Source organism: Primulina eburnea, chromosome 7 (assembly GCF_022965805.1).
Source record: "Primulina eburnea isolate SZY01 chromosome 7, ASM2296580v1, whole genome shotgun sequence".
In the NCBI taxonomy this organism is placed as follows: domain Eukaryota; kingdom Viridiplantae; phylum Streptophyta; class Magnoliopsida; order Lamiales; family Gesneriaceae; genus Primulina; species Primulina eburnea.
In genome coordinates, this window is record NC_133107.1 from 38,294,915 (window position 1) to 38,367,003 (window position 72,089).

Below are 72,089 nucleotides of genomic sequence, written 5' to 3' on the forward strand. Positions count from 1 at the left end.
TTTGAAACATCCTCTACGCAAAATGATGAAGTTCATGTATGTTCAAGTATGTACAAGTAAACAAACATGTTAAGAAAAGTTTATGTTGATGGCACGTCTAAGTATGTATGTACGTATGTTCAAGTTTTATTACGCAAGTTCAAGATTTAAGAACGTACGCCCTATTTTAAAGTTGGATGTGATTTTATTTTGTACTACTCGTTACTTTCAATTTATCCGTGTTGAGTCTTTAGACTCACTAGACTTGATCGATGCAGGTGAGGATGTTTATGAGGAGGCTGGAGGTGGGGACCAAGGAGCAGGCTTGGGCTGAGCGGGAGGCTAACCCAAGGACCGTCATGTTTTACGTTTTATTCAAACATTGAGTACTTTTTCAAACTTTAACTTTCAAATCTTTTGTTGCAACAACTTGTGAGACGCACAGTTTATATCTTTTAATGAATTTTGAAGGTTCACGTTTTATTTTAGAAAATTTTTAATTTTTCCGCAAATTTTAAGTAGCAAAAGTACGGTACGTTACAACAAAGGTCTATCTTCCAAGACATTGAGAAGCCAGTGGTTTCTCAAATGGAGAGTTTTCAAGTACATGACTCTATACCTGGAGCAGAGGATTCAAATACCTGTAGCACAAGTGTTAAGTCGGGATCATCTCCAGATGACTCGTCTGAAACAAAAACTGAAACTATAGATTTATATCTCGAGTCTTCAAGTTAACCCTTCACCTCGAGAATTGAAGAGAGAAATATCAACCTTAGAACTAATACAAACAAAGATAAATCTAAAGTTGATACTAATGAAGCTGCAATTTCTCCATTTCATGTTTATGAACAAATTTGGGAAAAATTAAAAACAAGAGTTGGCATTAACACCGATCCTCTTTTAAAATAAATACGCAGCGGAAATAAAATTTTCTCTTTAAAATATACGGAAGGAGTTTCAAAATACATTTCATCAAATATCTTTACAAAATAAATACATGATCATTTAAATGACATAACAAAAACAAAACATCATTCCTATGATCATGCCAAAATCCTCCTTCCAACGGTGTATGCATATGACCCCCGATCTACAGTCAACGTCCCGAGGCACCACTCTGATCTGCATCACATGAAAATAACTGAAATGAGAATAAATCTCAGCAAGTGGAACTCTTATATAACAATGAACAATAACTCTGTAAAACATCTCTTTGAAATCATAAATACCATCAACTCTGAACTGTAAACTCTGAATATCAATAATATAGCAATAGCATAAAATATGATGGTATTTCTCTTTTGCTCTGGGGATTGATATCAATAGTATCTCTGCTCTGGGGTTGCTCGTATCCCAAATCGATATAAATACCGATAACTCTGAGGGATATAAGCCTCTGGGCGATGATCATCTAATATTGCATGCAATCTCTGACTATGTATTTATCAATCCGAAAACATTTAAACTCTTCTCTGGTTTTAACAATCACTTTGAACTCTATATATCTCTTTGTATTCCCTTTAATCAATAATGAGACATACAATGCCTCCAATACATATAACAATACATACTATGGATCAAATGAAAGGGAATAACACAATAAACTCTTTGAAACACATACATATAAAATCATGTGAGCAAAAGGAATGAATTTCCACTTACAAACCACAACAAACACCTCAACTTAGCTCTTGATCACCACCTACAACAAATAATCCACAAATAACACCAATATCAACTAAATATCCAAGATTACAAGCTAAATAATCCATAAATCCACATAAACAACCCACCTAAACAACTCTTAATTTACAACCTTAACAGAATCGCACCAAAAACTTACCCAAGCTTCCTAGCACCAAGGAGAACGTCGAACTCAAGTCGAAATTCCAAACAAACGCTTGAATCGAAGATAGGAAGTGAAAGAAATGACCAAAAACCCTAGAAATGGAGAGAAAAGTCGAGAATGGAGGAGAAAAGAAAGGGAAAGTATGGCCAACCACTCCAAAAAGTAGCTTAAAAACTCGCCCATACCTTCACCGCGGGTGCGCCAACACAAGGACCGCGGGTGCGCAATGGTTACGGCATTCTCAAAAATTCTGGAACACGAACAGCGCGGGTGCGGCGACGCAAGCAGCGCGGGTGCGGTCTCCACCGCAGGGGCGGTCTCTACATCACCGCGGGTGCGGTGTGCTCACGGCATTCCAACTCCAAAACAGCACAGTACACCGCGGGGGCACTCCAGTTAAGAGCGCGGGTGCACTCAAGCCACGGCCAAGCACTATTCCCATGCAACTAGAATCGATCCGAAACTCTGAAACGAACAACCAACATCAACTAACACCTCAAGACAATAAAACTAACAATACTATAGCCCAAAATACAACTCTGAACATCTAATCAAATATCCCAAATAACAAACGAAACTTAAATCGTACCGTACACTGGGCTCGGCTATTACAATCTCCCCCCCTTAAGGGAATTTCGTCCGCGAAATTGACGTCACGGCACGAACAACTCAGGATACTTCTCTCTCATCTCATCCTCTGGTTCCCACGTAGCCTCCTCTAACAAATGGTTCCTCCAAAGAACTTTGACAATGCCGATCTCTTTGTTCCTCAGAACTCTAACTGTGCGATCCAAAATCTGAATCGGAATCTCTTGATATGTCAAATTCGGCGTCAAGTCCAATGGCTCATGGCGTAGAACATGGGAAGGATCTGCAACATACTTCCTGAGCATCGAAACGTGAAACACATTATGAACTCTGTCAAGATCTGGAGGTAGGGCTAATCTGTAGGCTCTGTCACCAACTCTGTCCAAAATCTCGAATGGACCAATAAATCTAGGACTCAACTTGCCCTTCTTGCCAAATCTCATCACACCCTTGAGAGGTGCTATCTTCAGAAACACGTGGTCGCCAATCTCGAACTGCAAAGGTCTGCGACGAACATCTGCATAGCTCTTCTGTCTGGACTGGGCAGTCTTCATCCTTTCTCTGATAACAGCAACAACATCAGCAGTCTGCTGGACCAACTCTGGTCCCAACATCTTCCTCTCACCAACCTCGTCCCAATACAAGGGAGACCTGCACTTCCTGCCATAAAGTGCCTCATACGGTGCCATGCCAATCGTCGCCTGGTAGCTATTATTATAAGTGAACTCAGCCAAAGGCAACAAAGAATCCCAGCTACCTGGAAAGTCTATAGTACACGCTCTGAGCATATCCTCAAGAATCTGAATGACTCTCTCTGACTGACCATCACTCTGAGGATGATAGGCTGTACTGAATGCTAATCGCGAACCCATAGCTCTGTGCAAACTCTTCCAAAACTCTGAAGTAAATCTGGGGTCACGATCAGACACGATCGACACAGGAACACCATGAAGTCTGACAATCTCTGCTATGTAGTCCTCGGCATACTGGTTCATCGAATACGTCGTCTTGACTGGAAGAAAGTGCGCTGACTTAGTCAATCTATCAACGATAACCCAAATAGAATTGAAACCTCTCCGCACTCTGGGAAGACCAGTCACGAAATCCATCGTAATATGCTCCCACTTCCACTGAGGAATCGGCAACGACAACAATGTCCCAGCAGGTCTCTGGTGCTCAATCTTCACCTGCTGACAAGTAAGGCACTGAGAAATGAACACGGCAACATCCTTCTTCATACCTGGCCACCAGTAGAGTCGACGAAGATCCTGATACATCTTCGTACTGCCTGGATGAATCGAATACGGCGCGGTATGAGCCTCTGTCAGAATATCTCTACGAATATCGTCGCCAGAAGGAACACAAATACGACCTCTGAAAGTCACCAAACCATCACCATTCAAAGCAAACTCTGAATTATCTCTAATCTCTGCTCTATCTCTCAACTCTGTCAACTGAACATCAGTCGACTGCTCTCTACGAATCCTGTCCGTCAAAGAAGATCGAATAACTAACGCTGAAAGACGAGCAATGGTGCCTGGAATCACCAGATCAATATCCTCTCTCTGCAAATCCATCAGTAACGGTCTCTGAATCAAAGAACTCAATGAAACACTCGACTTGCGGCTTAAAGCATCAGCCACAACATTCGCCTTCCCTGGGTGATAACTGATAGTTACATCGTAATCTTTGACCAGCTCTAACCACCTCCTCTGCCGCATATTGAGCTCTTTCTGCGAGAACAGATACTTCAAACTCTTGTGGTCTGTGAAGATCTCACACTTTTCGCCATACAGATAATGTCTCCAAATCTTAAGGGCGAAAACCACAGCTGCTAGCTCCAAATCGTGCGTCGGATAATTCTTCTCATAATCCTTCAACTGGCGAGAAGCATAGGCAATGACCTTACCTCTCTGCATCAACACTGCACCGAGACCCTTCTTCGACGCATCAGTAAAGACCACAAAATCCTCTGAACCACTGGGCAATGCGAGAATAGGAGCTGACGTCAATCTATCCTTCAACTCCTGAAATGCGCTCTGGCAATCTATAGACCACTCGAACTTCACAGTCTTCCTCGTCAGATTGGACAATGGCAGGGAAATCTTGGAAAAGTCCGAAATAAAACGACGATAATAACCCGCCAAACCAAGGAAACTGCGTACCTCTGAAACAGTCGTAGGAATAGGCCACTTCTGAATCGCCTCTATCTTCATCGGATCAACAGCAATGCCATCCCTCGAAACGACATGGCCTAGAAAAGAAATCTGATCCAGCCAAAACTCACACTTCTTCAACTTAGCAAACAACCTCCGCTCTCTCAGCAACTGGAGAACAACTCTGAGATGCTCTGAATGAAGCTCTCTGGTCTTGGAATAGATCAATATATCGTCGATAAAGACAATGACGAAGCTATCCAAATACGGCTTGAACACACGGTTCATCAGGTCCATGAAAACAGAAGGGGCATTGGTCAAACCAAAAGACATCACGAGAAACTCATAATGACCATACCTGGTCCTGAAAGCCGTCTTAGGGATATCAGACTCCCTAACCTTCAACTGATAGTAGCCAGACCGAAGATCAATCTTCGAGAAAACAGTGGCACCCTGGAGTTGGTCAAATAGATCGTCAATCCGTGGCAACGGATACTTGTTCTTGATCGTCACTTTGTTGAGCTCTCTGTAATCGATACACAGACGCAAAGACCCGTCCTTCTTCTTAACAAATAGAACCGGAGCTCCCCAAGGCGAAGAACTCGGACGAATGAAACCCTTATCTAGAAGATCCTGCAACTGCGTCTTCAACTCTTTCATCTCGGTAGGAGCCATCCTATACGGAGCCTTAGAAATAGGAACCGTACCTGGAGCAAGATCAATAACAAACTCTACATCTCTATCCGGCGGCAAACCCGGAACATCATCCTCAAACACATCCGCAAACTCCCTCACCACATCAATATCATCAATATTCAACTTAATCAGTCTATCCATATCCACAACAGATGCTAGAAAAACATCACAACCTCTACACAATAGCCTCTCAGCACCAAGACACGAAATAAAAGGAAGGACCAGCGAAGTACCTGAGCTGGCGAGAACTCCTCCCTGGTCATCATCTGCAAAAGTCACCGTCTTAGCAACGCAATCAATAACAGCACGATAGGTCGACAGCCAATCCATGCCAAGAATAACATCAAAGGCAACCATCGGGATCACAATCAAATCAGCAAAGACCTCTCGATCAACAAAACGAATGGGGCACGCATACACTATGGAAGTCGGGCACAAAACATCTCCCGAAGGCAAAACAACACTAAGCTGAAGGGGAATAACAGAAGGAACTATACCCAAAGATCTCAAAAACAATTCAGACATAAAAGAATGAGTAGCACCAGTATCAATCAAAGTAGTAGCTACTCTGCCTGAAATCAAAATGGAACTAGAGATTACAGAAGAATTACGATTAATACCTTCCTTAGTCATCGAAAAGATACGACCCTGCACCTTCTCCTGGCTAGCTCCCCTAGGACAATCTCTGGAAATATGGCCTGGCATGCCACAACGATAGCAAGAACGAGTGCCAAATCTACACTCTCCACGATGGGGTCTGCTACACTTGGGACACAAAGATCTCTCAGAATCAGACGGAGCAACTGGCACTGACGGTGGCCTAGGACTCTGATCCACCTTGCCCTTCCCCTTGAATCGATCTCTGCCACGCTGACCTGAACTCTGGCCTCTTTGAACATTAGCCTGGTGCCTCGCCTGTCTCTCCCTGGCGATATCCTTCTCGTCCTGCTCTGCTAGCAACGCCTTGGACACAATCTCCTTGAAAGTCACAGCCTTGGACATATTGATATCACGCCTGATCTCCGCTCTAAGGCCTCGAATGAAGTGAGCACCTTTATCTTTATCACTGGTAGCAATGTACGGAGCAAAAAGGCAACCCTCCTCGAACTTGAGAATATACTCGTCCACATTCAAGCTCCCCTGACGAAGCTCCAAGAACTCTGTGACCTTCCTCGCTCGCAGTGCATCAGGAAAGTACTTGTCGTAGAAAAGCTCAGTAAACTCAGACCACTTCAAAGTAGAAACATCAATGCCAACCTTGGTCGCATTCCACCACAAACGTGCAGCTTTAACCAGCATGAAAACAGCACAACTGATACGGTCTCTGTCCTCATAGTGGAGATGATCAAAAATCGCCTCCAAAGCCTTGACCCACTCTACTGCAGCTAAAGGATCGGAGCTGCCTGGAAACTCGGGTGGATCCATCCTCTTAAACGCAGAAAAGATAGCATCAGAACCAACTGCTACTGGAGCAACCTGCCCCCTACCTTGGTCTCTGCCCTGGCCTGCTCCTTGCAGTCTAAGCAACTGCTGGATCTGCTCACTGTGAACCTTAGCCTGCTCCTTCAGTAACTTGCCGAACTCGTCGACAACTCTCGAGGACGAACTATCCTCCCCCTCTGACGCCTTACGCTTAGGAGGCATCCTCTACTCTACAATGCTCACAAGATACCAATCAATACATAACAATAGATAGATGCAAAGAAAACATACCCGGACAGTTGAAAGTAGACGAAGTCATATGCATTGGTCCGAAGAACACCGCTCTGATACCACTAAATGTGACACCCGATCCTCTTTTAAAATAAATACGCAGCGGAAATAAAATTTTCTCTTTAAAATATACGGAAGGAGTTTCAAAATACATTTCATCAAATATCTTTACAAAATAAATACATGATCATTTAAATGACATAACAAAAACAAAACATCATTCCTATGATCATGCCAAAATCCTCCTTCCAACGGTGTATGCATATGACCCCCGATCTACAGTCAACGTCCCGAGGCACCACTCTGATCTGCATCACATGAAAATAACTGAAATGAGAATAAATCTCAGCAAGTGGAACTCTTATATAACAATGAACAATAACTCTGTAAAACATCTCTTTGAAATCATAAATACCATCAACTCTGAACTGTAAACTCTGAATATCAATAATATAGCAATAGCATAAAATATGATGGTATTTCTCTTTTGCTCTGGGGATTGATATCAATAGTATCTCTGCTCTGGGGTTGCTCGTATCCCAAATCGATATAAATACCGATAACTCTGAGGGATATAAGCCTCTGGGCGATGATCATCTAATATTGCATGCAATCTCTGACTATGTATTTATCAATCCGAAAACATTTAAACTCTTCTCTGGTTTTAACAATCACTTTGAACTCTATATATCTCTTTGTATTCCCTTTAATCAATAATGAGACATACAATGCCTCCAATACATATAACAATACATACTATGGATCAAATGAAAGGGAATAACACAATAAACTCTTTGAAACACATACATATAAAATCATGTGAGCAAAAGGAATGAATTTCCACTTACAAACCACAACAAACACCTCAACTTAGCTCTTGATCACCACCTACAACAAATAATCCACAAATAACACCAATATCAACTAAATATCCAAGATTACAAGCTAAATAATCCATAAATCCACATAAACAACCCACCTAAACAACTCTTAATTTACAACCTTAACAGAATCGCACCAAAAACTTACCCAAGCTTCCTAGCACCAAGGAGAACGTCGAACTCAAGTCGAAATTCCAAACAAACGCTTGAATCGAAGATAGGAAGTGAAAGAAATGACCAAAAACCCTAGAAATGGAGAGAAAAGTCAAGAATGGAGGAGAAAAGAAAGGGAAAGTATGGCCAACCACTCCAAAAAGTAGCTTAAAAACTCGCCCATACCTTCACCGCGGGTGCGCCAACACAAGGACCGCGGGTGCGCAATGGTTACGGCATTCTCAAAAATTCTGGAACACGAACAGCGCGGGTGCGGCGACGCAAGCAGCGCGGGTGCGGTCTCCACCGCAGGGGCGGTCTCTACATCACCGCGGGTGCGGTGTGCTCACGGCATTCCAACTCCAAAACAGCACAGTACACCGCGGGGGCACTCCAGTTAAGAGCGCGGGTGCACTCAAGCCACGGCCAAGCACTATTCCCATGCAACTAGAATCGATCCGAAACTCTGAAACGAACAACCAACATCAACTAACACCTCAAGACAATAAAACTAACAATACTATAGCCCAAAATACAACTCTGAACATCTAATCAAATATCCCAAATAACAAACGAAACTTAAATCGTACCGTACACTGGGCTCGGCTATTACAAATGTTTTCAGTAAAATAAAAATTACTTTTAATAATTTAATAAACGTAACAAAATTCATGATATTAACTAACACTTAAAAATTTACAATAAATTGAAACGAAAATTTGTATTCTAAATCGAAACTAAAATCGTGGGAGAGAAAAATTTTAATTATTGTGAAATAGTGTGGAGGAAAATGGAGTGAAAACGCTGGTATTTATAGACAAGTTGCGACGCTTTTTGATAGCGACGATAAGTTTATAAACTATCGCTAATAGTCATACAAGCGACGTTTGAATAATAACCATCGCTATTATTAAACCGTCGCTAATTTAAAATTTTTAGTGACAGTGTATTCTTAAAATTTAAAATATGAAACCGTCGCAAAATTTAACGACAGTGTTGAATAAACCGTCGCTAATTTGAGAAGTGCCAAGGTTTTAAGAAACCATCGCTAAATTTAGCTACGGTTTTGTTAAAACCATCGTGCAGTTTAGTAAAACCGTTGTTGTTTGTTCAAAAAACACGCTAACCATTGTCAGTTGTCCAAAAAAAACACGCTAATAGACAACAGTTTATAAAACCATTGTCGTTGACTCTAAAAAACGCTCAAAGACAACGGTTTTTAGAAAACCGTTGTCTTTGACCCCATAAAAGACAACGGTTTTCTAAAAACCATTGTCTTTTACTTTAAAAAATGTCATACGAAAACGGTTTTCAAAAAAACCTTTATAAAAAATAAAAGACAATGGTTTTAGCGAAAAATCGTTGTCGTATGTGTGTTGTTGAAGGACAAATTTGTTGTAGTGAGAATAAAGAAACTCGTCGGAAATTCTGAGACATGGCTCATGTGAGAAGATGGTCAGAACAGATTTTCCCATAGTACCCAAATCAAAAGATACCGGAATTTGGCAAGGGCTTCAGACCTCGGTCAGAATTTGGCAAGGGCTTGAGACCTCGGTCAGAATTTGGCAAGAGCTTCATACCTCGATCAGACAAGAAGCATCAGCTGATATGATCCAGACACATATCTACTGGTTATACAAGGAGATGAAGATGGAAGAACAAGTTGTTTCTAGATTAATGATCTAGAAAAATATAACTCAAAAAAAGTGAAGGGACCATTCAACCACCCAATCCACTGAAGAGATAATGCCAAAAACAGCCGGAAGGCATTAAAGAAAAGCTATGGCAAGTTTTGAAATTCGGAATTTATATCCGCAAAGGACTATATAAATATCAAGACAGAAGAAAGATGAATGCATCATTCAATCTCTTCATTTTCTTTCAAAATATTGTAATATTTTTTCTTTCTATTTTATGTGTGTTTTAACTACGGCTACTATTAATAGCTAAACAAGTTCCTCTCCTCTACAGGAGGTTACTAAGTAATAATAATTTGTTATGTTTGAATAAAAAAAACCCAGTCTTTTGACCCTCTCATGCATTAGTTTCAAATTGAGCAACTTTATTATACACATCGAGGTAGGAAACGAAACAAGGTTGTGCTAGGTGTTGTTGAAGGAATCTATATCAGAAACCATCGGTTGTGATTGTGTGGTTGGACTGTGACGAGCAGTCTGTAAAATCAGTGGATATAACCAAACGGCACTCCAGTCAAAGAGGTAAACTGTTCAATTTATTATACTGAAACTTGATAGGCTATTTATTTTTTAAAAAAAAATCGTTCATTTGAACATGATATATAGGTTGGAAACCTTGCGTAGCTGCATGTCTTTAGACTATATGCTTTTAAGAACATGCTCAATAGGTAAAACAATGTCACATACCATAATTCGAAGAATAAGGATATTTTAGTCAATTTTAAAAAAAATAGGGAGTTAAACACAAATATTTGAGGGGTAAAGAAGAAAAAGGAAAGTTGAGTATGAAATTAGATATTTATTATAAAATTATCCTAAACTATTCGTCAATATTTTAATCTTTAAGAGTTGTAAGTACGCCAAAAAAAAATGTTTTTCAAAAAAATTAACAAACAAACAAAATAATCAAATAAATATGGTTTATTTTTTATTTTGTTTTTAAATATCAAAAGCCGTGTCCGCTGGATACTTCATAAGTTTTTGCACCAATCGCCATTGACGTTTTACATTATTTTTGCAATACATCCGGTTGTACCTTATTCTTGCAAATTTATTTGTTTTTTAAATTATTTATAAAAAACCCAAATCTATAAAATTTTATTTTAAAGACCGATAAGGATAAGAATAGGAATTGAAAAACAAAAAATTTTAAAAAAAAGTAATGAAAAATATATTTGTAGGGCCATAGACAGAAGAAAATTCAAAAAGGTTGAAATTTTATAATCTCACTTTAGTTGCAACCCACATGAAAGTCCGTCCACTGAATACCTTAATAAAAGCTCACTAGATATATAATTAAAATACATTATCAAAATGAGAATAAATATATAAAATATGATGAGGAATTAGCTCAAAATATAATGTATAATATCCAGGAAACCAATCAAAGAACCATATTATTATATATATTTGAGTGTTCTTAATGCTCGCTTGACCTTAAGGTTAGTGGTTTAAAATCTTATATACCATTCATATGGTTATATATGTCCAAATTTTTCAAACATTAATAGTTGTTCCATTCTTATATAAGTTCCTACTTTTATATAATGAAAATTGCATTTTCTTTATATATATATATATATATATATATATATATATATATATATATTCATTTCTTTGCAATTTTCATTCCTACATATTTTTATTAATTACAAAAAAACATATATTTATTTATTTATTACCTTTCCATTATTATCTTTTTTATCAAAATTATTAATTTAATATTTATTAATAGAAATTTACCAGTTTAACTTTCATATTTGTTAGGACCATGTAATTACCATTAGACCAAAAGTTATAATTGTTAGTCAATTTACAACTGTATTTTCTTATATTTGTGGCAGTGAAGAGTGCACCTAGCTGAGTGCTAATGGGCCCGTTGTTAGGCTCATAAGTCCGGGGAGGTGTGTATCTATCTATTGAGATTGTCTCATATCATTTAGAAATCAGCCTTATCATATTCCTACCATTAGCCATGTTTCTAACAGATACAATATTACCCGTTAAGATCTGGTCACTCTTTTACGGCCCACCGAGCCAAGCAGATCAACCGGCACAACATTAGCAGCTTGACGCATGAGAACTTCTCAGAAAGTCACTTATCCAAGTACTACTCCACTCATGGGTGCTTAACACAATATTTCCCTCCACCCAATAAGTATATAAATATGCTTCTTGGGAAACTTGAATCTATGATTTCGCTTTGATACAAATTGTTAGGATTAAATGCTTACTACTAGGTCAAAAACTATAGCTGTTAGCTAAGATGCATATTTATTTTCTTATACTTGTAACAGCGTAGAGTGCACTTACCTAAGTGCTAATGGGTCAGGCCGTAAGACACATAAGTCTGGGGAGGTGCGTGAGTGGTGCTATCTCATTTCATTTAGAGATCAATCTTACCATTTCCTTAACACTAGCCTTATCCCCAATAGAGACAATATTACCTGTTAAGATCTGACGTCATTCTTTTACAACTCACCTAGATATTAACAACAATAAAACATGTCTGATCAGATGTTTGCTCAACACATCAGTCTATTTTATGTTTCACCAATTCTATTACTTATCAGCATTGTTTTAATAGTCGTCTGATCAGATGTTTGCTCAACACATCAGTCTATTTTATGTTTCACCAATTCTATTACCTATCAGCATCATTTTAATATTTGGACTATTAAAAATGGAAGCGTGTTTGTGAAACTCTACAATATATTCATCATCACATAACTGATAGATTTGTGCCAATAAAATTATAACATAAGTTCAAATAGAAGTACATTTTTTATAACAATATTATCATAGATAATATTACTCTTACCCACAATTTTTCGTTTCGAATCATTTCCAAAAGTGATTCTGGGGCCTTGATATTTAATAATTTCGGATAGAAATTTATCATTTTATGTCATGTGTCTTAAACATACACTGTCCAAATACCAGTTTGATTTCTTCAACAGCTCAACCTATTTTACCTACAATCATAGATTAATAATGACTTTGATACCCCACATATATTTGGGTCCAGAACATATTAATCTTTTTGGAACCCACACCTGAATTATCATGATTGATCTTCCATCCCGTGTTTCTAATAAGGTGTGTGATTGTGCTAAAATCTTATTAGTGTTGTTTGATGTGTGTTTAACAAAACATTGTTTAGAACATCCATTATGATCAGTTAACATGGATCTCTTATGAACCGGTTTGCAATTGTAACATTTTTTACGTTTGACCCTCATAGAATTTTGTCTCATATGACTCTAATCATACCATCTCAATTTTGGGATGAGAACCATTCTTGCCGAGTCTGTTTTTGAGCATCCTGACTTAGAACTCTCAAGTTCTGCATATCCAAGTCCATGATGAATTCTTTTGTTCTTCTGCTAAACAAGTTGACTGATTTGAATTTCAGGTTCTAAATGTTCATAAATGGTGCTGTATCTGACAAAATTTACGAATTTATATTTGTCTTTCTCCAGATACAACTGGGTACTTGTTTTGGAATAACTTCAATCATTATTTTCAAGTCCTAAACCTGATATGTCAACAGCTTGCTTTTGACCTTCAAGTAACTTTTCAAGTGAAACAGAAGACAATCCAAGTGTTGACTAAATTGCTCAACCTTTGATATTTCAATCATTATTATTTAGATCGCATATTTTAATTTTCAGTTTTTATCGTAGTAACTATGGTCTAAAAACTATCTAGCTCAACAAGATGTTCACAACTTGAGCTTCCAGACTTGTCTGTCAGACACTTGTTTTTTGCTTTGACTTCGTCAAATATCTATAAAAGTCCTTTTGCTCCATAAACATCTCGTTAAGTGCAATGACTAACTCATATTGTGTAAATTCATCAGGTAAAATCAAATGCCTCGTCAAGGATCATCATCTGTCATTAAGAATTTTACTGAATCTTCGTTACTTTCATTGGAGGCCTCGTCTCTAAGTCTTACTTAGCCTACGTGCCTTTGATCTCTTCTGTTATCAGCACTTTTCTGTTCTATCTTCTTTCTAAAATATCTCTTTTCTTCTTTGATTATTCTCTTTTCATGTGACTTCTTTTCATCATTCTCGGGTCTGGTACAGTAATCAATGAAGTGACCTGTTCTACCACAATTATAACATGCTTGATCAGAATAGTTTGATTCGTTCTTATATTTGTGCTTTTTATTGAAATTTTGAAAATTTTCTGATTCTTACTCATAAATTTTCCAATCTTCCTAACGAACAATGACATGATATCATTTCTAAGTTTTTTATGATGACTTTGATGGTGATTCTTATCTTACAACAAGAGTTTTTCTAACTTGTAGAACAAATGTATCTTCTTCATTCCTTGTTCCAAACTCAAACTCATAAGCCCTCAGATCGGAAAACAGATCGTGCAACTCGAGGTTATTCAAATCCTTGGATTCCCAATGTCTATAGTCTTGACGTCTCATGCTCTTGGCAGATCTCTCATCACTTTAAGTGCAGCCTCTTTGCTGTTATACTCATTTCCAAGAGCCACTAGATCAATCAAAATGATGTTGAATCTCTCTTTGAACTCGTTCATCCTCTCTCCATCCTTCAACTTTATATTATCGAACTTCCAAAAGGATACCATCAGCTTGTTCTTCCTAGTATGATCATTCTCTTCACAAAGTTGGGTTAGTTTTTCTCAGATTTCTTTAGCAGCTAAAAATGTTTTAATTTTCCTAAACATATTTTTATCTAATGTTTTATAAAATATTCCTTTGGCATGTCCAGATTAGCTTTCTTTTTGTCGTCGACAATCCACACCATTCTGGGCTTTTCTACCATTTGCGGAACACCTTCTGTTACAAAAATAGATGTGCTTGCTTTCATGATCTTCTTAGGTATGACTGTGATGACATTACCACATGTCGTCATCTTGAGCTGACAATTTTTTCTATATTTGGATCTTTTAGTCATCACAATCTTCTTTATAAAACAAAGGGATTTTGTTAAAAGAATCCATCAAAGTATATTAGATATTCAAATATAGAAATAAATATCTATGATACCACTCATTAAGATTAAAAATGACAGTTTAGAGGAGGGTGAATGAACTGTAATCTAAACTGTTATGCAAATATGGAAAGAAATAAAAACTTAAACTGAGGTAAAAGCTCAAGTTAATATTTCAACCAAACTGAGTAAAATGAGCTACTGTATTACTAAGTGTGGAAACAACTCAAGTACCAAGTAATTATGATATAAGTGTGAGTTTGACAGATCAGTTCGAGTAAATGAATGAACAACACAAGTAATGACAGATAGGAGAGGTTGACTGAAAACAAAAAGAGGCAAGAATTTGTTTATGGAAGTTCGAAAACTTTGCTTTTACGTCTTTCCTTCTTCCGTTTCCAAAAGGATTCCACTAAAAGATTTGATCGGTACATCCTTTTGTATAAACTCACTTCAACTCGGTTCACCAAACCTATTGAGCTGAAACTCCAAGTAACTCTTTCTTAACTCCTGTTCAGAAACAGACTTCTTATACTTACAGAGATTCTCACAATATAATAAAGCTTGAGTATAAAAAGGATAAGTGATAACAAAATGTGCAAAAGATGATTAAGCTAATCGATCTGATAGAACTTTATGTGTGCAAATCAGCTTATGATAAATCTTCTTGAGAGATGCTGAGTATTTTGATAATGATTTATGATGTTCAATGTAAGAGTAGTCTTCTTCAATTCTGATGCATCTTTTTTACAGATGTTGATCCTCAATGTTATTATTATACGGTATTCAAAAATGTACTGGGTATCCAAAAATTGTGCATAGGATGCCACATGTTCTTGTCATATTTTCAAAAATAGTAACGACAAATTCAAATTTTTTGAACACTAGCTAGAGGGAACAACCAACAGATCTTTTATTTTATCTTTGCTGAAAACAATTAGAATATAGTAGAAGATAATTATATGTTGTCTTCAGAGAATATTGTCAGATTAGTTTGCAAGCTAATTTGTTCTGCTACAGAATAAATATGAACATCTTTGTTTTATTTTAAGCTTTTGTAGATGCTCTTTAGATCAGTTTTGTTAGACAACACAACTTGTTTATATGTTTCATCTTATATTAGCGTATCACTCCTTTCAGCGAGTCATTTTAATTTATATGATCTAAATTCATTAATTTTGGCTAAGTCAGATAAGTTTAGTTTTTATTCAGAAAAACTTATATTTAAATTTTTTCTTATGAACTTTTTTCACTTTTGATCATGTTAACGAAAAATTTGCATTTTTAGTCATCTAATTTTTTTTTCATTTATGTTACTGTAAAGATGAAATTGCATTTTTAGTCCTTCAACTTGCAATTTTGTTTTATTTGTAATCATGTCAACGGTGCATTTGCAATTGTAATCCTGTAACATGCATGTTTTTTTATTTTCGTTAATTCTTTTAACCGAGTCCATCGATTTTTGTTCCAAATAATATTTTAAACAAATCACAACATGTGTGGAAGTTTTCTTCCAAAAATATATGTCAACATCAACGTTCACAGAAAAAAAGGACCAAAAATTTTAAAAAAAATTGCATGACTAAAAATGAAAATTGATCGTTAAGATAACCAAAAATGAAAATAAAACATATAAGTTACATGAAAAAAATGAAAATTGACATTAACATAACAAAAATGAAAAAAAAAATCAAAATACAGGACATGTAAATTCATAATTAACATGACAAAAAAATCTAAATTAATGTATAAAAATGGAATAATCCCTTATTAAATATACGTGTATTTATAATTAAAAGGAATAACATTCTTCTTAGCATTACAAATTTCGAAAATTTCATATTTATTCTAAAGTGGATATTAATTAACTATTATCGTTATTATTATAGTGTAAAAGTAAAGCAAAGTGGTGCTTTAGCACGTGGAGTCTCACAACTTTTGTCCGACATGGCAACTCCATTAACCCCTCATTATCATATTTATTAAAATATGTATTAACTTTAATCCCTAGTATTCCATTTCATCTAAAGATTTGGACGCAGCTATCGCATCCCACGTGGCAATCATCCAGCAGTCAGAATATCCACGTGCCAAATTCCCATGTCGCAAGAGATAATATATAATGGAAAGAGATTAAGACGATCTAATTCGTGTTTTCAATTGAATACAACTCATTAATAATTTATATAATTGATTTGGCATGATTCTCGTCTTCAAAGTTAAGGTGCCACAGCCTAACCTTTTTTCATAGGATGGCTATAAAATATTATTGTGGTCTAAAAAGCTCTCTAACTACAATTAAGAATGTAGCTTAATTGGTGGGATCCAAGTGATTGTCATATTTAATTTAATCATTAAGACTTTATTATATATATAATATTCTTGTAAAGAATTAACGAGCTTGTACGTAATAATTATTTACAACTATATGAGTTTAAATATTTACCTATAAGTACTGTCGATAATAATTTACTTCAAATCTTTTGAACTGTGCAGCAGTCAATGCAAAGACTCGAAGAAAGACAATTATTGTTGCACATCATTTGAATGATCAATATAACACACACACACACACACACACATATATATATATATATATCTGTGTGTGTGTGTGTGTTATTAATTATAAAAAAAAATTATCTATAAATTAGTATAATCGTTTAACAAATGTTAAACTTTTAATATATGAAATGCATGCACTTTGGGGGGTTGGCAGTCCATGTGGAAATAAATATTCCTCAATATTTTTTGTTGCATTCATAATTAATAATTACTTGTAATTTCTTTTAACTTTGCACAAGTGATAAATTACTCAGAACAATAGGGTTTCGGGATACCAAACATTTGGTTGGATGCACATGAAATATATGCTGACTCGACTCCAAACTAACTTGTCGTCCTAGGTAACGTGCATCCAATTATATAAGATGGGATGATTTGTCTTTAATTTGACTCCGATCCTCAAAAGTTAAGCTAATTGTGTTCGTCTTTAGGGGATATATGTAATTAAATTAAAATGGGTTTTGAGAATATTGGTGATGGTGCATATACATATACATACATATATATATATATATATATATATATATATGCTTTTAGGACTTTATATTAATTGATTTAGACCGGGAATGAGGGGTGTCCTGCATATATATAACAAGCTTGTATGGAGGACAAGATGAATGAAGTAATTAAGTGTGAGATCCATCTGGGAAATGAGGGCAATACTAGAAGCTAGTTCAAACTAGTGCAAGGTTGTCTTCGATACATCAAGAATTCTAAACCGATTAAATTTACATTAATTATCAATCGCGTTTTGAGTATATATATTCGATGGCTCGTGGAAAGATCCAGATGAAGAGGATCGAGAATCCGGTGCACCGGCAGGTGACCTTCTGCAAGCGTCGTGCGGGGCTCCTCAAGAAGGCTAAGGAGCTGTCTGTGCTGTGCGATGCTGAAATTGGAGTTTTCATTTTCTCCGCCCACGGAAAGCTCTATCAACAAGCCACCAAAGGGTACATATATTATAATAAATTCTATGCTTAGTCTCCAATTAATTATGTTAATTTTTATATATATATAATTACAGTCCTATGATACAAATTAAAATTTAAAATTTTGAAATGAATGAATATCAGAGAATTTCAATTGGTTGTCTTTTTTTTTTTTTTTTTCATGTATGAAGTCCATGATTACATTAACTAAGATTTAAAATTTAGGAATAGTCTATAATTATTTATTTTGATATATTATGTATTTTGTGGAAGAACCATGCAAGACTTGATTGAAAGGTACATCAAGTGCAATCCTGGAGCCGCAGCCGAAGACCCTAAATTGGACAACCACCTTATGGTACTTTTATTCATTCAGCATTTTCTAAACCAATTTTAATAATATATATATAATTTATGTCACGCTAAAAATTATGGAGCTCACCTGGCTTCTATACATAATGATAACATATATATATATATATATTTAATGTATGTATGTATATATGTATGTATGTATGTATGTATATATATACATACAAACATACATATGTAATGATAATCTGGTTATGTCATATGGAGTAGGTTTTTTGTGAGACCGTCTCATGAATATTTATCTGTGAGACGAGTCAAACCTACCGATATTCACAATAAAAAAATAATACTCTTAGTATAAAAAATAATACATTTTCATAGATGACTCAAATAAGAGATCTGTCTCACAAAATACGACCCGTGAGACTGTCTCACACAAGTTTTTGCCATATCATATGTGTTAACATTATTAGTTATGGTAATCAATTAGTTTGAATGATCTATATCCTTTCAAATGTTGCTTTTTCACTGGCAAAATAATTATCTATCGCTCATATAATTCTATAAAATTAAAAAATAGAATTACATATTCTTGAGTAGAGTGGCTGCTTGATTCTAATCATGAAAAGTCAATTTATATATTTGCTTAATCAAAAGAAACAGAATTGAAAATTTAAATCTTGGGAATTATATTCTTACTAGATATAACATGATATGAAAGTACTATAGTGGCAATATTTGATCCACTCTAATTCTATTTCAAAAACTTCTAGAAACTTTCGATGTATATATGTTGCACGCGCATACACAAGTAAAAATTTGGTAGTCAAGTAGAAGTTTCCATGCAGCGCATCTTACAAAAATTTAATCGCAGGACCCGAGTAAGGAAATTAGCATGCTGAGGCAGGAAATCGAAGGACTCCAAAAAGGATTAAGGTAAAAGTATGTAATTGATTTTTATTTTTATACATATATATTATTCCTGTGACGCTCCAAACCTCACCACGTAGTCATACAGCATGTGACGTCATATGCATAAAAAATTTCTTTTTAACGACGTAATAATATAATGCATATACGACCACATAGTGCAATCACCACACTATCTACGTCAGTGTAGCAGAAACAGTATAATAAATACACACATACAACTCAAATAAAACAATAAGTTATAATGTCTATATCTACTATTATCTATAGGATTGTTTAACTAGACACACCTAATCCTTCACCACTATCATGTCTCACGGCATACTCCTGTAACCTATGCAACAGAAACAACCTCCAAAGGGTAAGCATACACAACAATCATCATCGCAATACATAATAGTTATATTAACAACAACATAATATATAAATGAAATGATAATAGAAATACCTCATTTGTCGTTTCTGGACAATCAGCCATCAACAACCTCAACAACATCACACTGCAATAATAACATCGACGATACGTCGCACCTCAACTCCGGCGACAGCAATATCGTCGAACGAACAAAAAAATCGACGATACATCGCACCCCAACACCGGCGACAGCAATATCGTCGAACGAATAACATCGACGATACGTCGCATCTCAACTCCGGCGACAACAATATTGTTGAACGAACAACATAAACATGACGTCTCTCAACAAAGACAGCCAACAACATCAACAATAATAAAAACATCAAATATAATATAAATCACCCAATTCCGGTGATTTACCATCGTTCAACGCAATAGTATTTATCAATACTAAACAATAACAACATATGCTCGTACGTCAACACGTACCTGATAATCGAGTATGTATAAAATCTGGCTATTTCTTTGATCCCGAGACTTGTGATATATCTCAAATCGAAGACCTCGTGTCAACAATCCCAAAACTGAAGTCGGTTTGTCGATTGGATAAACCGATAAGTCACAAAATCGAAAAGAAAATTTTGAAACTATATTCCATATTCTCTCTCGTTACTCTTTTGTTTCTCGTCAATCTCAATCAGTTTGTGGAATTCATTTGAATTCCACCGACTCGATATTTTTTGATATTATATTATATTATATTATATTAATAAAATAATATAATATAATATAAAATATTTAACATTTTTAACACCGTTAATCCTTTTGGACTAGTCAAACGATCAAAGTGTCTAAAACTCAAAACATGAAACTTCTATATCTTTGAGTTTTCTATATTATATCCAAATTTCAAATCATTTGGACTTCATATGATCAAAATATGTCATATTTTTCTCTTTAAAAATAATTAATTATTTAGTAATTTCAAATTACTAAATCAACAACTTGTAAATGTTACTTCATGCATTACATTTCTACCCTCCCCCCTTAAATGAATTTTGACCCCGAAATTAATCAACAACAATAGAAACATGCACAAATAAAGATACGTCATACCATAAGAACAAGTAGGGGTAGAGCTCTCTCATATGCTGCTCTGTCTCCCAAGTGGCCTCTTCGACACCTCTATGATCTCACTGAACCTTCACCATCGGTATAACTTACTACGAAGCTTCCGTTCAGATCGATCCAAAATACAAACTTGTCTCTCAACATAAGATACATCAGGATCTAACTGAACTTTAGAAATATCCAACACATGTGAAGGATCCGGCTCATACTTCCGCAACATCGACACATGAAACACATCATGAATACCAGATAAAGATGGAGGTAGAGCCAATCGGGAAGCCAAAGTGCCTATCCGCTGCAATATCTCGTACGGACCAACATATCTCGGTGCCAACTTTCCTTTCATACAAATCGCACTGTGCCACGAAAAGGAGAAACTTTCAAAAATACTCGATCGCCCTGTTGAAAATCTAAGGGTCTTCGTCTTTTATTGGCATAGGCGGCCTGTCTATCTTGAGCTGCTTTCAATCGTTGTTGTATCAACTTTACTTTATGTTTCATCTCATGAATCATATCAGGACCGGTAAATGTAGCTCGATCAACATCATCCCAGTATAACGGAGATCTACAACATCTCCCATACAATGTCTCAAATGGAACCATATGAATACTACTCTGATAACTATTGTTATACGCAAACCTTACCAATGGAATAGATGACTGCCAAACAAATTTAAAATCCATAACATAAGCACGCAACATATCCTCCAGCATCTGAATAGTACGCTCAATCTGACCATCTGTCTGGGGATGATAAGATGTACTCAATCTCAACTCTGTCCCCATCGCAGTCTGCAATCCTTCCCAAAAATTAGAATTAAAACGAGGATCTCTATAAAAAATAATAAACACTGGAATCCCATGAAATAGTACAATCTCTCGTATATAAAATTGTGCCATCGTCAAGTACGTACTACTCATGCTCTAAGGTATAAAATGTGCAACTTTCGTCAATCGATTAACATTCACCAAATAGCATAAATAGTTCCAGTGCTTCTTGGCAAATGAGTCACAAAATCCATCGATATGTGCTCCCATTTCCAAGTCGATACTTCTAAACTCTTCAATTCACCTCTTGGCCTTCTCCTCTCAGCTTTGATCTGTTGACAATTGAGACATCGACATACAAAATCAATCACATCACGTTTCATTTCCTTCCACCAAAACTGAGAGCGTAGATCCTTATACATCTTCTTGCCACCAGGGTGGATAGAATACCGACTACAATGTGCACGTCGCAACAGGCCCTAGCGCAACTCAGATGCATCAGGAACTACCCATCTATCATTCATCCTCAAACTACCATCATCAGTCACTCTAAAACAAGTATCTTGTTTCCGAGACACCAACTCCTTCCATCACTGAACTCTCTCATCTGTCATATGTGCATCACGAATACAACCATATATATCAGGTTCGGCTAATAAGATAGATACATGGATAGGAGTCGTCGAGATATCAAAATCATATCCCAAGGAACAACAAGACATCATCATAGCTGATAGACGACTCACATCCTCTGCAGTACAACTCACTTTACGGCTCAATGCATCAGCTATAAGATTGGCTCGACCAGGATGATATTCAATCTCACAGTCATAATCCTTCAGCAAATCTAACCATCGTCTCTGTCTCATATTCAACTCTGTCTGTGTAAACAAAAATCTCAATCTCTTGTGATCAGTATAAATCGTAAATGAGGTACCATATAAATAGTGTCATCATATCTATAAGGCAAAGATAATGGCTGCCAACTCCAAATCATGCACATGGTACCTTGTTTCGTGTGGTTTCAGCTGTCTCGAGGCATATGCTACTACATGTGGATCCAGTATCAAAACACATCCCAAACCATGTAATATGCATCAGTATAAAAAACAAACCTCTTGTTTTCTGTATGGATTGATAACACTGGTGCAGTCGTCAGTCGGTGCTTCAACTCCTGAAAACTCCTCTCACATACTTCAGACCACTGAAATCGCAAACCTTTCTGAGTCAATTGTGTCAATGGTCCAGCAATATTTGAAAATCCATCGATAAATCGACGATAATAACCTGCTAAATCCAAGAAACTACGGATCTCTTGTACAAATGTAGGTGCAGACCACAGTAATACGGCTTTGACCTTCATTGGATCAACAGAAATCCCATCTCTCAATATAACATGACCCAAGAAGAGCACTCGATCCAGCCAAAACTCACACTTACTGAGTTTGGCATACAACTGTCTATCTCGCAGTACCTGTAATACTGAACGTAAATGCCCTGCATGCTCAGCCTCACTCCTGGAATATATCAATATATCATCAATAAACACAGTAACAAACTGATCGAGATAAGGCCGAAATACCATGTTCATAAAACTCATAAACAAAGCTGGAGCATTCGTCAACCCAAACGGCATAACCAAAAACTCATAATTTCCATATCTGGTCCTGAATGCTGTCTTCTGAATATCATTCTCTCTAACTCGTATCTGATGATATCGTGAGCTCAAATCAATCTTCGAATATAATGAGGTTCCCTGCAACTGATCAAACAAATCATCAATACAAGGGAGAGGATATTTATTCTTAATCTTTACCTTATTCAGATGTCGATAATCAATACAAAGCCGCATCGTACCATCTTTATTTCTCACAAATAAGACTGGTGCACCCCAAGGTGATACACTAGGGCGAATGTAACCCTTTTCCAGCAAGTCCTGCAACTCTCTCAACTCTGCTGGTGCCATTCTGTAAGGAGTACGAGAAATAAGGGAAGTACCTGGCATCAACTCAATCCCGAACTCCACCTCAAGAACTGTTGGGAAGCCTGGAATGTCATCAGGAAATACATTGGCAAACTCAGCAACTACATGTATCTCCTCTATTCCACCTCCTTCTTCTTTTCTGTCACATCTACAGCATAAATAATATAACCCTCATGTCCATGCTCCAATAATCGAGACATTCGGATAGCAGATACAAACGGAACGCGGGGACGAGAACCCTTCCCATAAAATGTTCAACGCTCTTTCTCACCCGTATAAAAATATACCACCCGTTGATAACAATCAACAAGCGCACAATATCTCCTCAGGACATTAATTCTCATAATACAATCAAAATCAGTCATCTCCAGAATAATCATATCTGATCTCAGCTCGTAGCTCTCATAAGAAATAATACCATATGATATCATAGATACAACTGATATATCAACTCCAGAGGGTGTCGAAACAGAAATAGGCATAGGTAATGGAGATGAGAGCATATGATGCTCAACCACAAACCTCTTCGATATAAAAGTATGCGAGACACCTGTATCAACAAGAATATAAGCAGGATAAGAACATAAATAACACTTACCCGCTATCATCTCATCTCTTGCCTCCTCAGACTGCTCTCGTGTCAAGCCATACACATGTGCCTGAGGCGGACCAGCTCCCTGCATACGTGGTTGTCCTTCAGAAGGTCTTGGTGTAAACTGCTGAGGCTATCGTCCTCCCCTCTCAGAGGATCAACCTCTATCACTCCTGGGCTCTTGCTGTCCCACACGACTAGGACACTGTCTGGCTATATGGCCCACACCGCCACACTCAAAACAATTGATCTCGGTTTGTGTACACTGTCTGATCAGATGAGGTCCCCCAAAACGAAAACATCTCACTGCTATGGACTCCCGTCTCTGCCCCTGAACAGACTGAGAACTACCTCCACGACTCTCAACACGTCGCGAATCAAATCGGCGCTTCCCAGATGAGGATGAAGAAGATGAACCCTTCTGTTATTTAAAAGACTGTCTTTGCAGTCGCAATGACTCCCTAGTCGGCTCTGATAATCGTCCTTGAGCCCCATACTCCTGCATAACCAAATCAGCCATCTCAGCCCTCGTCACTGAATCCTCAAATGATACCAGGTTATTTGATTGCACACAATCAGATAACTCTAACTTCAACCCTTTCAAGAAGTGCCTCATCTTAGCATGAACATTCATAGCAACATGTGGCACATAATTCAACAATGCAGAATATCGAGTCTCATACTCAGCAACAGACATACTACCCTATCTCAAATCCTCGAATTCTCTTTCTTTCTTTTGTCTGCCTGCTATAAAAAAATATTTATCAAGAAAACAAGATCGGAATACATCCCAATCAATAGTACGGCCCTGTGCTCTCAATCGGCCTCAGTCGTCTGCCACCACAATAATAAATTCCTCGAAAGCTGGAATGTAGTCAATCGTAACCAAGAAGACCTAGCACACAGAGCAGTCACAAATATCTGCTTTATCCTCTCAATTCTCTCCTCTGCTCGCTCGCTAGTCTCAGAACTATCAAATCTCGGTAGAAGATCCCATGTTTTCAGCATGAGGTTGATGAATAGTCATACTCGTCCGTGTAATTATGAAATTCTAAATCAAATAACTACCTAAATATAATGTTTCAACCACTCTATCAATAAAGATAACTACTAAACTGTGCCAAAGTCAACTCACTAGGCAATAAAGGCTGATCTGCAGGTGCATGTCCCATAGGAGGAGGTGGCAATGGATTCATCTGTCCAAAGTCACTGTCAACCTCTTCTTTTTCCTCTTTTGGATGTACCTGTTCTCTAGCTGCCATCATTGGAAATCAAATTGTTAACCATAACATTTAACAATTATAATCCAGTAATCATCATCACACCTTTCGCATGAATAGAGATGTCAATGAGGCGGGTATGGGACGAGTTTGGCTAAACCCAAGACCCTCCCCATGAAAAAAACTGACCCATTACCCGCCCACCCTGGTTAAATATATTTCGGACCCACCTCACCTCGAACACGAAACGGGGTCGTAGACCCGTGAGATCCGAATTTTTTTAAAATAAAATAATAATATTTCTTCTCACATGACTGAATTATGAAATAGACAAACCTCTAAATACAACATTGTGAAAAATTAATTTATGTCTTCGACCACACTTAATAATAACAAACAAAGTATTTTCACGACATAAAGAATTACATAAAAAAAAGAGTTACTGTAGTGACCCGTTCCAGAATCACCTACTAATTGAAAACTAAGCATGCAATTAACTTAATAATTACTAATCAGAGATAATAGCGGAAACAACTAACAAATGATAGTTATACAACCCAAACGAACTCTAGAACAACTCAAAATAAGGTAAAGAATATCTGGTACAACCATATCGAATCAAATGATACCGAAACTAAACCAACCGGCTACTCAACGTCCTCCTCCTGCTCCTCCGGAACCATCCAACCTGAGACCTGCCCCGAGGGAATGGGGTGTCCAAGATAAACAAAACCGAGGACGTGAGCGATAAGAACGCCCAGTACAAAAGTATGAGTATACAGACCTATATGAAATGCACATGCTATGATCATGATACCGGGGTAGTCAAGAAACAGGAATCACAAAAGGATCTCAACAATGCTCAGTCTAGAGGCGCCAAGTGGATAGTGCCGCGCGGTCCAACCTCTGGGTCACTGCATCCACTACAAGACAGACGTGGACCTAAAATGTCCCGGACCACCGAAGCCCTCCCGACCCGTCGGCCACTGTGTACTCTCGGTGTCCATGCGTCCACAAGACAGGGCTGAGCGGCCCCAAGATATAGCTTATCTCGAAAGAGATACAGCTCAACAGCAAAGGCTATCTCGAAGGAGATACGGCTCAACATGAAATGCAACGTGCAGTAATAAACGTGACATAATAGCATGCATCATATGACATATATCAATGCACCACATAATCATGCAACACATATATGAATGTATACTCAACCAGGATATCTCGGATAGTACTTTCGTACCTCTATCACAGCAATCCTAATCCACTGGAACAACCAGACAACAGGTCTAATCCAAGCCTATTCATCAAGTGAAAACCATCACTAAACTTATCTACCAGACTTAACTAGATAATCCTGAGATAAATACTGATAAAATTCCAAACCTTCGTCCGTCGCTAGCCCGCTGATGCCGCTAGCTCCCAACTAGAGCACAGCTCTGCTACAAGACCAGCAGCTCCCCGCTAGTGCCCAAATCTCGGAACACGACTAGAACCTGTCAGAAACGACTGAAATGCTATGGAACTCTCTGAATTGGCGAGTCAAAATGAGGAAATCCGACCACTATTTATAGGCCATGTTCGGATCCTCCGAACACCACTTCGGAACGTCCGAACGCTACGTGTCCACTGGCTCTTGACAGCTCATGATCGGATCCTCCGATCATACACTTCGGACCGTCCGAACATGCACGTGTCCAGCTGCTCTTGACACCTCATGATCGGATCCTCCGATCTCACTTCGGACCTTCCGAACTCTTCGGTGCTTCCGAACCATCTTCGGACCTTCCGATCATGATTAATCACCATTAATCCGTTAATTACCCAATTCGGCATTCGGGCTACTACATTCTCCCCCCCTTAAAAGATTTCGTCCTCGAAATCAGGCTTAGAGAATGAACAAAACGAAATAACAACATCGCTATTATATCTCAATTGTTGTTGAATACAACTGATATCTCGATTACAATTGAAAAACACAAACATATACAAAGCAAAACTCAAAAGAGCTCTGGATGTTCTGAACGCATACGACTCTCTAACTCCCAAGTGGCTTCTTCAGTGCCTCTGCGCTGCCACTGTACTAAGACAAGAGGAATGATCTTATTCCGCAACACCTTGTCTTTGCGATCGAGAATCTGAACTGGTCGCTCCACGTAAGACAAATCTGATTCAAGTTGAACTTCAGAGGGATGCAAGATGTGAGACTCATCTGCTACGTATCGTCTCAACAAAGATACGTGGAACACATCATGAATACCGGACAAATACGGAGGTAATGCTAACCTGTAAGCTAAATCTCCCACACATTCTAGAATCTCAAAAGGACCAATGAATCTCGGAGATAGCTTACCCTTGAGACCAAATCTCAAAATCCTGCGAAAAGGCGAAACTCGGAGAAACACTTTCTCACCTGGCTGAAAATAAAGAGGTCGCCGCTTGGTGTTCGCATAACTAGCCTGTCGATCCTGGGCAATCTTAATCCTCTTCTTGATTACTGCAACTTTATCAATAGCCTGCTGGACTAACTCCGGTCCCTCAACATGTCGTTCACCAACTTCGTCCCAGAATAAAGGAGTACGACAACGTCGCCCATACAACGCCTCAAATGGTGCCATACCAATACTACGATGGTAGCTGTTGTTGTACGCGAACTCAATCAAAGGCAAATGATCCTGCCAAGCGGGTCCGAAATCCATAACACAGGCTCGCAACATATCCTCAAGCGTACGGATAGTCCTCTCTGACTGACCGTCAGTCTCCGGATGATAAGCAGTACTCAGACTCAGTGTAGTACCCAAAACTGACTGGAAACTACCCCAAAACCGTGAGGTAAAACGAGGATCTCTGTCACTGACAATACTGACAGGCACTCCATGCAAACGTACAATCTCCTGAATGTACAATCGAGCCATACGATCGAAAGTGAAATCCCGGTTATAAGACAGAAAATGAGCAGACTTGGTGAGTCGATCCACCACTACCCAAATAGCGTCACTATTCCTCGACGATAATGGCAAGTGAGTAATGAAATCCATCGCGATATGCTCCCACTTCCATTCAGGAATAGGTAGATTCAACAATAATCCTCCAGGTCGACGGTGCTCTGCCTTAACCTGTTGACAAACAAGACACTTGGAAACAAACTGATAAACACTGCGCTTCATCCCTTTCCACCAAAATCGTGTCCTCAAGTCTTTATACATCTTATTACTTCCTGGATGAATACTCAACTTACTTCGATGAGCATGAGATAAGATCTCCTCCCTCAAATTATCATCTTCTGGTACTACAACTCGATTAGACAAACACAGAAGACCATTAGACTGATAATGGAAACTGCTATCTCCACCCGCTAACCGAGCTAATCTCTGAGTCTTGAGATCAGACATCTGAGCATCTCGAATCCGAGCGAACAAGGCTGGCTCAGATAAAATGGTAGCAACACGAATGCTCTCCATACCTTTCCGATGTTTGAAATTAAATCCCAACGAACAACAATCCTGAATAGTACTAATCATAGCACTGGTCTGAAGTGCAGAAACTCTCACTTTGCGACTAAGAGCATCAGCTGTGAGATTTGCAGATCCTGGATGGTACTTGATCTCGCAGTCATAATCTTTCAGCAAATCCATCCAACGACGTTGCCTCATGTTCAACTCAGCCTGAGTGAACAGATATTTCAGACTCTTATGATCAGTAAAGATTTCAAACTTAACCCCGTACAAGTAATGACGCCAAATCTTCAGCGCGAACACAATAGCTGCCAACTCTAGATCATGAGTAGGATACTTCTCCTCGTGAGATTTCAGCTGTCTGGAAGCATAAGCAATCACATGACCGTTTTGCGTCAACACACACCCTAAGCCTTGAGAAGAGGCATCGGTGTAAACACTGAAACCATCAGATCCTGACGGTAACGCCAAAACAGGTGCAGAAGTCAGAAGTCGACGAAGCTCTCTGAAACTATCTTCGCACTCAGATGACCACTCAAATGGAACATCCTTCCGAGTAAGTTGCGTCAAAGGTCTAGCTACCTGGGAGAAATTCACGATGAAGCGACGATAATACCCTGCTAGACCTAGAAAACTACGGATCTCAGCCACCGTCGTAGGTCGTGACCAATTTAGCACTGCCTCAATCTTGCTGGGATCCACAGAAATTCCTTCCTTGGAAATCACATGACCAAGGAATACTACACGATCAATCCAGAACTCGCACTTACTCAGCTTAGCATACAATTGCTTCTCGCGAAGAATCTGCAACACAATCCTCAAGTGCTGGACATGCTCTTCCACACTATGAGAATAGATCAAGATATCGTCAATGAAAACCACCACAAACTGATCCAGAAAATCTCGGAAGACTCGGTTCATCAGATTCATGAACACCGCTGGCGCATTCGTCAATCCGAATGGCATAACTAGAAACTCGTAATGCCCATAACGAGTACGAAATGCAGTCTTGGAAATATCATCATCTCTGACTCTCATCTGATGATAACCTGATCGCAAGTCGATCTTGGAGTAAACAGAAGTACCCTGAAGCTGATCGAACAAGTCATCAATACGGGGTAATGGGTACTTGTTTTTGATCGTCACCCGATTCAGCTGGCGATAATCAATGCACAACCGCATCGATCCATCCTTCTTCTTGACAAACAAGACTGGAGCTCCCCAAGGCGAAACACTCGGGCGAATATAACCTTTATCAAGAAGATCCTGCAATTGCTGCTTCAGCTCTCTCATCTCTGACGGAGCCAGACGATAGGGGGCACGAGAAATCGGTGCAGTCCCTGGCATTAATTCAATGCCAAACTCCACCTCTCTAACCGGAGGAAAACCAGGAATCTCTTCTGGAAATACATCAGGAAATTCACAAACCACTGGAATATCCTCTATACCAACACTACCTGTGGACGTATCAATTGTATAGATGAGGTAGCCTTCCCCGCCCGCCTCTAAAGCACGACAGGCTTTCAGAGCAGATACTACTGGCATCGGAGGTCGCGCTCCCTCACCATAGAAAAACCAACTAGAGCTCTCAGTCGTACGAAACTGAACAAGCTTCTGGTAACAATCCACAGTAGCTCGGTAGGTAGTCAAAATGTCTATACCCAAAATACAATCAAAATCTTCCATCTCCAGAATCATAAGATTCGCAGTCAACTCGTTACCCTCAAAATCTAAAGGACAACCCATCACTAGACGCTTGGCTAAAACCGAATGACCCATCGGGGTAGAAACAGAAAGAATGACGTCTAGAGAAACATACGGTAACTTATGACGTTTAACGAATCGTGCAGAAATGAATGAATGAGATGCTCCGGTATCTATAAGAACAAAAGCAGGAATACCGCATAAACAAAAAGTACCTGCTATGACTCTCTCGGTCTCGTCTGCAGCCTGATCCTGGTTCAACGCAAAAACTTGACCTTGGGCACGAGGTCGAAGATTCGAACTACCCACTGCCTGACCCTGCCTCCTCTGCTGAACAGTCGCCTGAGATCCAGAACCAGATCCTGCTCCACCTCGCAACTGAGGACAATTCTTCTTAATATGCCCCATCTCTCCGCACTGATAACAAGCTCCTGCGGCTACTCGGCATTGCTCCGATGGATGGTTCTTCCCACAATGCGCACAAGACTCCTTCTTCTTACCAAAGCGGAAAACACCGCTAGATCGAGATCTAGATCCAGAAGAAGACGAACCAGATTTCTTGAACGACTGAGATCGAGGCCTCAAAGTACTCGGAGGTCTAGAAGAAAGAATAGCCCTACCACGCTGGAGACTGATCTCTGCTTGACGACACCGGTTCACCAACCCATCGTACGAAGTAGGATTATCACAGACAGTGACTCGATCAAAGATCTCCTGATTAAGGCCCTGGAGGAAATGATCATACTTGGCCTCAGAACTGCCACTGATATGAGGAGCGAAGGGTAATAACTCAAAGAATTTCTGCTGATACTCATCAACAGACATACTCCCCTGCTTCAGGTTCAAGAGCTCAATCGTCTTGGCCTGGCGAAGGGCTGGAGGAAAGTACAGCTGCATGAACGCTGCACGGAAATCGGCCCAAGTCGCTCTACCCTGAGACTGAACTATCGGCGCAGAAGTCGATCGCCACCACCTGCGAGCACGGCCCTCAAGAAGAAAACTAAGGGTCTCCATCTTCTGCTCATCGGTGCACTGGAATGCGCGGAAACAACTCTCCATGCGCTCTAACCAATCCTCCGCATCATCGGGAGTCTCACCGCCAACTAAAGGCTTAGGCCCCATCTGCATGAAACGATGCATATCGAAACGCCTAGGACCATCCCGACGATGACGATGCTCATGGTGACGCCTAAGATCATCCTGGTCACCCCATCGACCTACACTCCCCTGACTACTCCCGTCATCAAAATGGTCAGCCATCGCTACAAGATAGAATAGGGAAAAATGGTCAACGGAAATCCCAAAACAAAATCTATATCCCAAAATCATACGCATGCTCTGATACCATAAATGTAGTGACCCGTTCCAGAATCACCTACTAATTGAAAACTAAGCATGCAATTAACTTAATAATTACTAATCAGAGATAATAGCGGAAACAACTAACAAATGATAGTTATACAACCCAAACGAACTCTAGAACAACTCAAAATAAGGTAAAGAATATCTGGTACAACCATATCGAATCAAATGATACCGAAACTAAACCAACCGGCTACTCAACGTCCTCCTCCTGCTCCTCCGGAACCATCCAACCTGAGACCTGCCCCGAGGGAATGGGGTGTCCAAGATAAACAAAACCGAGGACGTGAGCGATAAGAACGCCCAGTACAAAAGTATGAGTATACAGACCTATATGAAATGCACATGCTATGATCATGATACCGGGGTAGTCAAGAAACAGGAATCACAAAAGGATCTCAACAATGCTCAGTCTAGAGGCGCCAAGTGGATAGTGCCGCGCGGTCCAACCTCTGGGTCACTGCATCCACTACAAGACAGACGTGGACCTAAAATGTCCCGGACCACCGAAGCCCTCCCGACCCGTCGGCCACTGTGTACTCTCGGTGTCCATGCGTCCACAAGACAGGGCTGAGCGGCCCCAAGATATAGCTTATCTCGAAAGAGATACAGCTCAACAGCAAAGGCTATCTCGAAGGAGATACGGCTCAACATGAAATGCAACGTGCAGTAATAAACGTGACATAATAGCATGCATCATATGACATATATCAATGCACCACATAATCATGCAACACATATATGAATGTATACTCAACCAGGATATCTCGGATAGTACTTTCGTACCTCTATCACAGCAATCCTAATCCACTGGAACAACCAGACAACAGGTCTAATCCAAGCCTATTCATCAAGTGAAAACCATCACTAAACTTATCTACCAGACTTAACTAGATAATCCTGAGATAAATACTGATAAAATTCCAAACCTTCGTCCGTCGCTAGCCCGCTGATGCCGCTAGCTCCCAACTAGAGCACAGCTCTGCTACAAGACCAGCAGCTCCCCGCTAGTGCCCAAATCTCGGAACACGACTAGAACCTGTCAGAAACGACTGAAATGCTATGGAACTCTCTGAATTGGCGAGTCAAAATGAGGAAATCCGACCACTATTTATAGGCCATGTTCGGATCCTCCGAACACCACTTCGGAACGTCCGAACGCTACGTGTCCACTGGCTCTTGACAGCTCATGATCGGATCCTCCGATCATACACTTCGGACCGTCCGAACATGCACGTGTCCAGCTGCTCTTGACACCTCATGATCGGATCCTCCGATCTCACTTCGGACCTTCCGAACTCTTCGGTGCTTCCGAACCATCTTCGGACCTTCCGATCATGATTAATCACCATTAATCCGTTAATTACCCAATTCGGCATTCGGGCTACTACAGTTACTAGCTCTCCAAAAAAACCTTGACACCCCCAAAAATAAGTCATTACATAATTTAAACAGATCAATATAAAATCAGATAAGGACCAACTATTCTTCCAATATTGCTAAAAGCAGATTCAAATGCAACAATTGACATAGAAATAGTCAAGATCGTTATGGTTGATGTGAGCTACTAAAAACTGAAAATTAATAAAACTAAAACCCTAAATATTTATATCCACATATATGGGGCGGGTATGGGGCGGGTATTATAGTACCCGTGACCCGTCCCATATCCGGAGGGGTCTGAAAAATTGGACCCGAGACCCACCCCATAACCCATTTAGTATGCCCAAACCCACCCCTTACACGCGGGTCCATTACGGGTCTGGGTAAAACCCGGACCCATTGACATCCCTACGCATGAAAGCACACGCACGTAAAGATCAATCAATCATATCGAGAAATCATCAATAACAAGTCAAATGCACAGGCACACGGAGATAATATCGTCATCCAACTCCCTCATTACAAACTCAACTCCTAATCATCCCAGACATCTAACATATGCTCTGATACCACCAATGTGGCGCCCTAAACCTCTTCACGTATTCATACAACATGTAACGTCATATGCATAAAAATTTTCTTTTCAACGACGTAATAATATAATGCATACACGACCAAATAGTGCAATCACCACACTATCTACGTCAGTGTAGCAGAAAATATATAATAAATACACACATACAACTCAAATAAAACAATAAGTTATACTATCTCTATCTTCTATTATCTATAGTATTGTTTGAATAGACACACCTAGTCCTTCACCACTATCATCTCTCACGGCATAGTCTTGTAACCTATCCAACAGAGCCCCCAAAGGGTGAGTATACACAACAATCATCATCACAATACATAATAGTTATATTAACAACAACATAAGATATAACTGAAATGATAATAGAAATAACCCCTTTACCGTTTTTGGACAATCAGCCATCAACAATCTCAAAAACATCACACTCCAACAATAACATCAACGATACGTCGCACCCCAACTCCGGCGACAGCAATATCGTCGAAAGAACAAAAACATCGACGATACGTCGCCCCAACTCCGGCGACAGCAATGTCGTCGAAAGAACAAAAACATCGACGATACGTCGCCCCAACACCGGCGACAGCAATATCGTCGAACGGATAACATCAACGATACGTCGCACCCCAACTCCGGCGATAGCAATATCATTGAACGAACAACATCAACACGACGTCTCTCAACAACGACATCCAACAACATCAATAATAATAAACAACAAATATAATATCAAATCACCCAAGTTTGGTGATTTACCATCGTTCAACGCAATAGTATTTATCAATACTAAACATTAACAATGTATGCTCGTACGTCAATACGTACCTGATAATCGAGTATATATAAAATCTGTCTATTTATTTGATTCCGAGACTTGTGATGTATCTCAAATCGAAGACCTCGTGTCAACGATTCCAAAACTGAAGTCGGTTTGTCGATTGGATAAACCAATAAGTCACAAAATCGAAAAGAAAATTTTGAAACTGTTTTCCATATTCTCTCTCGTTACTCTTCTGTTTCTCGTCAATCTCAATCAGTTTGTGGAATTCATTTGAATTGCACCGACTCGATATTTTTTTAATATTATATTAATAAAATAAAATAATATAATATAAAATATTTAACTTTTTTAACACTGTTAGATCCTTCTGGACTAATCAAACGATCAAAGTGTTTAAAACTCAAAACATGAAACTTCTATATCTTTGAGTTTTCTATATTATATCCAAATTTCAAATCATTTGGACTTCATATGATCAAAATATGTCATATTTCCCTCTTTAAAAATAATTAATTATTTAGTAATTTCACATTACTAAATCAATAACTTGTAATATTTACTTCATGCATTACAATTCCATCTCCTCAGATAGATATATATAATCATATTCACAAGCTTCTTGTAATATATTTTCACTAAACTGTTATCATTTATCATTATAATTATTTAATTAAAATAATTCCTTTTTTTACTGTAATTTGAAGTACAGATTCATAAATGGAGGAGTAGGAGGAGCAATGAGCTTGGAAGAATTGAATGTTTTGGAGAAACATCTCGAAATGTGGATGTATCAAATCCGCTCAACTAAGGTATAGTATTTATGAACACACAAACACCCATATACACTGCAAATCGAAATTTTCGCGATTATTGAATCAATGATTTTTTGATATAGATGAATATTATGTTTGAAGAAATTCAGTTACTGAAGAGCAAGGTAACTAAGCTTAACGCCTGTTATTTATATAACACAACGTTGTAGCGATCGAATTTATATGTATACACATGTATATATGTAGGAGGGGATACTGCAAGCAGCAAACATTCATCTTCAAGACAAGGTATATAATGTACTGATAATATTGTCATAAAATCTCTCTTATCCATAACATTATTTGAGGATGCATGTATTTACATATATATAATTCGACTTCGACGATGACGACTAAGTATTCATATATTTTCACAAAACTAATTTTGCAGATCGATGAGCAATATGAGACGGCTGCTAATATGGCACCTATTTTCAGTGACCACTTTGATTACCCGCTAACCACTAACATTAATATAGCCACACAAAATGACTATGGGATATATCAATTTTAGCGATATATATAAACACACATATGTACAAAATGACTATGGGATATATCAATTTTAGCGATATATATAAACACACATATGTACACATATGTGTGTGTGGATGCTTTGCTGCTTGTTATTGTAAACTAAATTATCAAGCATACATACTTGATCAATAAGGTACGTAGGTTTGTGTTTTTATTTATTTATTAAGACTATGGGTGCCAAATGTTGTAATAAGGTATAATTTCCTTTAGTTTTAGTGTCATGCGTCTATTTGTAATAGACGACTGCTTGTTACTTTTTATCTTTAATATATTTTAGGAAAAATAATTTTTTTAGACCAATAGCTTGTTCAATTTTGAGTTTTTGTTGACTAAGTTTTCAATGTTTGGTTTTGATATACTTACTGTTAATTTTCGACTATTTTGGTTCAATGACCGATGTTGCACCGAAAAATGTTGATGTATTCGCACGAGTAATCTTGGCTTGATATCGAAAATAGCGGTTGACTAGTCAAGAATTTTCGATATCATGTCAACATCACATCAACATTCTCTGCTGCAACATCAGCAGTTGAACCAAAATAATAAAAAATTTAAAAAATGTATCAAAATCAAACTTTGAAAATTTAATGGACCGAAACACAAAATTGGATGGAAACAAATTTTTTTCCCTATATTTTATCGCATATTTAATTTCATTTATCGTTTTGGATTGACAAAGAAAATTAATTAATAAATTTTAAATTTAAAAAGAAAAAACAAAAATCAAAGCTTTTATTTAAATTTAAACTGTATATTAAATATTCGAAATGGGGCTCATGGAATTTATAACAGTATGTATTATTATTTAATAAGGGACGCGTGTGTGAAGCCAGCCATGGAGCCAATCAATTGCTTTGGTTTATTTATGTCTGCCCCGGACACAACCACCCACCCCTCCCCCCACACGGCACAACAATTATTCGAACTCAGTCTATGCTGAAAAAAATTTTGTCGTGCGGCTAATAAAGGACCCATATCATATTGAAATTTTTCTAGCTCAAAAACAGCTCCGAATGAAAAGCATGTTGTTTTGTTTTATTTTATGTTATTTAGATTTATTTTAATATAAATTATATATATTTTTTTAAGCTTCCATATTTTTTATGAAAAATTAATTTATGCAAAAAAAGAATCTAAAAACATGTTACATAGAAATTTTAAAATTTTATTTTTAATTTTTTAATTTAACAAAAAATTTCGAAGTGTTTAGTCAAAAAAAAAATTAATAATAATAATAATAATAATAATAACAACAACAAAAAAAATAATAAATAAAATTATTTAATTTAACCAAAAGATTTGACACATATAGATAATTTTTCTTATCCATTAATCTACTTAAGATCTAAAAAGAGTTGAAATAAAATAAAAAAAAATATTTCTAAATAATAGTTAAGGCATAGTTTGGTACATGAGATAAGAGAGGGATTGATAAATAATCCTCCTTATCCCATGTTTGGTACATTTTTAAAAAGCTCATGATAATATCATGGGCCCTTGATAAATAATTTTTTAGAATGATAAAATATCCCTAATAAAAGGTGTGATAATTTTAAATTAATGATAAAATACACTACAAATGACTTAATTACCCTTAATTTTATAAATCTATGCTAGTAGGTATAAATTAAAATCAAATAAATATTTTATTTATTTTTATATATTATATAATATGATAATTATATAAATGAATTCGAGATAATTATATAAATATTTTTATAAATATCAATAAAATTATTAGTATCACTCGATTCACCTTAAAAATCGATATTTTACTTGACTCACAAAATCAAGGGCTCAATTATCATATTATATAATATATAAAATTAGGTAAAATTAAATAAATCATGAAAGTACTATCGGTACATGAACAGATAAAAAATATGAACTCAAGCAACAACTTTGAAATTATAAAATTTATTATGATAATTTAATTTTGTCATTACAATCTAATATATAAATTTAATCACTATTATTAAAATCATACCAAACATTAAATATAATATCCTACATCTTATTTATCCTTAACTTATCCTTATATTATATATCACATGTTTATCCTATCATGTGTACCAAAGTCCAAACTATGCCTTAGAGATGACGAATAAACACTTCAAAATTTTCTCTAAAATACTGTCAAATAATGTGACCGGTCTCAATCAGGTTAGCTATACAAGACTTGATTTTTTCAACTCTTAAGAAATGATTGGACCGCAAATAGTTGGGAAAATGATCTGATGATTCTTATGAATATTATATACTCAAATACAGTAAATAAACAAGATAAGTCAATGAAGTGAAAGAAATGAAAAATGAATTTTATGGATGTTCAGAGACTCAAGCTACTACGTTACCATTTCTTCGAGTTAAGAAGTATTTCACTAGAAAATTTTTGTTTTACAACTCTTTAATTTGTAACAACTCAATTCAACCTTATGACTTATCTATTGCCTAAGTCGAAACTCCCAGTTAACTCAAATGGTAGAGACACATAGTCTAACAACTAATACAAAACAATAAAGGAAATAAGTGATTCCTCATATTCAAACTGCCGAACAACTATTCAAACGTTCTAGACAGAAATAGTCGAGTATTTTGACCGTAGCCCTTGATGATTCTTGATTATCTGATAAATGATCTTTGATGCAAGGGCTGATGAGCAGAAGCTGATATCAGAGTGATGAGTGCTCAGTAATCTTTTCGGAGAATGGTTCAAGTGTGTAAAATCTCATAGTTGTTAAAGTTTTTGGTGGTTCAAAACTCTTCTTGACATTCTCTATTTATAGTACTTATTATATCTTCTCATTCAAAGTTCGATCGTAATCAATAAATGTGCATTAATGTAAGAGTATTGTTGTTGCCATCTTACTTGATTTATTGTACAATACAATTAATTTGAAATTTACCAAATGCGAGAGGAAATGGCAACTCACGGCAAAAAGTAACTAGCTCTACGCATAGACTTTTTAGGAAAACTATTTGATCTTATGATATCCTGTTTATCATGCATGATCAGTCTATCAACTTTTCTAATGAAGTAGGTGAGATACTTGTAAAACACGTGACTTGTATCTGACGATGACTTTTCTCAACCGTTCATAAATATACTTCAATAACATGAACAATGAGTAGCCTTTATGTAACATATTTGTATGATTGAGCCTATGAATAGATCAAACACGATGTTGATGATAAAACAGTTGGATATCTTTGCATCTTGAGGTCGGTTGAACGACTTCTTCTGAATCTTCAATAGGGGGTTAAGTACTTGTAATATATTGCAAAGGCAACTTGATCTAATAAAATAAATTATTGTTTGTTGTAAACAAAACAAAGGGATCTAACAATTTCTACCTTTTCCAATAGTCATTCAACTATTTCGATTGAAAACTTATGTATCGTCTGAGAAATTTTTTTATCAAGCGTGACACATTTTACTTCATTATAATTCAATGAAATATTAAGGAGTATTCCCCATAAACATTTGCACTAAGATAAATCTACCAAACCAAGAATATTTATAAAATAAGAAAAATTAGCATCCAGTAGTTGTTTGATAAGAATATCTGATGCTTATCGAACGGTTGAGATGTATTCCAATGAAATCTCCTTCTTCATGACACGATCCCTTATGAAATGATGTATAATATCAATGTGATTTATTCTAGAATGTATGATGAGATTGTATGTTATGGAAATAGCACTTGTGTTGTCACATAAGATAGAAGCTTCATTTGAACGAATCCCGTAGTCTCCGAGCCATTGTTGAATCCATAGGATTTGTGCACAGAAACTTCCGGCTACGAGATATTCCGCTTTAGCGGTTGAAGTGTCTATGGATGTCTGCTTCTTGATGGAGATCAGACTATCTCCAAGGAATTGACATGATCCATTGGTACTATTCATGTCAATCTTTCAACCTGTATAATTTGCATTAGAATATCCAATAAGGTTAAAAATTGAGTCTTTGGGATACCAAAGACCCATATTGATCGTTCCTTCAAGATATTTAAGAATACGCTTAGCTACAGTCTAATTTGATTGTTCGAGAGCAGCTTAGAATCTAACAGAAAGACAGATTGCAAACATAATATCCGATCGACTAGCGGTTAGATATAATAGTGATTCTATGAGACCATGATACAGTGTTACCTCGACCGAAATTCCCCTTTCATCCTTATCTAACTTGATTGATGCGCTCATGGGGGTAGATGCAATAGAGTAGTTATTAATTGCAAACTTCTTGATGAGCTCTTTGGTATACTTGGATTGATGGATAAAGATGTCATTTTCAAACTGTTTGACTTGCAATCCAAGTGAAAATGTAAGCTAGTCTATCATGCTCATCTCAAACTTTTCCTGCATGAGCTTATAAAATTTCTTAAAAAATTTTTGGTTTGTAGATTTAAATATTATATCATCAACATATATTTAGCAGAATATGATCTCCCTTGGTAAATTTTAACAAGATCATATAGAACATTCCTATCACAAAATTTTCATCAATTAAAAATTTAAAGAATTTTAGGAATGCCGACTTTACATTCATTTGATAGACTTTGAATTTTTTTAAAGCAGTATATGCAAGGAAGATTCGAATGACCTCAAGTCTTGAAACTAATGCAAATGACTCATCAAAATCATACATTCTTCTTTTCTATACCCTTGGGATACGAGATGAGCTTGTTCTTTTCAACCATTCCATTCTTATCCAGTTTGTTTTTGAAAACCCATCTAGTACCAATGACATTTTGCATGTTCGGTCGAGGAACTAGATACCAAACTTTGTTGCGCTCAAACTGATTATTCCTCTTACATGGATTTTATCCAGCTCGCATATGCTAATGCTACATCAACCTTTTTTGGCTCAAGCTGAGAGATAAAAACTGCAGGAAAAAGCTCATCAATCATTTCTTTCCTAGTTCTAAGAGGTGCAGAAAGGTTACTAATAACCAAAATTAGGTGGATGATTTCTCCTCCATTTGTAGTTTGGTCCAAGAAGATATGGATATTGTTGGGGTTGATCTTCTTCTTCAATGATAATCTCTTCTTCTATTCCTGGATCATTCTCTATGATCGGTTCTACGAGCTCTTGATCTAGTCCGGTAGTATTTCTTTCTGTTATTACTAGACGATTTAGGATTCTCGTCATTGTGTCTCATCTTAATCTCACTGTCACTTTCATAGATGAGATTTGTATTCTCAAATCTTTGACTTAGCTAATTTATTTACCTTTTCTTGAGATGCACAAACTTTAGATTCATTAAAGATAACATGAACTGTAAGGATAGTGTAATCCAATTGCATGCAAATATAGGTAAAATTGAAAATGACTAATTAAATAATTTTAATGGCAAGAATTAATTATTATCCGCATGATCACATGTTTAAAAATAGGGTTTTCTGTTAGAATGCATAAAACTGTATTTTAAAGGTTATTCGAGACGCGATCGAGGAACGGAGACAAAGAGAATATGCCTTGAGAATCATGGTACTTAGATGCTGTTAGGGCGCGTCCAGGAGAAAAAAGGGTTGTAGGATGGTCCTAGGGTGGCTGCACGAGGGCTGGGAATGAAGGGCAAGGTCTTGTGTATGGCTAGGGGCGATCGGCTTTGAGGGTTGTGGCTTCTAGGCGTTTTAAGTTTTCTCCAGTAGGGTACATAGGGTGTGGTAAAGGTCTTAGGATGGTCAATTAGGTTCCGGACCGAGTGGTTAAGGGCTGGAGTCGAAGGATATATAGGATGGTTAAGCTAGGGTTTGAACCTAGGGCAAGGAAACTCTAGTAGCTGTTCTAGGCGTGTTCAAAGGTAGTAATTGGCTTTTTTTGGTTGTATATGGTATAGTTAGATGTTATTAAGCTATGGTTCAAGTTTGGTAAATTTTAGTTAAGTTTCGAGTCCGTACGAAATTAATCGAGAAGCTTTAGTTTACGTCTAAAAATATTATGGTATAGGGATGTTAAGTTGGATTGATCTGGGTTGTCGTTTAAGGTCTAAGGATAAATTTGAAAATTTAGGGTTTTAGGGGCAAAAGGGTCATTTTAGACTTGAAAAATGTTAGACGTCCTGGCAGTGTTCTGAATGATGTAAATAATGTTAAAATGTTTAGTTCAAATTTTTACAAAATTTTATGATGAAACGTTAATGATAAAAGACATGTTGTATGTTTGGTTTAAAAGAAAAATGATTTATATGTGCATAATTTTTATAAGTAATGGAAATATGAAAAGTTGAAGGAGGTGAATTGATTGTGACTAATACAATGATACGGTGATATGATGATACAATGATATGTAAGGCCAAATCTCAGTTGACAGGTGAGAGTGTCACTGATGTCCCCGCTGCCCGGTACCGTGGGAATACGTAGATGGATCCATCGACCTACAGCTAATACGAAAGTCACAATTGAGAATCTGAATTCAATAAAAAGGGGAACATATACTTATATGTTGAAAAGAAATATGCTATGATATGTTGAAAGAAAAATGTTAAAGTTTATGTTCATGAAATCTATTTTAAGTAAAAGTATTTTCACTGTTGCTTGTGAATATATATGTATCACTTGTTACCATGATTAAGGTTTGCTGAGTCAATAGATTCACTAAGTGTGATCAATGCAGGTGAGCATGAGATTGATGTTAATGGAGGTCTTTATGGTTGATCTTGTTAGACTGAAGGTGCACACAACCCGAGGACCGCCACTAGTTTTCTACAAAATAATGTTTAAGATTTGAGCTACATTAAAGATTTTATGACTTATGATGCTTTTAAGAGGTTTTTGAGAAGATGTTAGAGTTAAATTTAATTTTGAAATAATGTAAGTTTAAGTTGGTTGACGTTTTACGATTTTATGCTTTGAAGTACTTTCTTTTGGATTTTCAAATAATAGTTGGTTGATTTATTTTTAGATGGTGCAAAATATTCATATTTTAAATGCTTAGTGTTCCGGCCTAATGAATTGTAAAGGAAAGTGGACGTTTCAGTTGGTATCAGAGCAAAGTTCTTGCAAAGAGTTGTGCCACCTCAAGTTCCGGAAAGCTAAGTCGTCAAACCTCAAGTCTATAAGTTTAATTGTTTTACATGATTTTTATGATGATACCTAAATTTTTACATGGTTTATACGTTTACGTTACACATTTAAAAACTTTTTGAGATTAAATGTTATATATGCTTAAAGTTTCTCAAAAAGGGATTAGTATATACTGCATGATTAGAAACTTATATTTAAATGCATGTTGGTTACCTTTAGAATTTGGAAAATATTCAGATATAATGTCTCCTATACGCGCACCTAGTACTGATAGGCAAGTTGAGACTAATGAGGATCGTCAAGGGAACGCACCCCTACCCCTAATGGGGATGCTGCTACTCGTGTTCTAAATGGCCTGACACGTTTCTTTGTGCAGCAGGCTCATCATGCTCCGAGGCCACAACACGACATGTATGATCAATTCTGGATACTGGGTCCGAATGAATTTATTGGCACCACCAACTCATTTGTTATTGAGAGTTGGATTCGATCTCTTGAGTGCATTTCTGTCATCTAATTATGGGAGATGTTGATCGAGTTAGGTGTGCTACGTATATGCTGCGAGACGATACTTCTCTTTGGTGGGAAGGAGCTGAGCATGGAGTCAATCTTGCCACACTCACTTGGAGCAATTCAAGAACATTTTCTATTAGAAGTACTTTACTGCCAACGTCAGAGGGTGCCTGAGTGAGGGAATTTATGACTATCCGTCGTGGAGAAACAACTGTGACTGAGTTTGTTAGGAGATTTTACAGAGGTTCTCACTTTGTACTCTTTACTGCTAGGGATGCTGCTAAGAAATTAAGGCACTTTATGTATGTCCTTCGACCTACCATATGCCGTGATGTGATGGTGATGCGACCGATGGATTATGCAGCTGCCACTGATTGTGCATTCCAAGCTGAGCAAGCCCTGAAAGATATTGACTTTGAGTTGCAGCAGTACCAGCACCAGCCAGTCAGAAGACAATTTATGGGACAACCAAAAGCTCAAGGGCAACTAAGGCCCCAAGGACAATGGAAGAGGCCATGACAACAAAAGCTAGCCACCACTGCCTAGAGCACCAAAGCCTGAAGAGGGGCCATTATGCAAAGAGTGCAATCGCTTACACTATGGCAAGTGCATGTGGGGATCATAGAGGTGTTTCATATGCAAGTTGCACAAAGAAGAGAGGACCAACTGTGAGCAGAGCTTATGTGATGCATGAGGAAGAAGCTGAGGATGAGCTCAACACGACTCTAATGACTGGTAACCGTGTTAACATTTTTATATTGATTTTATTGAATGAAATGTTAAATTGGTTATGAGAATTGATTTGGTATCAAGAAAAACCTAGAAGAAATTAGGTTGTCTGCTCTACTATAGCTGAACTTAATAGATTACAATAGAAACTATAGAAATTGAGCCTGAATTATGAGCCTTAATTATGAAAAGAAGATATAAATACAAATAATAATTTTAAGGCTTAAAATTGATAAAAATCGAGAATAAGGGCATGTATGGTATTTCGAAAATTATGGGGACCAACTTGCAAATTCCGAAAACTTAAGGGGCTAAGTTGCACTTGGCCGAGAATTTAAGGACTAATCCGAATTTTGAAGTGTCCAAGATCTAAAATCGTGATAAACCAAAAATTCTAGGATGAATATGGAATTTTCAAAAATTCAGGGATTAAATTGAAAATTTTAAAAAGACTAGGGATCGTTTCTCAAATCTTAAGTAATTAGGGGTTGTTTTCAAAATTTCCAGAATCCTAAGGGTTAAACAATAAATTCCGAAATTTTATGGCCTAATTTAATGGAATTCAAAATTTATGGGGCTAAAATAAAATTTTCGAAACTTTTGGGGACTAGAATGGCAAAATTCGAAACTTTTAGGGATGAAAAGGCTATTTTAGAAAATTTAAGAGGTTACAATTCATATTTTTTAGAGAAATACTGTGGGGAACCGGGCTCTAACTCAATTGTCTTTGGGATTAATTGGATCTTTGCTAGAAAATGTGAGTCAAAATTTTGCTTTTAATATAAAAAACAATTGTATATTAATTCATACACAAGTAATATCTCTATTTTATTTCAACAAACATAGGTACATGTCTTGTTACATTACATATTCATACAAACTAGAGTTTATAACGCACTATATATCAAATGTAAAACTACTAGTCCATCTTCTACACCCGTAATCACCACGCTATCCAATCTCAGTCACGCTCTCCTTGATCCTGATCCTGTCCCACCTGTTGTCATGCACACATACAGACACAACAATAGCCGGATACTCCGGTGAGAACAAATCTCAGTATAAAACATGTATACATGCATGTCATGCGAGTAAATACAAAATCATAATACATGAATCACAAATCATGGCACATTGGTGAATAAAGATAAAACTCTTCGACTCTTATTCTTTGACTCGACTAATAACTAAGTCTAGGGATCCCGGTGTGAATAAGACGTAACAAGTCTCCCACCTACTCTCCCGATCGGGGTGGCGGTACGTCTTATTCCTAAACTTCGGCTCTGTCTGTATCGAATATCTACAATCGGAGTCGATCATCTCCTATGCTTCACCGAATGTTTAGAAACTTGGCATATCTGCCAATGACTCTCCTATCTCAATGCGTGTACATAAATCAAGATAAAGCACGAACATAGCAAGATATAGAAATCTAGTATGTGGTTTGTGAGAAACTCAAACCAACTCTAATTCGAGTTATATTCCCCAATCAAACATTGAATTATACATTTCCTTGTTAAATCTTTATCGATGTCGAAGTCTTGACGTCGAAGTTTTTCGAGATCAATCTGAAATGACATATTCAATAGATACAAGATCAACATTCAACTCAACCCAATGCAAGTACATATCAATATTCATTTTCGGTATATTTCGACGGCATAACGGCGTAATCTTGCGATACCGGTCAACTCCATTAACAATAATCAATATCAGTAACTCATAATCATCACAAATATGTTCCATAATCTCAAAATCCACATAACTCAACTCAATACATGCTGGAATTTACATAAAAATCGCATATCATATCCGTTCTTAAATCTGGTTGCGAATAAACGTTCACAATAATCACAAGAACAAATAATAACAATCAAACTCTGATTTCCCCAATCATATCAACTCCAAAACATGCTGAAATGTGATAATACTTACATCCTTTGGTAGCTTGAAGCAAGGGAAGCACAAATATAAGATCGGATCGAAATTTGGGTGATTGGATCTTTCACAATTCTAAACTCTAAACTATAGTGAAGCTTGAGGATTTTCTGAGAGTTTCCTTCGGTGACATTAGCTGCAACAGAAGAAAATTGAAGACATCTCACATTATATTGCATGACAAGGACAAGTGTCTTATTCTTTGGTCTGCACGTCTCGCGCATATGCGCGACACCAACCGGCGCATATGCGCGAGACCTACTGGTCTCGGCAATTCTGTTTTTGACAGCTCGCGCATATGCGCGCCCCTCTTTCGCGCGTATGCGCGAGGTCCTCTGGACTTAGTATTATAACACACACCTCCTCGCGCATATGCGTGCCCTATCTCGCGCATATGTGCGAGGTCTTCTGGACACCTCGCACATAGGCGTGCATTTCTCCGCGCATGTGCACCATACGTTCTGTCCTTCCCACTTATTTTGTATATTTTCTCGTCTTTTCCGGTCCGATACAATGCGTCTATAATCACATCAATTATCAACAAGTCATTACCGATTATCATAACCAAATTCTCGGGCCTTACATTTCTTCCCCCCTAAGATACGATTTCGTCCCCGAAATCACAGGCAATCAAAACATATCAATAAGAAGGTATAATAAAACTGTATAGAAAATTCACATCAGCAGAATAGCTCTGGGAATCTCTGTCTCATATCTGACTCCGTCTCCCAGGTAGCTTCTTCAATGCCATGGCGACTCCATTGGACTTTCACCAGTGGAATAGTCTTCGTTCTGAGTTGTTTGTCTTTTCGATCAATAATCTGAATCGGCTGCTCAAAATAACTCAAGTTTTCATCGAGTTCGGCCTCGTCAGGCTGAAGAATATGTGAAGTATCTGGCAGATATTTCCGTAGCATCGACACATGAAAGACGTCATGTATCCCAAATAGAGAAGGAGGAAGAGCAAGTCGATATGCAAAATCGCCAATCTTTTCCAAAATTTCATATGGACCGATGTATCTGGGAGACAACTTCCCACGTTTACCAAATCTCGAAATGCCTCGGAAAAGAGAAATCTTCAAAAATACTCTGTCTCCTTGTTCAAACACTAACGGTCGACGACGTACATTCGCATACTTGGCTTGTCTATTCTGCACTGTCTTCATTCTTTTCTGTATTAATTTCACTTTCTCAGTCATCTCTCGGATCATATCAGGCCCAAGTTCTGGTACTTCAGATATATCATCCCAATACAGAGGAGATCTACACTTCTTGCCATATAATGCTTCAAACGGTGCCATCTCGATGCTCGTTTGATAGCTGTTGTTGTACGAGAATTCACAAAGAGGTAGTGAATCTTGCCAACTAGTGCCAAAATCTAGCACTACATCTCTCAGCATATCCTACAATATCTGGATAGTCCGCTCTGACTGTCCATCAGTCTGAGGATGATATGCAGTACTCAGGTGCAATGTCGTACCTAAAGTCTGCTGCAAACTGTGCCAAAAATGTGAAGTGAATCGGGGATCACGATATGATACAATAGATTTCGGCACACCATGTAATCTGACCACCTCTCTGACATATATCTCTTCCATCTGATCATGTCGGTACGTCATTCTGTACGGAATAAAGCATGCAGACTTGGTCAATTGGTTGATCACGACCCAAATCGCATCACAGCCCCGGGATGATCGTGGTAACTTCGTAACAAAATCCATGGAAATGTGATCCCATTTCCATTCAGGAATGGATAAACTCTGAAGTAAACGTCCGGGTTTCTTTCTCTCGGCCTTCACCTGTTGGCAATTCAAACATTTAGATACAAACTCTGCAATGTCTGATTTCATCTGTTTCCACCAAAATTGTATCTTTAGATCGTTATACATCTTTCTGCCACCAGGATGAATACTAAACTGACTAGCGTGCGCTTCTGACAATATCTGCTGTTTCAAATCTGAAACATCTGGCACTAAAGACAGTTATTCACATACAAAACATGCTCATGTACCTGATACTCTGACTGATGTCCTGATCTGACCATCTCAATCGACTTCTGAACTTTCTAATCATTTTTCTGTGCTTCTTTAATGCGAACAATCAAATCTGGTTCCATTTGAATCATAGCAAGTAGCAATGGTCCACTATCTGTGTCAAATGCTAATCCAGACAAATAACAATCTTCAATCAAAATTGAAATACCTATCGTCGACAAGGATAGAGCACATACCTTTCGACTCAAGGCATCCGTTGCTGCATTAGACTTCCCTGGAAAATATTTGATTTCACAGTCGAAATCTTTCAACAAATCGAGCCATCTACGCTGTCTCATGTTCAACTCTGACTGTGAAAACATGTATTTCAAGCTCTTGTGATCAGAATAGATTTCAAACTTCTCGCCGTAGAGATAATGTCGTCATATCTTTAGTGCAAATACAATATCCGCCAATTCAAGATCATCAATTGGGTAACGAGTCTCGTGTGGCTTCAACTGTCTCGAGGCATAAGCAATGACATGTCCTCGCTGCATAAGAACACATCCTAGCCCCTCAGTGAGATGCATCACAATATACAACAAAATCACCAGTACCTGACGGAATAGTCAACACTGGAGCACTGGTCAATCTTTTCTTCAACTCTAGGAAGCTAGACTCACAGGCTTCAGACCACACAAATGGCGCATTCTTCTGTGTCAACTGAATAGCCTGCTAGACCCATAAAACGGCGTATCTCTGGCATGGAGGTCGGTCTAGGACAACTGATCACTGCCTCGACTTTGATCGGGTCAACAGATATAATGTCTCTAGATATGATAGGCCCCAAAAACACAACCTGTCTCAACCAGAACTCGCATTTTGACAGTTTAGCATATAATTTTTCAATTCTCAGAATTTTCAGCACAGTTCTAAAATGTTCGGCATGCTCAATCATACTCTTGGAATATACCAAAATATCATCAATAAAATACAAACTCATCCAGATACTTCTGAAATACACGATTCATTAGTCCCATAAACACCGCTGGAGCATTCGTTAAACCGAAAGGCATGAAAACAAACTCATAATGTCCATACCTGGTTCGGAATGCTGTCTTCGATATATCTGCATCTCTGACTTGGAGTTGGTGATATCCAGATCGCAGATCGATCTTGGAATAGACAGATGATCCCTGCAACTGATCAAATAAATCGTCGATACGAGGCAAAGGATATTTGTTCTTCACCGTTGCCTTGTTTAGTTGCCGGTAATCAATGCACAATCTCATCGAACCATCTTTCTTGCAAACGAATAGCACTGGTGCGCCCCAAGGAGATACACTCGGTCTGATATAACCCTTGGCTAGTAAATCTTCTAACTGCTCTTTTAATTCTTTCAACTCTCTTGGCGCGATTCTATACGGAGCTCGGGATATAGTAACGGTACCTGGAATGAGATCAATGCTAAAATCTACCTCTCGAGCTGGAGGTAACCCTGGAATCTCATCGGGGAATACATCGGCGAACTCGCATACCACTGGCAAATCTGCCAATGCTGGGTTCGATTTTCGTAGATCTACTGAATAGACATTGAAATTCTCTGCTCCTTTCTGTAACAATCGCGTCATCGTCAAAACAGATACTAAGGGAATCCGAGATCTGGAACTCTTACCGTAGAATTTCCACTCGTCAGCCATCTCTGGTCTGAACCTGACAATCTTCTGGAAACAATCTACAGTGGCTCGGTACTTGGTTAACATATCGATACCAACAATACAATCAAAATCAGATAACCCAAGCACAATAAAATCTAAGTCGATCTCAAGACCCTCAAACTGTAGTATACAATGTCTAACCGAAGTAACGGATATAAGACCACTTCTCAACGGAGAAGAAACAGACACTATAGTAGTTGATGATTCAATAGTCAATGAATGTAATATTGCAAAACGCTCTGATATGATTGTATGAGATGCACCCGTATCAATCAATAAATAGGCAGGATAACCACAAAGAAAATAGTTACCTGCGACAACATCATCTGGTGCATCTTGGACCTGCTCCTCTGTAAGTGCAAACACCTGAGCCTGCTGTCTAGGAGGCTGGCTCACTGTCTGGCTACCTCTGGCTCGGGACTGGGTCGGTGTAGTCTTTGGCTGGAAGGAATGGACGGATGATGCTTGCCTCTCAGGCTGAGGTACTGACGCAGATGATCCTGCACCCTGGAATCTCTGTGAACTTCTCTGTGGACAGAATTTGGCAAAATGTCCTTGCTGTCTGCAAATATTGCATCTACCCAGCACACCCTGACACTGCTCGGTGGCATATCTACCTCCACAAGAACAACAATATACACCTGTATACTCTGTACTCTGGCCAGAACCCTTCTGTCTTGACCCACTAGAGCTCGAAGAACTGCTCCCTAATCTCTTAAACTGTTTGCCTTTTGCTTTCAACTAGGTCTTTCCTTCCGCTGCTACTACCACCACTCTCGAATCTGGGAGGGGGTTGAACTGAAGGTTGTGGCGATCTCGGATTCGGAGCAGCATACGAAAGTCCTCGTTGCTTAATTAGACCCGCTTCCGCTCCCTTGGCTCGGTTGAAGGCAACTGCAAAATTATTGGGTCTGCCGGTATTCACCAAGGTAAAAATATCAGGATTCAAGCCATTTATAAACTGGTCTGCAATGGCCTCGTCATTCTCTGCAACATGAGGGGCAAATCGGAGCAATGTCGAAAACTTAGCCACATATTATTCGATGTTCAGCTGTCCCTGTCTCAGATTGGCAAACTCGGCACCTTTATCTTTTCTATATGACACGGGAAAGAAGCGTTGATAAAACTCGGCTTTAAAGAATTTCCAAGTGATCTCTGTGCCACGATGCTCCAATGCTATTTTTGTGGTAAACCACCAGTTCTTTGCAACTTCATGCAGTTGATGGCCAATTAACTTCACTCAACGCTCATCGGTATAGCCAAGAGACTCAAATAGCATCTCGATGTCATCTAACCAGCTCTCGCAATCAATAGCACTCTCAGTACCTTTCAGTGTTGGCGGTTTAAAGGATTGAAATCGCTTCAGTAGTGTCTCTATCGGTGTTGCAGTAACATCCATCGGATCATTCGAAGTACTGCCCTGTTCTGGCACTGGACGCACAAGCACTGCTGCTCTTCGAGGAGGCATATCTGATTATCAAACGGATTAGTACACAATCTATACAATTTGTCTCAGTCCTCTTCCGATCATATACCTCTGATCCAGAATCGGTTCTGATTCATTTTATTCTTAATACATGTCGCAATCAATCAAATAAGCAATTAAACATGTATTATCATAAGAAAAATGCTTTCATATAGAAAATATGTAAATCAACATACAATTAATAGCATGCTAGCATCAAAAAGCAAGGAAGATGACTCAATCTACCCCGCTCATTCTATTCTATCTCAGTCTAAAGGATCTATCGCTCTGATACCATCTTTTGTGGGGACCCGGGCTCTAACTCAATTGTCTTTGGGATTAATTGGATCTTTGCTAGAAAATGTGGGTTAAAATTTTGCTTTTAATATAAAAAACAATTGTATATTAATTCATACACAAGTAATATCTCTATTTTATTTCAACAAACATAGGTACATGTCTTGTTACATTACATATTCATACAAACTAGAGTTTATAACGCACTACATATCAAATGTAAAACTACTAGTCCATCTTCTATGCCCGTAATCACCACGCTATCCAATCTCAGTCACGCTCTCCTTGACCCTGATCATGTCCCACCTGTTTTCATGCACACATACAGACACTACAACAGTCGGATACTCCGGTGAGAATAAATCCCAGTATAAAACATGTATACATGCATGTCATGCGATTAAATACAAAATCATAATATATGAATCACAAATCATGGCACATTGGTGAATACAGATAAAACTCTTCGACTCTTATTCTTTGACTCGACTCATAACTAAGTCTAGGGATCCCGGTGTGAATAAGACGTAACAAGTCTCCCACCTACTCTTCCGATCGAGGTGGCGGTACGTCTTATTCCTAAACTTCGGCCCTGTCTGTATCGAATATCTACAATCGGAGTCAATTTTCTCCTATGCTTCGATACCACCGAACGTTTAGAAACTTGGCATATCTGCCAATGACTCTCCTATCTCAATGCGTGTACATAAATCAAGATAAAGCACGAACATAGCAAGATATAGAAATCTAGTATGTGGTTTGTGGGAAACTCAAACCGACTCTAATTCGAGTTATATTCCCCACCAAACATTGAATTATACATTTCCTTGTTAAATCTTTATCGACGTCGAAGTCTTGACGTCGAAGTTTGTTGAGATTAATCTGAAATGACATATTCAATAGATACAAGATAAACATTCAACTCAACCCAATGCAAGTACGTATCAATATTGATTTTCGGTATATTTCGACGGCATAACGGTGTAATCTCGCGATACCCGTCAACTCAATTAACAATAATCAATACCAATAACTCATAATCATCACAAATATGTTCCATAATCTCAAAATCCACATAAATCAACTCAATACATGCTGGAATTTACATAAAAATCGCATATAATATCCGTTCTTCGATCCGATTGCGAATAAACGTTCACAATAATCACAAGAACAAATAATAACAATCAAACTTTGATTTCCCCAATCATCTCAAATCCAAAACCTGATGAAATGTGATAATACTTACATCCTTTGGTAGCTTGAAGCAATGGAAGCACAAATATAAGCTCGGATCGAAATTTGGGTGATTGGATCAACTCCAAACTATAGTGAAGCTTGAGGATTTTCTGCGAGTTTCCTTCGGTAACATTAGTTGCAACTGAAGAAAATTGAAGACATCTCACATTATATTGCATGGCAAGGACAAGTGTCTTATTCTTTGGTCTGCACATCTCGCGTATATGCGCGACACCAACCGGCGCATATGCGTGACCCTCTTTCGCGCATATGCGCGAGGTCCTCTGGACTTAGTATGATAACACAAACCTCCTCGCGCATATGCGCGAGGTCTTCTGGACACCTTGCGCATAGGCGCGCATTTCTCCGCGCATATGCACCATATGTTCTGTCCTTCCCACTTATTTTGTATATTTTCTCGTCTTTTCCGGTCCGATACAATGCGTCTATAAGCACATCAATTATCAACAAGTCATTACCGATTATCATAACCAAATTCTCGGGCCTTACAAATAATAGGGTCCAAGCATTTAATTTTCAAAAATTTTGAGGAAATAATGATAGTAATTCTGTAAGCTTCAACACGAATATATTTAACGGTGTATTCATCGCAGGAATGATATTTATTCTAGTTGTAGGTAACTATGTATTGCTGGATTCGAGATCTACACACTCATTCATATCTGAGAAATTCGTCAAGAAAATAAATATTATACCCGAGGATATGGGATTGGGCTTCAAAGTTTCTATTCCTTATGGTGATCAAATGGTCACTTCGAGTATTGTGAAGAATCTGGAGCTTTGTTTGCAAAAAGATATGGTTCGGGCAAATCTCATCGTAGTCCCAATGCCTGAATTTGACATCATACTTGGCATGGATTGGCTATCTTTGAATGGAACTTCGATAGATTTTCGGCAAAGAACAGTGTCTATTCGACGCCCTAGCGGGAAATATTTTATCTTTGAGGTAGCAAGAAACAATCAAATGCCGCAGGTCATCCCCTGCATTTGTGCGAGGAAACTTATGAAGCGAGGCTGCCAAGCTTTTCTAGCACGTGTTACCTCAGTGCATGTCCCTGTCAGTCAGAAGATATAGAATGTTGAGCTCATCAGAGATTTTCCTAGTGTCTTTCCTGAAGACGTTTCTGGTATTCCATCGGACCGAGAAGTGGAATTTGCTATTGAATTGATGCCGAGCACTGTGCCAATTTCTAAGGCACCCTAAAGACTATCATTCACTGAGCTGAAAGAGCTAAAGGATCATATTCAAGAATTGGTGGACAAGGGTTTTATTCACCCTAGTTTTTCTCCGTGGGGCACACTGGTATTATTCATGAAGAAAAAAGGAAGTATGCGACTCTACATTGATTATCAAGAGCTGAATAGAGTCACGATCAAGAATAAGTATCCATTGCCTAGAATTGAAGAAGACTTATTTGATCAATTGCAAGGAGCATCGATTTTCTCAAGATAGATCTTCGTTCGGGATACCATTAGTTGAAAGTGAAAGAGTTCGATGTTCATAAGACGGCATTTAGGACTCGATGTGGGCACTACAAGTTTATGGTCATGCCATTTGGGTTGATCAATGCGCCAGCGATCTTCATGGATCTCATGAATCGCGTATTTCAGCCGTATCTGGATCAATTCATTATAGTCTTCATTGATGACATTCTGATTTACTCAAAGATCTGAGAGGAGCATAGTCAGCACTTGAGGACGACTCTACAATTGTTGCAAGATAGAAAGTTATACGTTAAGTTCAGCAAGTGCGAGTTTTGGCTTGAGAGAGCGGCGTTCTTAGGCCACATTATTTCTAGAGATGGAGTTGAAGTTGATCCAAGCAAAGTCGAGGCAGTTAGAAAGTGGCCAGTACCAAATAGCGTAACCGAGATCCGTAGTTTCTTGGGTCTAGCTGACTACTATCGGAAGTTCATTCAATGATTCTCATCTATTGTGGTACCCTTGACCACTTTGACGAAGAAGAATGCAAATTTATTTGGGGATCCAAATGCCAAGAGTGTTTCGAGAAGCTGAAGCAAGCCTTGACTTCTGTGCCAGTTTTGTCGATGCCATTAGGTCAAGGAGAGTATGTTCTTTATACGGACGCTTCGAAACATGGTTTGGGCGCAGTTTTGATGCAAAATGACCGAGTTATAGCTTATGCGTCTAGAGAGTTGAAGGTTCATGAGAATAATTACCCGACTCATGATCTCGAGCTTGCAGCTGTAGTATTTTCATTGAAGATTTGGAGACATTACTTATATGGGGAGGAGTGCAAGATTTTCACCGACTATAAAAGCTTGAAGTACTTCTTCACCCAGAAAGAGCTGAATATGATTCAACGAAGAAGGTTAGAGTTGGTAAAGGACTATATATGACTGCGATACAATTAACTCCAAATATGTCCTACGAGGAAAAACCTACACAAATCCTAGGAAGACAGGAAAGAAGACTTCGAAACAAAGTCATTCCAATGGTAAAAGTCAAGTGGTTAAATCACTCAGATGAAGAAGCTACTTGGGAAATTGAGAGGGACATGAGGAGTCGCTACCCAGAGTTATTCGGTAAGTTCTAATTTCGAGGACGAAATTTTATTTAAAGGATATAGGAATTGTAAGGTCCAAAAAAATAAGATGACGTAATTCAAATGCATGTAAATCTAGAGAAAATATAAAATGACTAATTAAATGGTTTTAATGACATGAATTAATTATGATATGCTTGATTACATGTTTAAAAATAGGTTTTACTGTTAGAATGCATAAAACCGTATTTTTAAAGGTTATTCAAGATGAGATCGAGAAAAGGAGACCGATGGCTGAAAAAAGAGAAAATATTTTTATTAAATAATTGTTTTTAATTATTTAAATAAGGTTTATGCAATATGATATTTTTGAAAATATGGTGTTTTAAGGTAATTTTATAAGCCGAGTCGTATTTTTAAACGGTATTCGATTTTCGACAAAAATATAAACTTTTTGAGAACTCGGCTTATATTTTCACTAACTTTCCTAAAAAATATTTTAAATATCACTTAGTGGACTTAATGGGCCTATTATAACATGCTAATGGGCCTAAGCTTGCACACATGATTTATTTAACAAAATAGAAGCTTAAACCCTACCCCATAAACCCCAAAACACACGCCCCACCCCTCACAACAACTAGGGCTCTCCTTCACCAGAAAACACACACGCACACACACGAGATTTGAAGAGGAAAATTTCCATGGTGTTTGAAGGGAATTCAACCTAGGGTTCTACGTCGCCGTTCTTCGCATCGCCAAAACGCACAAAATACGCAAAGATATGCCTTAACTTTCTTTCAAACATCTTTCACACCATATTATGTATATTTGTTTAAATTTGCATGAAAAATATGGTGCAAAAGTTGTATTTTCGTTTTATTGAATATACATGCATATATCTCATGCTTTGTTGACGTAAAACTCTTCTTAATGATGCATAAAGGGGCTACCATGGTAGGGTAACATGGAGGGACGTTTTTCCAACACATTAAGGGGTCCCTAGGTGCCAAATCAAAGGCTGAACATGCATAGGAGAAGACTTGAGCGAGGGTATCATGTTATGTGCACTAGGGTTCGGTTAGGAAGAATCAAAGCGTGTGGCTGGACCAAGGCTGGACCAGGGCTCGGGCTGGACGTGGTCAGGTGTGAGGAAGATTCCTAGCCATGCTATGACTCAAGCGTGATAGCTGGGGAAGAGCAAATGTGCGATGGGACACTCCCATGTAGTCGAGGGTTGTGCCGCAAAAAGGGGAGCCACGACTTGGCCAGGGGGTCTAGGCTAGGTCTAAGGGTGGTCTAGTGAGGGTCTGTAGTAGCCCGAATGCCGAATTGGGTAATTAACGGATTAATGGTGATTAATCATGATCGGAAGGTCCGAAGATGGTTCGGAAGCACCGAAGAGTTCGGACGGTCCGAAGTGAGATCGGAGGATCTGATCATTAGGTGTCAAGAGTTGATCGACACGTGGGAGTTCGGACGTTCCGAAGTGTAGGTTCGGAGGATCCGAACATGGCCTATAAATAGTGGTCGGATTTCCTCATTTTGACTCGCCAATTCAGAGAATTTCATAGCATTTCAGTCGTTTCTGACAGGTTCTAGTCGTGTTCCGAGATTTGGGCACTAGCGGGGAGCTGCTGGTCTTGTAGCAGAGCTGTGCTCTAGTTGGGAGCTAGCGGCATCAGCGGGCTAGCGACGGACGAAGGTTTGGAATTTTATCAGTATTTATCTCAGGATTATCTAGTTAAGTCTGGTAGATAAGTTTAGTGATGGTTTTCACTTGATGAATAGGCTTGGATTAGACCTGTTGTCTGGTTGTTCCAGTGGATTAGGATTGCTGTGATAGAGGTACGAAAGTACTATCCGAGATATCCTGGTTGAGTATACATTCATATATGTGTTGCATGATTATGTGGTGCATTGATATATGTCATATGATGCATGCTATTATGTCACGTTTATTACTGCACGTTGCATTTCATGTTGAGCCGTATCTCCTTCGAGATAGCCTTTGCTGTTGAGCTGTATCTCTTTCGAGATAAGCTATATCTTGGGGCCGCTCAGCCCTGTCTTGTGGACGCATGGACACCGAGAGTACACAGTGGCCGACGGGTCGGGAGGGCTTCGGTGGTCCGGGACATTTTAGGTCCACGTCTGTCTTGTAGTGGATGCAGTGACCCAGAGGTTGGACCGCGCGGCACTATCCACTTGGCGCCTCTAGACTGAGCATTGTTGAGATCCTTTTGTGATTCCTGTTTCTTGACTACCCCGGTATCATGATCATAGCATGTGCATTTCATATAGGTCTGTATACTCATACTTTTGTACTGGGCGTTCTTATCGCTCACGTCCTCGGTTTTGTTTATCTTGGACACCCCATTCCCTCGGGGCAGGTCTCAGGTTGGATGGTTCCGGAGGAGCAGGAGGAGGACGTTGAGTAGCCGGTTGGTTTAGTTTCGGTATCATTTGATTCGATATGGTTGTACCAGATATTCTTTACCTTATTTTGAGTTGTTCTAGAGTTCGTTTGGGTTGTATAACTATCATTTGTTAGTTGTTTCCGCTATTATCTCTGATTAGTAATTATTAAGTTAATTGCATGCTTAGTTTTCAATTAGTAGGTGATTCTGGAACGGGTCACTACATTTATGGTATCAGAGCATGCGTATGATTTTGGGATATAGATTTTGTTTTGGGATTTCCGTTGACCATTTTTCCCTATTCTATCTTGTAGCGATGGCTGACCATTTTGATGACGGGAGTAGTCAGGGGAGTGTAGGTCGAGGGGGTGACCAGGATGATCTTAGGCGTCACCATGAGCATCGTCATCGTCGGGATGGTCCTAGGCGTTTCGATATGCATCGTTTCATGCAGATGGGGCCTAAGCCTTTAGTTGGCGGTGAGACTCCCGATGATGCGGAGGATTGGTTAGAGCGCATGGAGAGTTGTTTCCGCGCATTCCAGTGCACCGATGAGCAGAAGATGGAGACCCTTAGTTTTCTTCTTGAGGGCCGTGCTCGCAGGTGGTGGCGATCGACTTCTGCGCCGATAGTTCAGTCTCAGGGTAGAGCGACTTGGGCCGATTTCCGTGCAGCGTTCATGCAGCTGTACTTTCCTCCAGCCCTTCGCCAGGCCAAGACGATTGAGCTCTTGAACCTGAAGCAGGGGAGTATGTCTGTTGATGAGTATCAGCAGAAATTCTTTGAGTTATTACCCTTCGCTCCTCATATCAGTGGCAGTTCTGAGGCCAAGTATGATCATTTCCTCCAGGGCCTTAATCAGGAGATCTTTGATCGAGTCACTGTCTGTGATAATCCTACTTCGTACGATGGGTTGGTGAACCGGTGTCGTCAAGCAGAGATCAGTCTCCAGCGTGGTAGGGCTATTCTTTCTTCTAGACCTCCGAGTACTTTGAGGCCTCGATCTCAGTCGTTCAAGAAATCTGGTTCGTCTTCTTCTGGATCTAGATCTCGATCTAGCGGTGTTTTCCGCTTTGGTAAGAAGAAGGAGTCTTGTGCGCATTGTGGGAAGAACCATCCATCGGAGCAATGCCGAGTAGCCGCAGGAGCTTGTTATCAGTGCGGAGAGATGGGGCATATTAAGAAGAATTGTCCTCAGTTGCGAGGTGGAGCAGGATCTGGTTCTGGATCTCAGGCGACTGTTCAGCAGAGGAGGCAGGGTCAGGCAGTGGGTAGTTCGAATCTTCGACCTCGTGCCCAAGGTCAAGTTTTTGCGTTGAACCAGGATCAGGCTGCAGACGAGACCGAGAGAGTCATAGCAGGTACTTTTTGTTTATGCGGTATTCCTGCTTTTGTTCTTATAGATACCGGAGCATCTCATTCATTCATTTCTGCACGATTCGTTAAACGTCATAAGTTACCGTATGTTTCTCTAGACGTCATTCTTTCTGTTTCTACCCCGATGGGTCATTCGGTTTTAGCCAAGCGTCTAGTGATGGGTTGTCCTTTAGATTTTGAGGGTAACGAGTTGACTGCGAATCTTATGATTCTGGAGATGGAAGATTTTGATTGTATTTTGGGTATAGACATTTTGACTACCTACCGAGCTACTGTGGATTGTTACCAGAAGCTTGTTCAGTTTCGTACGACTGAGAGCTCTAGTTGGTTTTTCTATGGTGAGGGAGCGCGACCTCCGATGCCAGTAGTATCTGCTCTGAAAGCCTGTCGTGCTTTAGAGGCGGGCGGGGAAGGCTACCTCATCTATACAATTGATACGTCCACAGGTAGTGTTGGTATAGAGGATATTCCAGTGGTTTGTGAATTTCCTGATGTATTTCCAGAAGAGATTCCTGGTTTTCCTCCGGTTAGAGAGGTGGAGTTTGGCATTGAATTAATGCCAGGGACTGCACCGATTTCTCGTGCCCCCTATCGTCTGGCTCCGTCAGAGATGAGAGAGCTGAAGCAGCAATTGCAGGATCTTCTTGATAAGGGTTATATTCGCCCGAGTGTTTCGCCTTGGGGAGCTCCAGTCTTGTTTGTCAAGAAGAAGGATGGATCGATGCGGTTGTGCATTGATTATCGCCAGCTGAATCGGGTGACGATCAAAAACAAGTACCCATTACCCCGTATTGATGACTTGTTCGATCAGCTTCAGGGTACTTCTGTTTACTCCAAGATCGACTTGCGATCAGGTTATCATCAGATGAGAGTCAGAGATGATGATATTTCCAAGACTGCATTTCGTACTCGTTATGGGCATTACGAGTTTCTAGTTATGCCATTCGGATTGACGAATGCGCCAGCGGTGTTCATGAATCTGATGAACCGAGTCTTCCGAGATTTTCTGGATCAGTTTGTGGTGGTTTTCATTGACGATATCTTGATCTATTCTCATAGTGTGGAAGAGCATGTCCGGCACTTGAGGATTGTGTTGCAGATTCTTCGAGAGAAGCAATTGTATGCTAAGCTGAGTAAGTGCGAGTTCTGGATTGATCGTGTAGTATTCCTTGGTCATGTGATTTCCAAGGAAGGAATTTCTGTGGATCCCAGCAAGATTGAGGCAGTGCTAAATTGGTCACGACCTACGACGGTGGCTGAGATCCGTAGTTTTCTAGGTCTAGCAGGGTATTATCGTCGCTTCATCGTGAATTTCTCCCAGGTAGCTAGACCTTTGACGCAACTTACTCGGAAGGATGTTCCATTTGAGTGGTCATCTGAGTGCGAAGATAGTTTCAGAGAGCTTCGTCGACTTCTGACTTCTGCACCTGTTTTGGCGTTACCGTCAGGATCTGATGGTTTCAGTGTTTACACCGATGCCTCTTCTCAAGGCTTAGGGTGTGTGTTGACGCAAAACGGTCATGTGATTGCTTATGCTTCCAGACAGCTGAAATCTCACGAGGAGAAGTATCCTACTCATGATCTAGAGTTGGCAGCTATTGTGTTCGCGCTGAAGATTTGGCGTCATTACTTGTACGGGGTTAAGTTTGAAATCTTTACTGATCATAAGAGTCTGAAATATCTGTTCACTCAGGCTGAGTTGAACATGAGGCAACGTCGTTGGATGGATTTGCTGAAAGATTATGACTGCGAGATCAAGTACCATCCAGGATCTGCAAATCTCACAGCTGATGCTCTTAGTCGCAAAGTGAGAGTTTCTGCACTTCAGACCAGTGCTATGATTAGTACTATTCAGGATTGTTGTTCGTTGGGATTTAATTTCAAACATCGGAAAGGTATGGAGAGCATTCGTGTTGCTACCATTTTATCTGAGCCAGCCTTGTTCGCTCGGATTCGAGATGCTCAGATGTCTGATCTCAAGACTCAGAGATTAGCTCGGTTAGCGGGTGGAGATAGCGGTTTCCATTATCAGTCTAATGGTCTTCTGTGTTTGTCTAATCGAGTTGTAGTACCAGAAGATGATAATTTGAGGGAGGAGATCTTATCTCATGCTCATCGAAGTAAGTTGAGTATTCATCCAGGAAGTAATAAGATGTATAAAGACTTGAGGACACGATTTTGGTGGAAAGGGATGAAGCGCAGTGTTTATCAGTTTGTTTCCAAGTGTCTTGTTTGTCAACAGGTTAAGGCAGAGCACCGTCGACCTGGAGGATTATTGTTGAATCTACCTATTCCTGAATGGAAGTGGGAGCATATCGCGATGGATTTCATTACTCACTTGCCATTATCGTCGAGGAATAGTGACGCTATTTGGGTAGTGGTGGATCGACTCACCAAGTCTGCTCATTTTCTGTCTTATAACCGGGATTTCACTTTCGATCGTATGGCTCGATTGTACATTCAGGAGATTGTACGTTTGCATGGAGTGCCTGTCAGTATTGTCAGTGACAGAGATCCTCGTTTTACCTCACGGTTTTGGGGTAGTTTCCAGTCAGTTTTGGGTACTACACTGAGTCTGAGTACTGCTTATCATCCGGAGACTGACGGTCAGTCAGAGAGGACTATCCGTACGCTTGAGGATATGTTGCGAGCCTGTGTTATGGATTTCGGACCCGCTTGGCAGGATCATTTGCCTTTGATTGAGTTCGCGTACAACAACAGCTACCATCGTAGTATTGGTATGGCACCATTTGAGGCGTTGTATGGGCGACGTTGTCGTACTCCTTTATTCTGGGACGAAGTTGGTGAACGACATGTTGAGGGACCGGAGTTAGTCCAGCAGGCTATTGATAAAGTTGCAGTAATCAAGAAGAGGATTAAGATTGCCCAGGATCGACAGGCTAGTTATGCGAACACCAAGCGGCGACCTCTTTATTTCCAGCCAGGTGAGAAAGTGTTTCTCCGAGTTTCGCCTTTTCGCAGGATTTTGAGATTTGGTCTCAAGGGTAAGCTATCTCCGAGATTCATTGGTCCTTTTGAGATTCTAGAATGTGTGGGAGATTTAGCTTACAGGTTAGCATTACCTCCGTATTTGTCCGGTATTCATGATGTGTTCCACGTATCTTTGTTGAGACGATACGTAGCAGATGAGTCTCACATCTTGCATCCCTCTGAAGTTCAACTTGAATCAGATTTGTCTTACGTGGAGCGACCAGTTCAGATTCTCGATCGCAAAGACAAGGTGTTGCGGAATAAGATCATTCCTCTTGTCTTAGTACAGTGGCAGCGCAGAGGCACTGAAGAAGCCACTTGGGAGTTAGAGAGTCGTATGCGTTCAGAACATCCAGAGCTCTTTTGAGTTTTGCTTTGTATATGTTTGTGTTTTTCAATTGTAATCGAGATATCAGTTGTATTCAACAACAATTGAGATATAATAGCGATGTTGTTATTTCGTTTTGTTCATTCTCTAAGCCTGATTTCGAGGACGAAATCTTTTAAGGGGGGGAGAATGTAGTAGCCCGAATGCCGAATTGGGTAATTAACGGATTAATGGTGATTAATCATGATCGGAAGGTCCGAAGATGGTTCGGAAGCACCGAAGAGTTCGGACGGTCCGAAGTGAGATCGGAGGATCTGATCATTAGGTGTCAAGAGTTGATCGACACGTGGGAGTTCGGACGTTCCGAAGTGTAGGTTCGGAGGATCCGAACATGGCCTATAAATAGTGGTCGGATTTCCTCATTTTGACTCGCCAATTCAGAGAATTTCATAGCATTTCAGTCGTTTCTGACAGGTTCTAGTCGTGTTCCGAGATTTGGGCACTAGCGGGGAGCTGCTGGTCTTGTAGCAGAGCTGTGCTCTAGTTGGGAGCTAGCGGCATCAGCGGGCTAGCGACGGACGAAGGTTTGGAATTTTATCAGTATTTATCTCAGGATTATCTAGTTAAGTCTGGTAGATAAGTTTAGTGATGGTTTTCACTTGATGAATAGGCTTGGATTAGACCTGTTGTCTGGTTGTTCCAGTGGATTAGGATTGCTGTGATAGAGGTACGAAAGTACTATCCGAGATATCCTGGTTGAGTATACATTCATATATGTGTTGCATGATTATGTGGTGCATTGATATATGTCATATGATGCATGCTATTATGTCACGTTTATTACTGCACGTTGCATTTCATGTTGAGCCGTATCTCCTTCGAGATAGCCTTTGCTGTTGAGCTGTATCTCTTTCGAGATAAGCTATATCTTGGGGCCGCTCAGCCCTGTCTTGTGGACGCATGGACACCGAGAGTACACAGTGGCCGACGGGTCGGGAGGGCTTCGGTGGTCCGGGACATTTTAGGTCCACGTCTGTCTTGTAGTGGATGCAGTGACCCAGAGGTTGGACCGCGCGGCACTATCCACTTGGCGCCTCTAGACTGAGCATTGTTGAGATCCTTTTGTGATTCCTGTTTCTTGACTACCCCGGTATCATGATCATAGCATGTGCATTTCATATAGGTCTGTATACTCATACTTTTGTACTGGGCGTTCTTATCGCTCACGTCCTCGGTTTTGTTTATCTTGGACACCCCATTCCCTCGGGGCAGGTCTCAGGTTGGATGGTTCCGGAGGAGCAGGAGGAGGACGTTGAGTAGCCGGTTGGTTTAGTTTCGGTATCATTTGATTCGATATGGTTGTACCAGATATTCTTTACCTTATTTTGAGTTGTTCTAGAGTTCGTTTGGGTTGTATAACTATCATTTGTTAGTTGTTTCCGCTATTATCTCTGATTAGTAATTATTAAGTTAATTGCATGCTTAGTTTTCAATTAGTAGGTGATTCTGGAACGGGTCACTACAGGGTCTCAAGGGGCTGGGCTTGGGCAAAGAGTCCTAATGGCGTTAGGAGGCCTAGGCACAAAGATGAAGGAACGCGCTCAGGTTCTTGTTTGGGCAGGAGGCTGCAGCGTGGTCTACGGGCTGGTTCAAGGGGTCAGGTCTGATCAGTCGGGTCCATAGGTGGTCTGGGCAGAGTTTGGCTCGAGGTGGTTTGGGCTTGGTGTTAAGAAATTATTATTACCAAGAGTTTTGGTGATCGACAAAATCAAGACAACACTTCACTGTTTCATGAAACAACTGCATATTTTCGGTGTAACATGTATCAACTCAACCGCCCAACTTAGCAACTACACTGCTTCTCAACCGGCTAAAACAAAAGAGTTTAAATGCTTTAACAATGGATCAACCGGGTAATACTAAATAAGCATGAACGCTTGAATTACAAACTGCTGATAATTCAACCTTTTGAAGTAAAAGAAGCTCTAATTTTGATGAACTTCCCAAACCGGCTGATTCGAAGAGGTCATTAAAAAAAGGGCTATTTATTGCTTACTTAATGAAAGACATTATCTGACCAGTTTAGTATGGTTTTCACAGCTTCAAAGTCAACTATTTCCTATATAAGTCCCGAGAATGATATGCATTTATATCACTATCCTAGAAAGGAAAAATCATTTATATCTTACAAGGGTCTGAGGATAAAAGCAGTTGCCATAAACGGTAACTCTTCAAAATAACAGGACTCAATGCCATGCCAGTGAAGAGAACATTTAATGCATATCTGAAGAACATTTTATGCGGTTGCAGCTGATAGTGACACAACATCCCTCTGTTACAAGTTAATGTTACCCATTCCTTCCGACCGTTGGAATGATCGCCTATATTAACAGACAAAGTAGTATGCAAGCGATAGACACAACACGATATATTATCAAATTCACAGCAGTGAAATCATCACTAGCTTACATACCTTAAAGATTCAGAGCGCACTCAAAAGATTACATACTTCATCGTTCATCAGCACATTAACAGAAAGATGCCTGATCATCCAAGGATAATCTCCATGCTACCAAAATAAAATTGTTTATTTACATCAGTAACCTTTTGGTTATTTGATTAAGTTGTGATGTCTGGTGAACTGAGTGTCTTAAAATCCAGAATTAAAGTGATCACTAAGAGTTCCAACACAAGCAGTGTGATAAGTCCTGATTGGAATGGGCTGTTGCAAAGAGTTTTTGTAAAGTCGAAGTCTTTTAGTGGAATCATTCTTGAAGAGGAAGAAAGGGTGACGTAGGAGTTTTCATCTCCGAATATCCATAAAAAAAACCCTGTGTCTTTACTTCTTGCAAACACTTACTTCTCACACTACATTTTGTTGATAAGTTCGACATCGGTCTTAAGCTATCATTAGAAATCTTGAACCGTGTTCTCCACTTTACAGTGGTTCACCTTTCTAACAAATTTGAGGAGAATTTTCAACTGCCTAAAAACGATTGAAAACCAATTTTAAAAGCAAAAATTTAAAAGAGTTCATTCACCCTCCCCCTTCTAAACTCTTTCTCGATCCCAACAAATGGTATCAGAGTGGGGTCTTCTTAAACACGATATCTAAAAAAAAAAATTTACTCATGGCATCTTTCAACAAAATTCCTGTGTATTCTAAAGAAGATTATGAAGATTGGAAAATTTGTATGCATGCTCATCTAGCATCCCAGGATGACGATATGTGTAAGTCATCACTGACGGGGGCCTATAAAGATCATGAAAATAAATACAACTGCAATTACAACTGAAGGTGTTACCCAAATGGTGGAAAATCACCGATCTGAATGGACATTTGATGATAAAAAGAAGGAAAATTTCGATAACGTTGCAAAAGATATTCTCTAAAAAACTTTGGACAAAAATATGTTCTCTAAGATCAAGACTTGTACCACAGCAAAGGAAATATGGGAAAAACTCACACAACTATGAGGGCAACGATCAGACTAAAGAAAACAAGTTGACTGTTGCTATCCAAAAATTTGACAATGCAAAGATGAAGCCAGGAGAAACTCTTGCAGAATTTGACGAACGGTTCAGCGGTATCATCATCGAACCTTTTTCTTTAGGAAAAGAATATTCTAATCGTGAAATTGCCTTGAAGGTTATGAGAGCTCTTCCCAAAGAATGGGACGTAAAAACTATAGCATTGCGAGAGTCCAAGGATCTGAACAAGCTGGAACTCCATGATCTCTTCGCTGGTCTTAAAGCGTATGATTTCGAGCTTGGAATACAAACTGAAGGAGAACCATCCACCTCCCAACAAATTAAGGCTTTGGCAGCTACCATGATAACCCTTCGGTCGAAGTGTCCACAAGTAAGAAATCCGCTGAGCAACTAAGAAATGAATCCATATCCCTATTTGTTAATAAGTTGGTAAATTCATGCGTTTGAATCAATCTCATATGAATAAACCCTAATTCAAAAAAGACCATACTGATGATGGTCAAGCTTGCTTTAACTGTGGAAAAAAGGGCATTTTATTGCAGAATGCAACATGCCAAGAAAAGATGAAAAGAGAACGGTTGATAGGAGACGATCTAAAGACGGCAAAATGTTCACCAAAAATAAGAGTCAACGAGTTGTGGTCGCAGAAAAAGATAAAAGCAAATTGGCTGACTCATATTCAGAAAAATCCATCTCTGAGGAATATACGAGTGAAAGTGAAGAGGAGACGGTAAAATCTCTCATGGCTAATGAAGATTTAGAATCCACATATGAAATGGTATTTGACTTTGACTCTATTGAATTTACACGAGAAGACCTGGTCACGGCACTACACCACATGGTAAATGAGTTCGAAGGACTATCGCAGAAATTCGATGAAGCCAAAGCAGAAAAACAGGACTTAAAAAACATGTTGACTCTCTCTAGCTGCTCGCAGAAAAAGAGGTTGACGGTTTAAAAGTGAAGTTAAGTCTGCTAGCAACTGAGAATGATGATCTGCGTAGATTTTTCCATGCCACGTTAAAGGAGAAGAAACGGTTGATGAATATAGTCAACACATGGAACAAGTCCTCTGCCTCTCTTAATAGGATGCATGAGATACAAAAATCAGCCGAAGACAGAACCGGGATAGGTTATAGCATCAATGAATGCATTACTTCAGAAGCATCAACTCAACCGTTACTAGAGAAAGACAGTTTAAAATCAATTACATTTGTCAAATCTAGTACGGTATATGAACATGACAAGCATGAAGTCCAAGGCATCCAGGCTGTAAATAAATGTAAATCTTGATAACAATGGAAGGCGACGTGGTTTAGGATACGTCGAAGTTGAGAGTACTAAATCCAACCGATCATGGCTAATACGCAGGCCAAATCCAACTGTTCACAACGGTTCAGATTGATCCTGCTAAAAGTAAATTTCAACCGCATATCACTAAAAAAAAAGACCTAACCATTACTACAATAATCGACCTGTTCAAAAGAGGTACAGATTGATTGACAATGACAGACAGCCAAGATAACATACTGAAAAAGAAATAACACTGCATACACCACCTGATTATGCACTTAACCGTATTCATTAGGACACACCATGGAAAATCCTTTAGTATAATTCAAGTGTGGATTCCTAAAGGTCTAATTGTAACGTACCGTACTTTTAAACAATTTAAAATTTGGGGAAAAATAAAATTTTCTTAAATACAAAATAACTTTCAAATTTCGATCATCAATAAACTGTTCATCCAAAATTTTGCAAAAAAAGGTCACAAATAAAGTTTGCTAAAAATACTTGTTTAAACATCTTAAACAAAAACGTGAAATCAGAGTATAAAATCGTCATGCATAAAATCTTAAAACATGGGCGGTCTTCTGGTTTAGCCTCCTGGGCAGTCCAAGCCGGCTCATTGATCCCCACCCCCCGTCTCCTCAAAGTCATCCTCACCTGCATCGTAGACGTGCCGTCATCATAAAAGTTTTCATAAACATTCTTGCTTCATACATACTTGAACATACATAAACTTCATCATTTTGCGTAGAGATATGTTTCAAATCAAGTGACTCATACATACATGCGCCTGATCAGACTAAACCACAGTACTGATCTGGCAGGAAAAGTACACTACCACATACATGAGATCCCCGGTCATGCTTTACCGTGTGGATTGATCCCTGGTCATGCTTTACCACTTTTCAATCCTGATCTAAACCCGGTCATGCTTTACCGGGGTGGAGAGGTCCTCGGCCATGTTCACCGACTTCCAAACAGGTTCATAATTTGGTCACAAGACATTTAGCATACCTTAAAAACATGAAAATATTTTCTTTTGCACGTCGAACATACTTACTTGGCGTTGAGGGATTCGTTGGATCTCGCTTGGGGCCACTGCTGCACGTACTAACATGGGTTCAAACACTTACCTTTCATAACTTAGACGTATTAGTCATGCTCACACCCAAATTGCAAATTTCCTTATGACGTTCTTAATCTCTCGGGACTTGACCTCGTTTAATCATCATACTAAATCATTACATAAAACCCCAAAACAATCCCTAAAACAATCCCAAATTTTTTTTTTTTCAAAAAAAAGGGGTACACAGACCCCGTGTAAGGGTCCAAGTAGGGGTCCAGGTACGTGCTATAATTTCGCATTTTGAAGTAAAAAGGGCATGGATCCCATGTAAGGGTCCGGCTTTGGGTCCTTGTAGGTGCTGGAATTGTGAACAAACGGAATTCCCTACACTTGTGACTTAATCCTACTTACTCGTTCATAAGGACCGTGAACCATCACCTCAAGACCCATCCTAGGATGCTAAGACACTTATTCAAACTCAAACAAACACCCCTAAACAACTACGCATCACAAACAACACAACACTATCCGTGAACTCCACATTTGACACCAAAACGCATCCTACAACTTCTAATCTAAACAAATGCCTATCGATGCGATCCGACAAACCAAAAACCATTCCAACATCATACTCAACATACTTAAATGCAGCACTGATCACCCATCGATCCCCAATGAGGCCTGCAACAATAAAACTTCAAAAACACATCAAGAATGCATTTTCAGAAAGTCGCAGTTTGAGCAGTCCCACGAAAACAATTATAACTCACTCATTTCTTATCCAAATATTTCGAATTTACTGTCAAATCGGAGTTATAAAAAATTACTACGTTTTATATGTTGAAAGATTTTCCAGAAAATCGACCGAAAAGTCGCAGTTTTTAAAATGACAGCAAATTTTGAGTTTTAGATTTAAAAACGTTTCAAAAACCGATCCAACAAATTTCTGCTCAAACTTTGTACATCATACATGGATTTTCACGCATAATAAACAACAAAACGTATAATATGACAAGATCGATGCAAGAATGAAAGAATATACATGTCTTTTGACATTAAACGTTATCGAAACGACGACAGATGCGAGGGTTGATTCGGAACGATTTGTGGCCCGATTTCCTTGAAGAAAAAGGAACGATGAATTGCTGGAAATTTTCAGAGAGAGATAGGCGGCTGCTCTTGGTTCTTAGAACCCTAATTTTGATCTCAAAAATGAAAAATGAATACAAGAGAATTGTGTGTGTGTGTGTGTATACCTATCGTATGTGTGTGTAGAGGTGTGTGTGCGTGAGTTAAGATTGTGGGGAGGAGATTAGGGGTTTTAATTGAGGAAAATAAATTGCTTATATATTAATTAACATGCTAATAAAAATATAATTCTCACACTAATTTTACAAAAAGTCCCATAATTAAAATAAAGGCACATTGACAACTCTTTAAAAGTTTAGAGTCACATTACAAGAAAAATACAAATCAACGGTTTTAAAACCGTTGTCGTAGCCTAAAAAACCCGCTTAAAACACAACGGTTTTTTAAAAACCGTTGTCTTTGATGTGTCTACGACAACGGTTTTTAAAAACCGTTGTTTTTGAGCGTTTTTTTTTTTTGCTACAACAACGGTTTTTAAAAACTGTTGTCGAAAAGCTTTTTCTTTGGGCTACAACAATCTATTTAAGATTCTGTCAAGGGTCAAAGACAACGGTTTGTGTAAACCGTTGTCTTTCGGATGATTTTTTAACAACGACAACGGTTTTTTAAAACGTTGTCCTTTCTTAGTGTTTTATTTGGTTAAAGACAACGGTTTTTGAAAAAACCGTTGTCGTAGTTTCTAATTTTTTTAAAAAAATCGTTTCATATTTAGCGACGGTTTTATAAAGTACCGTCGCAAATTTAAAATAGTAACGGTTTAAACGACCCTTTGCTAATTTTAGCAACGGTTTTGGACTGACCGTCGATAATATTAGCGACGGTTGAAACCAAACCGTCGTCGATTTAATTTAGCGATGGTTCATAAACCGTCGCTTTTTTTAAATTCTTGATGTTTTTTAAATTAGCGACGATACAACCGTTGCTAAGTTAATGTATGCGACGGTTATATAAAACACCGTTGCTTATTGCGACGGTGTACATAACCGACGCAAATAGTGACGGGTTTGTTACAGCATTCGCTACTAGCGACGGGCGTTCCAAAAAACGTCGCTACTAGCGACAGTTTATACAAAGACCGTCGCCCCTTTTCTATAAATAGCCGCTTCTTTGGTCATTTTCTTCCCACACCGAAGTCTTTTCCTTCAACAAATTTCATTTCACTTACCCTTTTCAATATCTTTTTTCTACAACGATTTTCATTAAATTTTAAATGTTAAATTTTTTTAATATATTAATTTATCTTTTTTCTACCACGATTATAAATATATTAAATTAATAAGATTGTTAGGTTTATAAAATTATAACTGTAAATTTTTTTATTTTACGAAAAACAATAGCGACGGAAATCATAAGAAAAATCGTCGCTAATAAAACCATCGCTAATGTGCGACAGCCGAGTAAAAATCGTCACTATTAGCGACGGTGTTGTTTAGAAAAACCGTCGCAAAATTTTGTTTTACAACGATTTTTCAAAGCTATGACAACGGTTTTTCATCGTCATCTTTAGACGTCTACGACAACGGTGAAACTGTTGTCTTTGAGCGCACCCTTTAACCGCAAGGGCTTATCTCCCACTTGAAATGGATGTCTCTCGCTATCTATGATTATTGCTCAGATGAGGCAGAATCTTCGCCTTCCAATGGTTGAAGAACAGAGTAAGCTTGACTAAAAATTGAAATTACATGAAGAACTGTGCTCTAAGACATTCAAAGCCCAATCCAAAGCTCAGAATCAACCATCTTCATCATCTGGTGTGCTTATAAATCTACATCGTAGAAGTACCGGGTGAAACTGCCTTAATAAGTCACAAGGACAACACTCTCCCACCAACTTAAATACTCATGCCTGAGGATGCTCCCATTACTAAACAACTCTGCCACCAGGATGTTCCAGACCTTCTGCCTGCTTCTCACACTATTTATGAAATCGATATACCTACTCAATCGACTCATATCGGCCTTTCTGAATTTCAACCTCTTTCTGTTGATGAGGTCGTGCAATTTTTATCTGACTTGATAAAACGGCAACCTACAAAGAGAAATCATCTTCTCCAAAATCTCCTTATGTTGCTGATCCTCATCAAGGCTCTCTCCAAGAACCGTTGATATCATCTCCCAAATATCTACAAAAACACGAGGTAACCATTGTAAACTCTCCTACATCTGATGCTCCGGACGCAAAGGTAGGCACAAGCAATGTACCATCTGCTTTCACTGCTGATATTGACAAAATTATTGAGGATATAACTGCTGACCTACATGAGCCTCAGTCATCAAAATCTGCTAGTAATGCATCGTCTTCTCAACTGGTCTCTTTCAAGGCCAGATTACTTTCTGATCAAGTTGTATCTGAAGAAGAAGAACTCATGGAATAAAATTGCCAGAAAGAAATTATGCTAGACTGGTCACCATGGATCACTCAATTCTTTCTCTTAACCGCAAGCATTTT

The 72,089-nt window shown here is 38.7% G+C and overlaps 1 protein-coding gene across 1 annotated transcript; it reads left to right on the plus strand.

The window, feature by feature from the left end:
• Positions 1–17,835: 17,835 nt before the first annotated feature.
• Positions 17,836–36,260, plus strand: LOC140836227 (agamous-like MADS-box protein AGL12). The gene is made up of 7 exons (XM_073201605.1): positions 17,836–18,200; positions 18,453–18,537; positions 19,366–19,427; positions 35,461–35,560; positions 35,647–35,688; positions 35,771–35,812; positions 35,955–36,260. Exons 1-7 carry the CDS (start codon positions 18,019–18,021, stop codon positions 36,075–36,077), a joined length of 636 nt encoding a protein of 211 aa, XP_073057706.1. The 5' UTR covers positions 17,836–18,018; the 3' UTR covers positions 36,078–36,260.
• The last annotated feature ends 35,829 nt before the right edge of the window (positions 36,261–72,089 follow it).

Bases quoted from the DNA above. Each gene is read 5' to 3' on its own strand.
- LOC140836227 (XM_073201605.1), top strand. From the start codon at position 18,019: ATGGCTCGTGGAAAGATCCAGATGAAGAGGATCGAGAATCCGGTGCAC. The intron at 35,561-35,646 runs GTATAGTATTTA...TTTTTGATATAG, and splicing joins ATCAAATCCGCTCAACTAAG to ATGAATATTATGTTTGAAGA. The intron at 35,813-35,954 runs GTATATAATGTA...CTAATTTTGCAG, and splicing joins ACATTCATCTTCAAGACAAG to ATCGATGAGCAATATGAGAC.